General features: G+C 44.7%; 1 protein-coding gene and 1 non-coding gene across 2 annotated transcripts; both read right to left on the bottom strand.

Moving 5' to 3' along the window:
• Positions 1 to 2,507: 2,507 nt before the first annotated feature.
• On the bottom strand, positions 2,508 to 57,658 carry HMGCLL1 (3-hydroxy-3-methylglutaryl-CoA lyase like 1). Its single transcript, XM_088665768.1, has 9 exons — positions 57,395 to 57,658; positions 48,419 to 48,496; positions 47,740 to 47,847; positions 42,213 to 42,308; positions 35,689 to 35,837; positions 29,322 to 29,385; positions 25,919 to 26,107; positions 6,677 to 6,802; positions 2,508 to 4,044 (listed from the first exon to the last, which is right to left on the bottom strand). The coding sequence occupies exons 1-9, from the start codon at positions 57,509 to 57,511 to the stop codon at positions 3,943 to 3,945; spliced, it is 1,029 nt and encodes a 342-aa protein (XP_088521894.1). The 5' UTR covers positions 57,512 to 57,658; the 3' UTR covers positions 2,508 to 3,942.
• TRNAI-AAU (transfer RNA isoleucine (anticodon AAU)) lies at positions 32,466 to 32,545 on the bottom strand. The gene has a single exon. It is a non-coding gene; the product is annotated as a tRNA-Ile (tRNA).
• Positions 57,659 to 72,089: the final 14,431 nt, after the last annotated feature.

Genomic DNA, 72,089 nt, shown 5'->3' on the forward strand with positions numbered 1-72,089 from the left:
AAGAAGAAGAAGAAGAAGAAGAAGAAGAAGAAGAAGAAGAAGAATCAGCAGCAGCAGCAGCAGCAGCTTGCAGAAGAGAAGACTGAGAGATGGGTATCTTCAGATATCTGAAGGGCTGTCACAGGGAAGATGGAACAAACTTGTTTTCGCCTGCTCTGGAAGTTGGGACCTGAACCAATGGATTAACTTACAAGAAGATTCCAATTAAACATTAAGAAGAACTTTCTGATAGTAAGAGCTATTTGATAGTGGAGCAGGCTCCCTCAGAAGATGGTGAATTATTCATTCATTTATTTTATTGAATGTATAGCCTGCCCTTCCTCTCAAATGACACAGGTCAGTGGGCATAGGCCTGTAGCCTTGGAAATCCTATTTAAATAATAATGCTAGCTAGTTATTTAGCTTTGTGTGCAGTGGAGACAGAGACATGAGGTGGAAAACAGATATTAGAGCTTAAGAGACTCAAATGATAAGAGAAACAGGCCCAGCAGGACTGGGAACAGGACTGGGAGCAGGACCCAGAAACAGGACTGAGGGGGGCTCAGAATAGAGTGGATCCCCTGGTGGATCCCCTCCTGCCTTGTATTGGTTAAAGGGACCCCTGACCATTAGGTCCAGTCGTGGATGACTCTGGGGTTGCGGCGCTCATCTCACTTTACTGGCCGAGGGAGCTGGCATACAGCTTCCGGGTTATGTGGCCAGCATGATTAAGCTGCTTCTGGCGAACCAGAGCAGTGCACGGAAACACCGTTTGTAATGGTAGTAGGCAGCATTCTGAATTGGTGCTAGTGGTCATTTTAATTTCCCAAAATGGCTGCATCATGCCAGTGCCCTGCGGGAAGTTAAAATAGAGTCTTCCCCTCCTGGTACAAGGGGTCAGGGTAGGCATCACCAGCACAGAAATGGATCCTGGCCTGGCAGCTGCCTAAAGGCACCATGTGCTGAAACCAGGCCTGCCGAGAGCTTTTTCTAAAACAGGTTTGATGAACATATTTTGAATTGGCCAAAACAGTGGAGAGAAGAAATCAATCTCCCTGGTTACATAAAAGAGCTCCATCCGTTGTGAGTCATTACCCATAAAAGCTGATGGAATAACTGGAGTTTTTTTGGGGGGGGGGAGCAATCAGAGGTAAATGTACCCTCTCAGTATGGCTTATTACAGCCCAATAATGTCAACACTAAATGGAAAGACAAGCAGATATTTACTAACGCTTTTAAGTGCAGGTGGGTTACCGGCAGGTGATGATCGTACTATTTAGTAATATTATCAAGCTTTCTCCTTGTGTTCTTTTTGATTCCTAAGATAAAAGTCTATATACTGGTGCAAGGAAATAACAGATGCATTCAGTGGGATATGCTACAACCTTTCACATGACTTAGTAGTCAAAGAATGGTATTTGTAATAAATCAAAACTTTTGTTTGTACTCCTGGGGTGCATAAATGCTGAAATAACTCGAGTGATGCTCGAATGTAAATAGACTTTACAATTCCTTGTTCATTATATCTGTACAGTCTAGTTTAAATCTTTTTGAACCCCCCAAATTCAGTACTTTTTAGACAGATGCTATTATTTTTCAAGTAGCTTTCACTGATTTATATATGATTGTGCAGTTCCTTTGATTGCACTCAAATGCACTTCACTGTAATATTCATCTTACAAAAGTCCACAAAAGGGGAAGTCTTGAATGGTTAGGATAGTTAAGAGGCACTTTTTTGACCCAACAGTGGATTTATGCCAGGTAAAAATGACAGATTGGCAGCCATTGTTAGTCGCAGAGTAGACCCACTGAAATCAGTGGACTGAAGTCCATTGTGGTTTTAATGGGTCTACTCTATGAGTATGACCTACTTGGATATCACCCACAATGTGCATAAATGCAAATGGGAAAACAATTGCCCAGACTTATTCCTTTACCCCCAGCAAAAAGCACTGTGGGGACATTTCCGTTTGCTCAAGACGGGTGGCAAATAGCAGCTGATGGGGAGGGGCGCAGTGGGTGAAAAGGGTTAAAGTTACACCACATTCCCAATCCAAGTTCTGGCTGAAATAAAAATTGCACAACTGCAAACACTGTGACTAACATAACATCTAGTTTGGCCTGAATTGTGCAATGGAATGATCCAACGAATACAGCTACCGTGCAACTTCCATTCTTTCAAGAAGCTTGCATAGCAGCCATGTACTCTCTTACTGAAAAGATGGAAATTGGACAGCAAGAAAGAAAAACAGATTGCAATGAATTTAGTGTATGTAACAACTATAAGAGGGTGCCATAAATTTGCAAAACATGGCAGGCTGCCACCCCCTACAAATTCTTGGAACAAGATAAAGTCATTCATATACTTAACAGATGTCAACTATACTAAAACATTGCAAAAATGCTACTCATAGCAAATCCGGGTTTGGCTCCCTGCTCTCAGCGTAATTGACTTGGCAAATGAAAAGAGGTAATCTGGAGTAATAAAATGTACAACAGCAAGACCACACACAACGATGGACCTCATTGACGGCTGCAAATATTTATACAACACTAAAAAAAAAAATTGGCTTGATTAAGATGTAAGAATATACTTGCTATCTTTAGAACTCTGAAGTCAGTTTGTGTTTAACGTGGATTGAAATAACAGTTGAAGATAGTGCAACTTGTGACCTGCCAAGCTAAATTTCAACTCAACAAACCCCCTTGCTTTCGCCAGTCCAAGGCAGGCAAAGAGTGTCCAAATTGTTTTAAAGTACATAACTGCAGGCCAGGCAGTCAGCTTTATAAATATGTAGTGCACACACAGTTCTACTGCTGGTCATTCTGTTCCCAACAGGCTGTGCTTTCAAGTGTCGCTATCACAATACATACACACATAATCAAAATTGCCATACTGGGCAATGTGGGCATGGTCACAGCTGCTATCAAGGTTCAGCACAGCCTGGGCCCCTGCCGAACAACCATAACCCAGAAGAGGGTTCACCAAAAAGAGATGTTTCAACCTGCTCCCCCTTTTGGCCATTGGAACCTGCTAATTTACCCACCTTTTCCCTCAGCCCAGAGGGAGCAAGCAAGCAAAAACTTGCTGTGCTGATAAAGGGGAGGAGCAGCTGCCACTGCCTGCATCCTCATTGGCTCTCTGCCTGACAAGCAAGCCAATGGCACCAAGGAAGAGGACGAGGACGAGGAGGAGGGGCAGTAGCAGTTGGTGGCAATATTGGTGGAAGAGATAGGCTCACTGAGAAGTGTCCCCTCCCACCCAAGGGTCCTCCCAAACCTGGAGCTGGCACTAAAGCATGGGAGATATTCCATATGAAATATGATCCTTACATGCTCAGAGCTGTCATTTATCATGTCTTAGAAGAAGCTCATGAGACTCTCAAACACAGGCTATTTAGTCAAAGCTTTCTACCTTTCTTGGTCGGGGTGCATGTCTTAAAACAGGATGACACCAGAAACCACCCACCTACACAATTGTGGAAGCAAACCTGTGGCTTCTTAAAGATGAGCATGTCTGGCATTGGCTTATGTTCCACTCTGCAAGAAACTCACCTCAAGGTGTGCTCAGATAAATACTCAGGCAGTTGGATATTCCTCCTCACTCCTATAAGCCAACGTGTGTGTCTTTACTGACCTCTCAAACACTTTCTGGAGGTGGCCCCATAGGCAGAGTGTTAACATCACTTCAGGAGCATGATGGGGGCCAATTCACAGAGGCCTTACGCTTGTAGCCGGGAAATTTCCAGGGGCCCAGAGACAATACGGAGAGGGTTTCATCAGGTGACCAGGCCCAGGAACTTACACTGTGATCTTAAATTTTCTGCCGCCATGGACATACAATATTGACTATTCTGCACACACACCCCTGAAATGGTTTGATTTGCCGTATGCTATAGGTTTACCTTATGCAGCTATAAACAAGGTAGCACATATTGACAGACAAATAGTTAACTTTACAGCTCAGCTACTGAAAGATGCTTGTGCAACTTTAGAATTTGTTTGCTTGTTCAAGGCAGTGCAGATGAAGTGACCGGCTTCCATAACTTTGTAAAGATTCACACCCTAAAAAAAGACAGAAAAATAGACAGATATTTTATGCCTAGTAATTCATTCTAATCATTCTTGTGTGTGTGTGTGTGTGTGTGTGTGTGTGTGTGTGTGTGTGTGTGTGTACAGACACATGCATATTGGGGGGGGGGTGTAGCACACTCTACCCTAAAACTAAGATGGGTGAGCTGTTCAGAGAATCCAAAACACAACCTACTTAATTCAAATTCAAGATGGTATCCCATGCAAACTTACACTCGGAGATGAATATCACTGAAATTGATGGGCTCATTTCTAAGTAACTGTGCTTAAGTGTGCGGTAAATACTCTAAAAATCTGGGAAACTTTGAAATCATGAAGGGATTGTCTTCTCATTGTGTCACAATTTTCTGAGATATGCTGTGTAGCAACTCATGATAAAGCATCCTCCTCTCAGGGACTGGGCAGAGGAAGAATGGTGGAGACCACGTCCTTAACCTGACCCTTCCAGAGAAGAAGAAGACAGTTCAGAATTACAACAGGGTTTGAGGGAAGTCACAGATCAGAGACAGATGAGGGGGAAAGCTGGGAAATAATGGGAGAGGAGGAAGAAGCAGCACCGGGGTGTGTGTGTGTGTGCAGCTGATGGACACAGTGTCTTTAGAAAGCATTCCAAATTCCCCCTCTCCCAGAACCTGGCAGGCATTGAAAGTAGGAGAGCAGAAAGCTCAGAGGCAGAGGGCACTTTCCAGCACCTGTAGTGATGACGCATGAAGGGAGAGAGGGAGGAGGTGGAGACTCACTCATCACAATGCCGTTACTCCAAGAGGCTGCATTTTTAAGCCTCTCTCTGTGAATATTGAATAAATAGCATTGGTAAGAACTTTCATTTTCTTATCCGTTCCTGGCTACCTGCCGTGGGGGGTTGGATCCTCTGACGCCTGACACCTCCGTAGGATCACCCTGACTTTGAAATGCCCTCTCTTCTCAGGCGCAAGCAAGCATCAAAACACTGATGGGAGCTGTGATGACAGTAAAAACACAGCTGCCCTCCCAAGCATTTGACTCAAGTAGTGCCTCTTGCTTGGATGGTGTAGTTATGTTGCTAGAATACTGTCTGTTTTCTACATTAAAGCTGTGTTTAAATGAAATACTGTTTTATGGTATTTTAATGTCTCTTGCTCTGGGGTCGTGTGAACAACGAGGAGAGGTTTATAAATCATTCAAATAAATAACATGTGCTTCAATTTGAAGTGTAACAATACCAAATACTATTTCTGAACCCTGTTGATTTTGGTACACAAATTTGACAGGGTTGGGGAAGCACTTAAGCCACCTCAAATCATATTTTTGCCTCCTGACAAATCTCCCCAGATGTTATAGATCTGTGAGACCAAGCTGACCTTTGGAGCACTGCACACTCTGCCTGCAGATGTTCTCAACTTTTCAGTTTTCCTTCAGCTAACTGACACCTCGACGAATCATTTTCAATGCCATTTTAAAACAGGCATTAGCCGTCACCTCAATGAGCAGAGCCCATTGGAAAACGCTGGCAGGAATTCAAAAAGCATTTCGTTCATTGTGTCCCTCTCAAACCGACTTCAGTCAACAAAGCAAGAACAGGAACATAGTGGTGAGAGGAAGCGAGGAGATAGAACAGATCAAAGGTAAACATGAGGCAACATTCAGGATTTGTAAGTGGTGTCTGCTGTCAAGAGAGAAATGCTATGGGACACGAAAATGATAAATTCTCAGAACTCTCAGACCTAGTACTAGTAGTTGTTTGGGGAACTGGCGCTTTGGGGTTTGTTTTTGTTTTTTTGAATGGGGGTTCTTTTATTTTGAAGGGACAAGCATGGGTGTGTATCCCCATCCTGAAAATATTGGCTGATCGTGTAAAGCAAAGTCATATCTTTTTTTACATATTGTTATTTGGGAGCTTGTTGAAGACTTTCCTCTTTCAGCAAGCCTTCTAAGTGGAGATTGCTACCCCATATGGTATCTGTAGTGGAGGATTTCAAACTTATTTCATTCATTCATTCATTTTGTTGTGGTTTGTTTAATTTGTGATTGTTTTCCGCATTTGCTTTGAATTTGTTTTAATATGTGCAATTGTTTTAACTGTTTTTAGATATGCGGTGCTTTTATATACGTATTGCTAACCGCTTTGAGATGCCTTGTGGGAAGAGATTTGTTGATAATAACAATAATACACAAGGCGGGGGGAAAGATGAAATAAACCAAAGAATGAGAGCTGATTTCACAAGCCTTTTCCATGGGGCTGTCAATGTTCGGGAGGAATGAGTGGCCATGCTCACATGTCCGAATCATTTAAATGTTTTCCCATCCATTGCACGGGCAACTCATGGATAAGCAAGTTCTAATGCAGCCAGGAGGGTGCCCAAGGAGAACATTAATGAATCCACATCTTGGTCAGCTGAGAAGTTTATTTTCTCATAACAAATGTTTGCAAAGTCACCCTTTCGACAGGATCAAAAGCAAGCTAAATGGTCTAACATTTCCCCAAAATGCATCAGCATGATTCATACTGACATGACCAGTTGCTTGCGTGTGTGTATGTATTGAAATCAACATAGCTAGCAAGACTTCCAATCCATAGTCTTAAGAAATCTGCAAAAGTAGAAGAGGTACATGAAAAACAGCTTACCGTATTGATTCCTAAGCCATTCAGCATATACAGCACATCTTCTGTGGCTACATTGCCTGTGGCACCTTTCGCATAGGGGCAACCTCCTAAGCCGGCAGCAGCAGAATCCACAACATGAACTCCCATCTGGAAAGCAATCAAAAGCAATAATTCTCAATTCAATATGATCACTGGAGTGTGCTGAACCCCAAAAAACCATCCAAAGAAACAAAAAGGCCAAACACATGAAGAGAGCATTTTCCGCACTCTGTAAATGCAGGCATTTTTTTTTAATTGATTCAGATGCATTTTCTCTTCATTTTCTATTCTACATTTAAACTTGTGTTTTTATGTGGCTTATTTTAGACAATAATTTGAGTTATCTGGCAAGGTTACCACATCCCTGCTTTGTTATATTGTACAGTCGTACCTTGGATGGAATCCATTCCAGAAGTCCGTTCGACTTCCAAAACGTTCAGAAACCAAAGCACAGCTTCTGATTGGCTGCAGGAAGCTCCTGCAGCCAATCGGAAGCTGCAGAAGCCCCGTTGGACATTCCGGTTCCAAAGAATGTTTGCAAACCGGAAAACTCACTTCTGGGTTTGCGGCTTTCGGGAGCCAAAACATCCGAGTACCAAGGCATTTGGGATCCAAGGTACGACTGTATATTACTGATATTCCGTCCAAGTGTCTGACTTATAGTGGTGACCTGAGAAACCAAGTGTTATGTTGTTCCTATTTTGTAAATGAAATTTATAACTTTCTTTTATCCTATTTTATTCTGCTGTATGATGTATATTATTCTGTGTTGGTATCTAAATATGGGCCTATGGCCGTAATAAAGTATTTGATTTGATTTACGACTGTATATTTGAACCTACCATTTTTTGTTCATATATATATATTTGTTCATATATATGCTCTGAATTGCAGCTGTGGGACAGAACAGATGTTTCATGCTTTTGATCATGGATGAAAATAATTTTCCAAGTGTTTCTCAAACAGATCATCCAGTCATTTGCATCTATCTTCTCTTGCATTTGGCATGTTTCCCCCACTGCAATCAAGCAAAATGGCTTTTTTGGCACTCAGTTTTGGCTTAATCATTGTGTGGGTTCCTTCAAATATCTGCAGACAGTGTCATTTGAAGTTTCATTTGAAGCTAACAATTAAACGCACACATCCCACTAGTCTGAATAACTTGGACCCAGCAAGCCAAATGCAGCCTGGGCTGTATTGTGGCCTGCCTGGTGTTTAATTACTTCCACGTTTTGGCATGCAAAGAGACCCAAATTGAAATGCTTATGGAGTTCATATTGGACTTCCCATGTATGGGCTGTGGTTTTTGGACACGGTACTTTAAATTAAATCTAAATTATTATTCTTTATTAACTGCCCTTCACCCTAAGGTCCCAGGGCAGGTCACAACATTAAAACACAGTGTTAAAACCTGATTAAAACAACTTACAATCACAAAAATAAGGTGGATATGCATGAAGTGAATAACTTACTTTGCTATGACGTTTTGTTAAAAAAGAAAAACAAGATGAAAACTGTTCCTTCACTGACCACTTGGAGTCACTGTTGCCTCAAGATGTGCCATTTTCTGTTTGTGCTACTGGTAACTGGACAACTTTTTCTGTTTAAGCTGCTGGCTAAGTGGACAATAAGATTTCCCCTTTATTCAGCATTGGGTTTTTTGAAGATAGGATGTTTAAACTAGCAGGGGGGGGGGGGAATGTGCCACTTCTAAGGGCGTAAAAATGGCAGCTTAAAGGTATGCCCTGTCCAATAGCAGGCTTGCCATATGTCCTAAATTCCCCAGACATATATCAGGAATACTGCGGTCTGTCAAATGTCCAGGAAAACCCAGATGAATGGCAGGCCATGTCAGCAGTGCCATTGTTTGCTAATTTCCCTTAAAAACTGTTCAAAAAAATGGCATTTATTTATTTTTTGCCCCCAGATTTTCACTGTTTGAAACATGGCGATCCTATCTAAGAGCCAGTGCTTTCTACAATACAGAACGTTATGTGAGTTTCACAAGCCTCAAAATTGTGCATTTTGTTGCATCTCTCTGTGTGTTTAGATATAGGTATATAGATATAGATGTAAAATGTGTGTTCTACATTTCTCAGCTCCAGACAAGAGGGCCGGTGGCAAAATGTCACATTCAGAGATCGTCTCCTGTCAATAGTCCCCATCACTGATGCAGGCCCTGGGCCCATTTTTAATATTTAACAACACATCCTCCCTTCTCTCCAGTTGTTCCCATGTTGAATGACTTCTGGCCGCAGTCTTGAATTTTCCCACAGTGACCCAGAAGTCAAGCTCTGATACTGAGGGGCAATGGAGAGAGATGGGCATCACCCTGTTTATGTGAATAAGATGGCTGTCACACACATAAAACATGGCTGCCATGGCTTTTGTGGCATTGGCCATCTTCCTCTCCCCCCTATCTGCCTGCCCACAACAAATCATTTTGTTCTTCAAATCAACACACTGAGAAGGGTTTCACTTTGACTCAATCTTGAAACATTTGATGTAGTACTGATAGAAAATGCAATGTGTGAAGTGCTTCCAAAACCTGCTCTGCCCCACCAAAAGGAATGTGTTACCAGCCACTAAATTAAGTATTAAATGAAAAGGGTGCAACTGTTGAGATTGGGATCTAGTCTGCATACACACCAGATGTTAAAAACACATGTAAAGCACATTATTCCCCTCACCAAGGAATCCTGGGTAATTTGTTAAGGGTGCTGGGAATTGTAGGTCAGGAATCTTTGGGGGGAAATCATGTGCTTTAAATGTACGCAGCCCTGAGTAACTTGGATGGCTTAGAACTGCATCCCATTTTAAAATGGCAATAACTGGCTCCATTCATGAAGTTGTTATAAGCAAAAGTTTTTACAAATTCCTACAAAACAAAGGGTAAAACCTTTCCAAAGTTTATGCCTGCTTAGGTCCCATTCAGTTCAGACTGAGTGTTAAGCAATCCCCATTCAAACTAATAGGACAGCTTTAAAAGTCCAGACTTCTCACAGCAAAGTCCCCAAAACAGAGTAAAACCTGGCACCAGGATCTTAGCCCCACAACACTCTGTAGTTTTAGCCAACTTTTCAGCAAACTTTTTCAGCAGTCCACTGTCCCTCAGACTTGGGGGGGGGGGCGGCGGTGGACTATATTTTGGAAAGAAAAAAAATGAACAAATTCCTATGCCCCACAAATAACCCAGAGATGCATTTTAAATAAAACCACACATTCTACTCATGTAAAAACACCAGGCAGGCCCCACAAATAACCCAGAGATGCATTTTAAATAAAAGGGCACATTCTACTCATGTAAAAACACGCTGATTCCCGGCCCCACAAATAACCCAGAGATGCATTTTAAATAAAAGGGCACATTCTACTCATGTAAAAACACGCTGATTCCCGGACCGTCCACGGGCCGGATTTAGAAGGTGATTGGGCCAGATCTGGCCCCCGGGCCATAGTTTGCCTACCCATGTTTTAGCCTAAAAGCTAAAAGAAATGTTACATTTCCTCCCCCTCTCCCCATATTAATTGGCCTGCTTTTTATAGGGGCTTCTTTCCAGTGCCTCAAGGCAACAGCTGTAAAAACCCTTATTTTTTTTCCTTTTAGGAGTGTCTAGATGTGCAACCTTGTCCTGAAGATCCAGTCTTGGTTGCAGGTGTTTTGACAAGGCCACCTTCAACATTCACAATGTTATCGTACTAAAAGTCCTACTGGATTATTTATCCAGCAATGAAAAATTGCACCAAAGACTCCAATATATATTCTGGTAAACCTTCACTGTGAAACAGACAAGATGTTAAAGCAATACAACTCATGGCTTAGACCCTGTGTTTGTGCGGCCAGGCAGAGTCCCACAAGAACCCCCAGGCAGCCCCCGAGTGGAAATAATGACACAATATGTTCTATGGGATTAAAATTGGCCAAAACTTTATTAAAATTCAGATGTAGGGAGACCTTGGCTCAGGCATTGGGCGTATATCCTTCCCAGCCCCCAGCCAGGGTGGGGTGATCTTCAGGGTTATCCCGCATGTGCTGTGGGGGTTGGGCTAACTCTGGAGAACATATGTTCGAGCAGATAGCCCGCCCCCCTCGACCGCCGCCACTGGACAGCCTCTGGGCGTATGGTCAATGCCTCCCCCCAGCCCCATTTACAGGAACCCTGTTATCGCCGCCGCGATGGGGACATGGGGTCACCACTCCCATGCCCCCCATTTATGTAGATGACTAAAGGATTCCGCCCAAGGCCTGCATCCGCCTAAGTTGTGACGAATTGCTACGGGAAAGGCAAAACCTGCCAATGCAGGGAAATTCCTTTCCGGCGCTTCAACAGCAGCCTGGTTGTAGCAGCGCCTGCGTGGGTGGGTGCACGCCTGTGGAAGAAATAACCTGTAAAGCAAGCATTAATGTTTTGGGGGAGTGGAGGGTGGGAAAGCTCTGGAGCCATCGGCTGCTTCCCAAGAATGACTCTGCTTCTGCTGTGAGCACTGTAAGGTTACCTCCTCCTACCTGGTCAATCCCCCCGGCAACGCCTCCCCAAGATGGATTGGACAGGTAACTGTGTGGGCGGAGACCACCAGTATCCAGCCCGGGAAGGCAGCGCCGGCCTCCAAACTTCTAGGGCTGCTCCGGGGACCCCAGGGGGCTGCGCGCGACCGTGCAAAATGCACCTCCCCTTTTATGTGGGGACGGTCATTCCAGCTAATTCATAAATGCATCATTTCTGGTTTTCTACATTGTTTTTAGGTGGAGATTATTTGGAAGTGCATTGCAGGGGGGGGACTCACCACTCTTTCTTTATGTGATAAACAATAAAATAAAATGTTATACAAAGAATAAACACTAAGGCAGTGTGAAGAGTACATCAGCATGTCAGTGCAGATTTGATTTTTTTTTTTTAATGTCTCTCTGGTTCAGGTTTTCGGTTCATCAGAACTTACCCAAGATCAATGTCACCTGAGGCTAAAGGACCAAAATGAACCTTGTATCATATACAGTGGAACCTCTACTCACGTATGGAATCAGTTCCGGAGGTCCGTTTCTGAGTCAATCCAGGTCGCTGGTAGAAGCGCTGTTCTGCGTGTGCGCATTTGGCAGCAGCACCGTTCTGCGCATGTGCAGACAGCGGCAGCCGCTTCTGCACATGTGCAGACGGCAGAAGCCGCTTCTGCGTTGCGCAAACTGCGGCAAACCCGGTATTTACTTCTGGGTTTGCCGCGGTCGTGAGTCGAATTGTTCGTGAGTAGGGGTGGTGGTAAGTCGAGGTTCTACTGTACAAGCTATGAATATGAAACAGTGACTTCCACATCTTAACCACATTTTAGTCTTACAATCCAAAGCAGCCTTTCTTGAGCTTGGGTCCCCAGATGTTGCTGGACTACAACTCCCATCATCCCTGAACACTAGTCCTGCTAGCTAGGGAAGATGGGAGTTGTAGTTCAACCACGCCTGGAAACCCAAGGTTGGAAAAGGTTGATCTTGAGGGCCCAAAAGGGAGGGAGTCGTAGCCTCAATCCATCAAACAGTGTCAGTGCGGAAGGCCTAAAACATTGCAAACAACCTTCACTAATCTTTTCTTTCATTCTTTCTTTTTACAAGGATAAAAATAAAGTTGTCCAACTATCTGGCCAGACTAAATGCAACTCCTGGCATTTATTGCAGCTGGAGAGCTACACAGGTGCACTCTTGTTTTCAGCTCATTTGAGGAAACAGAGACAGCCGTCTCCTTTCCAGTGCCATTAACTTATTTACAGCTGGACCTGGAGACATTCTATTCATCATCACAAAGTATAAAGCCAAATGTCCATCCCTCCTCCCTCCTTATTTCTCTCCCCCCCCTTTTTTCAGGAGCACCACAGATTAACAGGTTAGAATGTTTTCCACATGTCCATTTTTACTGTCAGGAGAATATTAAAGACGTTTTCCAGCTTCCGCAGCTCAGCCAGATGTCCGCAGATCCCACGGTGAGAGCAAAATTGGCAAAGTAGCCTTCTCATGACCCCAGCATTGTTTTATCAAGGATCGGTTTTAAAGTATAAAGGGCCGTTTCTTGCTGAGATCCGTAATGTTTTGCAGCCCTTTCCCCTGCAATTACACAAAAGTGCTGACTTTGTTGAACTACTGATACGTGGTAGTATTTCTCATGACTCCTCTCACACTGTGCTGTAATTGATGTTTGCCTTGGCACCCGAAAGGTAGCAGGTCTTATTTCCACTGTACATTTCCGGACACTGGTTTCAGTAACATCAGCGTGGGATATTGTACTGGGCATATGTTTTGTTGTGCAAACATTCACTGGTGATTTACCCTGTCAATCTTCACAGACTAGCCTCTAATTACCAGGGGCCTCAGATGGACAATTCCTAACATATTTTCTATAGCTGCACCATTTGGTTTGCCCTTCACCGATGTTGTCAGGCAGCAGAGGAACCAACCCCCACGGCAGGTTGCCAGGAACGGATAAGAAAAGGAAAAGTCATTACCACCTGCTTTTTATTCAATATTTACAGAGTGAGGCTTGGGAATGCAGCCTCTCGGAATAATGGTGTTGTCCCAAGTGACCCTCCATCCCCTGTTTCTCCCATTTCCTCATGGTGGTGCTGATGGCCCTTTGCTTCTGAGCCCTTTGCTCTACTACTTTCAATGCTTGCCAGGTTCTGGGAGAGGAGGGGGTCTGGAATGCTTTCTAAAGACACTGTGTCCATCAGCTGCTGCCCTCCTGCTGCTTCCTCCTCCCCCTCCTCCTCCTCCTCCTCCTCCTCCTCCTCCTCCTCCTCCTCTCCCATTATTTCCCAGCTTTCCCCCTCATCTGCCTCTGAGCTGTGATCTCCCTCAAACCCCTGTTGTAATTCTGAACTGTCTTCTTCTCCTCTGGAAGGGTCAGGCTAGGGAGGCGGTCTCCACCATTCCTCCTCTGCCCAGTCCCTGACAGATGTACTGTGTTCAGAAAGTCGTAACACCAAAATTTATTTATAATGGAATTATTTACTTAGATTAATCTTCAGCCATGTTTTATTTTGAGAGGGTGGAACCCAACTGTTTCATAATGCGCTATGTTGCATTAAACAATTGACCCACGATAGCCAGGTGGGACTTTGTTTTCCTTCTCATTTTAACAGGGGAGGGGAGAAACTGTGGTCCTCTTGAAGTAGTTGGATTACAACTCCCACCATCTCTGAACACTGACCAGGCTGGCTGGGGCTGATGGAAGCAGTGGCAGACCTTGGGGTCTCAAAACTCAGCGATGCCAAAATTTGGGGTGCCCTCCCGCCTGTCACTTTCCAGTCTACTTCATAGTTGTGATGTCCCCGAGGCTCTGAGACCAGTGCAACCACACCAGTCACACTCCCCTAAGTCTGCTTCTGATGGAAGTTGGAGTCCAACAAGATTTGGAGGACCGTGGGTTGATCATCTGTAGTTAAAAATGAAATATCTAATTATCTTATATAAACGGAGAGAGAGAGAATCTCATTATTCCACCAGGAAACAAATCTGCAGCCAACCCACGCACAAAGCCCTCTTTTTCAAGCTATCTTATCTGCCTGCTGAGCAGCACCTAGACGTCTGGGAAAGCTTCATTGTCACTTGTACCACCTTCCATCAGTAAAGTTCACGTGAAAATGTATTTGTGTATTTATGTGGCCTGTGCAGAGCCCTGAAGTCCAGAAAGAGAGGTCTAGAGGGTCAAATTCAGTCACCATGCCTGAGGCTGCCCACCCCTGCTCTAATACTGAACAAGAAGATGCAGAGCCCAGGACACAGGTAAATGCCAGGTAAGAACAGGAAGCCAACAAGCTTTCACTCAACTATAAAAGTACTGGGGCTTCAATTCTTTGCATAGGATGAGTTTGCTGGAGCAATTTGGCAGAAGAAATGTCCCAAAATTGTTGAGCTTTTTAAAGACAAACCCGAAAGCTGTGGAGCTTCTTCTTTTTACAAAAATGCAAAAAAAAAAAAACCATTATGTTTCAATGGACTTGCCTGATTTTTGCCAGGACAAAGCACCACATTTTGGAAATTCCCTCTGGACATAATTTCTGCCTTTGAAATCTGGACATTTGGCAGCCCTAATATAATTTGTTGTACAAGCATACGAATGCCAACTGATTACTACAACTAATACAGCACTCACACTGTAAATAATTTTTTCTAAGCGCTTCCTTTTTAAAAATAAAAATAAAAAGCATTCAGTTTGATTCTATAAATCTATGAAACTGTCAGAAAAGGCCTTGTTCACAGCATTTGGAAGCAATTTTCTTCTAGTCCAGAAAACAAATGTCTGTTTCTGACCCAAAGAGGGAGAGATGGAGAGGGAGAAAGAGAAAGAGAGAGAGTCTAGATTACTGCCCTGATCCCTTCGGAAGTGGAGGATACCAGCTCTTAACATAGTAATTTAAGCAGTCAAGTTTAAAAAGGCACAGTAAGATGATAAAAGGAGATCTATAAAGAGGCTACTGCTACGATTGCGTGGGAGGGTGGCTATTAAAACAGTGTCGGGGGGGGGGGGGGTTCCACACCACAATCTGTTTTTTCCCTTTTCTTCTAGTGCTATACTTGCACTACTGTGAATCCAGCATCAGATTCCACATACCAAAGCAAAGGTACCCTAGTTATAGAATAGATAGCCCTACTGCTGCATACTTTCATCATCACCATCAAGTCTTTAAAATGAAGGGGGGGGGAGGAAACTGCCATAACATGTTGAGGAACTGCTAAGGAAAGAGGAAGCCTTGATGATGATGGCCACGTCTGTTTGTTAACTTCTTTACGCGCTACATCAACCTTCACCAACCGGGTGCCCTCCAAATATTTTAGACCACAACTCAAATCAGCCCAGGCAAGGCTGGGCCATGGGAGCATGTCTGCCTTGCAGTAAAATTGCAGGAGCGATCAGTCCCTAACAGCATGATCCTGCACCTGTCTGCTCAGAAGTCTACATGAGTTTAGTGAGTCTTACCTCTAGGTAAGATTGCAACCTAAAGCACTTATATACATTTTTAAAAACTTTATAAAGCTTATAATTTAATAATAACAAGGCTTTGGAGGATAGGACTTGACTTTTGGTCCTTTTCACTAGTAAACATCACGGGCACTATCCAATGCAGTGGTACCTCGGGTTGCAAACGCTTCAGGTTACAAACGCTTCAGGTTACAGATTCTGCTAACCCAGAAATAGTACCTCAGGTTAAGAACTTTGCCCCAGGATGAGAACAGAAATCATGCTCCGGCGGTGCGCGGCAGCAGGAGGCCACATTAGCTAAAGTGGTGCTTCAGGTTAAGAACAGTTTCAGGTTAAGAACGGACCTCCGGAACGAATTAAGTTCTTAACCAGAGGTACCATTGTAGAGGTCTACAACACTCACACAACCTTATTCCAATATAGCCAACTCTTGGATCTAAACAATGGGGTAAAGAGGTGGGGGGATCAAAATGATATTTCACCAGAAGGAATAAGGTGCGGTAAAGGTAAAGGTAAAGGACCCCTGGACTGTTAAGTCCAGTCAAAGGTGACTATGGGGTTGCAGCGCTCATCTCGCTTTTAGGCCGAGGGAGCCAGCATTTGTCCACAGACAGCTTTCCGGGTCATGTGGTCAGCATGACTAAACCGCTTCTGGCACAACGGAACACCGTGACAGAAACCAGAGCACACTGAAACACCGTTTACCTTCCCGTGGCAGCAGTACCTATTTATCTACTTGCACTGGTGTGCTATTGAACTGCTAGGTTGGCAGGAGCTGGGACAGAGCAATGGGAGCTCACTCCGTTGTGGGGATTTGAACCACCGACCTTCTGATCGGCAAGCCCAAGAGGCTCAGTGGTTTAAACCCACGTCCCCAGAAGGAATATTGTGGTAGGGGCACTCTAAGTGCCATGTTTCCTTCAACCAGAGCTAGGGATGGCGAAGAAATCTGGTTCGCATTTTAATAGAAACTCCCTGGTTCACAGTTCCTGAAACAATACGTGAACTGAAGTGATTATGTTTCTCAATTGCACTTCTGAAAATGTGCACATTAGGGGAAGTGACATATAAAAATGTATACATTGGGAGATAGTCACACTAAAATGCTGGCAAGTTTTCATAAGGACTTTTTAAAAATGCACACTGATGTGGAAACATGAAGAACTGAATTTAAGACTAGGGAAATGGGAAATTGGAGAAAACAAAACTGAGAGATTCATCATCTCAAACTGGAGTTCTGCCTTGAGAAAAGGTACCTAGAGTCTGTTTAGTGCATGGATAACAACTGTACACTTAGTGGACACACACACACAGTGGTACCTCGGGTTAAGAACTTAATTCGTTCTGGAGGTCCGTTCTTAACCTGAAACTGTTCTTAACCTGAGGTACCACTTTAGCTAATGGGGCCTCCCACTGCCGCCGGTGCACGATTTCTGTTCTCATCCTAAAGCAAAGTTCTTAACCCGAAGTATTATTTCTGGGTTAGCGGATTGTGTAACATGAAGTGTCTGTAACTCGAGGTACTACTGTATTAAGAAAGGCACCAGAAAAACAACAGTGAATTATAGAATTATTTTTTGGGGGGGGGGTAGAGAACCATGGAGGAAATGAGGCATCTGTTTGTTATATTTTCCACTTTCCTGTGCAGCTACCAGCCTAATCCCCACTTCACTTATGCATTAAAGTGGTCAATGTTAAGGGAAAAGGGTGATTTGAAGAAGCCATCAGAGCCAAAGTGCAAGCAGAAAACATGATAATGCACACATAAAATTAAGGCTTAACAACTCATCTTGTATGACATGGATCCTACTAAAGGTTTTTATACAGCTGAGCTGCAGTTTAACTTGAACCTGAATGGGCCTCAGATGGGATATTGTATGCAGTTTTGGTCACCACTTTGGCATATTGAGGAGAATCTAAGAGGCAAAGAGCCCAGAAGTGTTTCCCCCCCCTCCATTTCTGTGTTTAAAGCATGGTGGCAGGGGGAGTTTAGAATGCCAGATGTATGACAAATAAGGCTTTAAAAGGAGGGTTTGTTTTTTTCCCTAGAGTGGGGTGCTCAGAGTATGGCATAAACAAAAACAATAAAGTGTATTCAAAGTGTTTCCAAATTTCATGAAGAAAGCAGAAATGGCATGGTGATGGTCCTGAGATAGGACAAATGATAGATGCTTCTTTTTCGAATCTGATCTGAGCAACCAACAAGGTACAAGACCAACCTGAGTGACCTGTGCTGAGAACTACAAATGATTTCCAAATATATAAGCCCTCCTCTGACTACTTATGAGGTGTGAAATGCTTTTCAAAAATAACACAAGACTCCTGAGAAGGCAAAAGCGATTCCTCCTGCTAACAGAAAGGCAGTGATATATGTGACAGAAGATGCTGACTGGCTACGAAGAGCTGGAAAATTCACAGTGGAGGAGTTACATATGTAATTAGAAAGCCTGAAATACAAATTACCTCCAGGAGAAATGGCTTCCCCCAAAGAATTCTGGGAGCTGTAGTTTCTTAAGGGGGTTGCAAAATGTTAGGAGACTCTTTCCTGAAACCCTGGAGAACTACTGCCAGTCAGTGTAGACCAAGGTTTCCCAAACTTGGGTCTCTGGTGGTATTTGGATTACAATTCCCATCACCTCTGACCTCTGGTTCTGCTAGTTTAGGATGATTGGAGTTGTAGTCCAAAAACAGCTGGAAAACCAAGTTTGGGAAACCTTGTACTGAGCTAGATAGACCAGCTGCGTGACCCAATATAAGACAGCTTCCTATGTGTCTCAGTTCATCTCCTTTTCTTGGAAGAGTTCAAAAATGAGTTGTATGGTTGGCATGGGAACCAACCTAGTAGGCCCAAATGTTATGGACTACTGGATTTCAAGACAAGGGCCTGGATCCAGCTGGGTGCATGTGCAGGAACTGGGCAACATATGAAGAGCTTTCTTTGAAAACAACTGTTCTGGCTGATCAGCTGCTTGAAGGGGAACTTCATTTACTTGGCCCGCCTCACCTTCCCTTGTCTTAATCCAGTTTCCTGTGCCTATTACCGGTAGCATGATTCTTGCTTCCAAGAGGGCCTCTGACATGGCCATTGTAGAGTGCAGGGTGAAGCTAGAAGCCCCCTTTCCAGGCCCTGACACTTCAGAACAGCACAAAAGCCTCATATATTCAAATATTACTGAATAGTGGTAACGCTAGTAAGAGCAACAGTGAGTAAACACATCATTTCAAAAAGTCTTTGGAGAACTTGTTAAAGACTATCTGAAGGAAGCACCATATCGTTTGATAGCAGTCCGGGTTATATAATTCTAGGATAGTTTCTTTGTGTTTTGCATTGCAAGGCCAAACTGCACATTGCACAAGGAGATCCAAGATTCCAAATCCTGATATTTTGAGTTCAACTTTAAAAGCTGCCAGGGACAGGGGGCTTCCAAATTATCCTGTGCCATTCTCTTAATCTAACACCCACACACCCTCCAAAGTTGCTGTTAGCTGCCGTGGAGAGGACACATACAGGCTCCTAGACATACCCGACAACCATAAAAGGCAAGAATGCCATGATTCAATTCTACTGTATATGTAGCATCAGACTAAGCACCATGTGCTATTGATATGGTTTTCCAGAAGATGCAGGTTTGGGGAATTGCTGGAGTGAAAAAAAACCTATGTCTATTTATAAAAGAAGTCCTGTTACACTTACTGTTTTCCTCCAAAATCCACTCTGCTTCCTGAAGGATATATTGGCCATATAAATAATGGGGATCCAAAAATATCTGGACTCCATTGTTTCTCACGCTATTCTACTTCCCCACCCCCTGTTAAATACATGGAAATTTGGAGATCTTATCTTCATTTTCCATGGTTCTGTAAGACATATGTTAAAGAAATAGAATCTGGGAACTGGAGACTGAATCTTCCACCACCTCAATGGTATGATCACAGCAGGAAACCTTTTTTATATCTATTTACAATTTTTATTTATTTCAGCCACTTATCAAAATTTGTTTATTACTCTTCTCTAATCCTTAAGATTAAGATTTCTAGTACAACACTCTGAAAAATCAAAGCACAGAATGCTCACTACATATTTGGCAATTTTCCATGTGGAATTCAGAAGACCAAGCCGTGTGTGTGTGTGTGTGTGTGTGTGTGTGTGTGTATCTTAACAAGTATTTTCAATTGTTTCTCCTAACTTGGTTTGTGAATGCAGAAGATGCTATCAAATCCCAATAAATGATGTTTTCACTTTTTCATCAAATAACCCACTTTTATTTTATGAAGTCAACACAACTTATATCAAATGACACCTATGAATGAGACAGATAATATAAAAAGGTGCCAGTGATACAGACCACTCTATATGTTGCTACAGCTGAATACTACTACTACTTTATCATCCTTCTCCCAAAATCCTCACCTGTTGCCCCCATCCACATTAGCTCCAAGGTCCTAATGCAGGTCTTTCGAATGATGTCCTGGTACAGTTTGTATGGATTCTACCTTAGAGCACTCCTTGATGTTGCTCTCAGCTGCAACTGTTAAGCACTGAACTAGGAGCTGCAACTTGAAGAATGTCAAAGAAAAAAATACCTCCTCTCATAAGTCTTTTGACCTACCACTGGTGCAGTGGATCATCTCTGCCGGTTCTACTAATACTAGATGTGCTGAGTGTGGACGATCATCAGCACTTTGGCTGAGAAAACCAGCCAATCAAGTGTGAACACTACATCTGGGCTGAAAGAAATATTCCTAAATTGGCCTACATGGTGACAGTCATAATATATACTCGATGTTGTCAAATCCCCCTGCAAGCAGATCAGGATTAATGGCCAATAAACAGGTAGCCTGGAAGTGCCCTGAGTATCTGAGCAGAAACTATGCCGTTTTTGTACTCTGTACAGCCTCTAGCAAGTTGTTAAATCCAAGCGTAATGTTGAGTTGTTATGGTAGAAGCAGTAATACTGGTCATAGCAGGAGCAACTAGTATCAGTAATACATCTTGTTGGTCCAGATTGTTTCCTTCTCCCTTGGAGGGAGGTCGCACAGTTTCCTATAAATAATACTTTGCCATTTCACATTGCCTTTGTCATGTTATCCAGTCTCCACATGCAGTTTTACTCAAAGCACTATTTTTACCCAAACAGCCAGCCACGCCTCCTCCTTCTTGCTGACTTTGTCACTTCTATAAATTCTAGAGTCTGATATTTTAATATCTCGGTTTCTGGGTTCAGCCAAGTTTCAGCCACCAAGCAAAGACTTAGCCATACTTCTGTTTAAAATCTTATTGTTTTGAAACATTCCTTCATATGCTTTTTACATTTGCACCAAAAACACACTATTTAGAAAGACATCATATCCCAACTTAATGCCTGGCATTTATTCCTTTCAGTGGCATCAACAATTAGATCAGGCGTCAAACCACTTACTCTGGAGAAATCCTTTTTTTATTTTAGTAATGCCTCCTCAGGGTAAATGACTTGAGCACTGTAATCTTAACCTTTGAATGTTTTGGCTAAGCAGTCAGCCATCTTTCACTACTTACTCTTTTGTTAGAACAACACTTATAAAACCTCTTAGGTAATTTCTTATGCAAATTCAGTGACTTCGTCCAATATCATTTGGAGTAGGGCACAACTGAATGATGGAAAGTTTTCCTCACCAAATACCATCAAAGTATTGTTATTTGTGTGGGTGGGGGTGGGGAGGCTGAGTACTATCTCTGCCAGAACAGAAACATGCTGAGCAGAAGACGACATCAACAATCTAGAGAACTGGTGCAAAAATATTACAGCCTACAGTTCACTAAATAATAGGAGACAGAATGTTGCTCTGCTTTCATTCATTCAGGAATTGTCTTTACAGGAATTGTCTTTATACTTCTCATTGTCATGCTAGTTTATTTCTCCTGCTAAATAAAGATGTTAAATTTAGTCAGGCGGGGGTCAACAATTTTTACAGATATGTAAAGCCCGACTGTATAGATACCCTACCCAAAGCTTAGAGCTTAAGCAGATACATTGCAGGCAAACACATACAACTAAGGGAGCCCCTTTTAAAGGGTTGGGTAACAAATAGACTTTTCAGAGAAGTCACAACCCTTTCTTATCTACCATTTCACCTCTCGAAAGAAAGAAAGAAAGAAAGAAAGGTGAAAGCTGTTTACTCTAGCTTTTCAGAAGTGTGCATTGTTTAACTCCAGAGAAAGTATAATTTTGTCAGGCCAAGTGCAAAGTTGTAATGCGCCCCAACTCCTACAATCCTGTTTTGAAAAAGTGGAGGACTGACTTTTGCCCTTCCACTTTTTGCCATTTTCTTTAGGCTCCCTGCATTTCTAGGTACCCACCTGGTATTCCTAGTCCCAGCAATATGGTATGTATGCATGTATGTATAGACTTATGCATATTATCACATGACAAATGGCCTTTCAGTGATGCTCCCTGTCCCTGGGAATCTGCTGTCAGTTCCCATATCTATGCGCTCCAGGGACGAAAGGGCTCATTCATTTACTGACATGTGTTCAGGGGCCTGTAAATTCGATCAGCAGCACTGGCTCCCACTGTCCTTGGGATTTCAAGGTTCCCTGATTTATTGTGGTGCTCATCCTTTCCTCCTACTGCCATTCCCTGTTGGCCCTGCATGCCTAGAGGCAATGCCAACAGGGATCAAGAAACCTGGAACTTCTAGTTCATAAATATCCTCTGGCACCACCTACAATTTAGCCTCATCTCCCCCACCCCACCCACTGCTAGTACAAATGAACTCTCTCTGTGTGCTAATTGATAAGTGTGTTTTATTCCCAGCAGTAGCTGGAAGTAAGCGGTGTAGTGGTTAAGAGCAGTAGACTTGTGATCTGGTGAACCGGGTTCACGTCTCCACTCCTCCACATGCAGCTGCTGGGTGACCTTGGGCTAGTCACACTTCTCTGAAGTCTCTCGGCCCCACTCACCTCACAGAGTGTTTGTTGTGGGGGAGGAAGGCAAAGGAGAATGTTAGCCGCTTTGAGACTCCTTCAGGTAGTGATAAAGCGGGATATCAAATCCAAACTTTTCTTCTTCTTCTTCTTCTATCTTACAATGAAGCAACATTTCAATATAGAAGTTCAAAGGCAATATCCAGGCAGCATAATCTATTGATCCAGTTCAAGGGTTGCAGGAAAGTGTAAATAATACTTAGGTTGGGGCCAGCTCATTCTTCTCTTCCTTTCTCCCAGTCTTTTCTGGTCTCTCCCAATACCGCTTATCCTCTTTCACATTTCATTTCTTATATCACTGCATTCTCATTCTTCTACTTATAGCTATCTTGCCTCTGAGGACTTTCCTGCTTGACTCTTATTTTGTAGGTGCGTCATCCACTCAGTTTTTTACTGGTCCCCAGCTTCCCTTACTATGCCCAACTCTTTTTTTCAAGGCCAGTTTTTGGATTGCCTCACAGTTAATCTCATCTGTCTGTCTATCTATCTATCTATCTATCTATCTATCTATCTATCTATCTATCTATCTACCTCTCCACCCGCCCACCTCAATCTCCAAAGCTAGGCTGTTTAGGACAGGTATTCTGGAAGGTTCCATCCCCTCACAATTTAGACATTGCAGCTGAACTAATGGCCAGCTAGGATTCCCCACTGCCACATTTTGGCTCGGCCATAGAGAGCATGATGCACATTGCCTTTCATAGTTGTTCATCAACAGAACTACAATCGCACTGCCAGAAAACAACGCATTCAGCCTGTACATGTGAGGGGGGGAGTATGTGCTAGCCCTTGACCCTATGCTTCTGGGTGTGTTGGGTGAATCCACTCCACCTCGATCTTCCCACATTGAGCTGAAATGTCTTCTAAGCACTTTGGGGGAAGGGCTGCAGCACAGTGGTAGAGCATGTCCTTGGGATGCAAAAGGTCTCAGGTTCAATGTTTTTTAAACATGTTGCTATGAAAAATTATAGAACAGAGCTAAGATCTACAGAAAGAAAAGTGGTTCTGTTAGGGGAAATGCTTGGAGTATCCCAGTTAATGAATTCTACAGGCTTTGGGGTTTTTGTTTTTAAGTCTCCTTTATCCACATGCAGATTAATTCCTGTCTTTCTAAGTTAAGAAGGCACCGCAAATGTGCACTTTGAAACTAGTTAGCATCGAACTCTGACTGTTGCAGTCAGTAACAAATGTCGGAAGAAAACCCATGTCTCCATCGCTTCATTTGGAATTATAATTTAACAGCACTCTGCCTAAAAGGAAGCATGTCTAATATATTAGTGAGTTTTCATATAGTAAAACTTGGGCAATTCATCATGCAGCAGGTTTTCAATACAACAATTCAGTAGTCACCAGCTGGGACCAGAAAAAAACTATTTTCCTGAGGACATTTCCAATTTCCACTTTTCCTAAAGCCTTGGAAATAGCACTTAAAGTAGCAATATATTATGATATGATGCAAAGTGGTACTGAAGAAACTTCTATATTTGTTGCTAGATGGCTGGGTTACCCTTGAACTGTTAAGAGTCTAACAGTACAGTCAATCCCATCCATAGCACCCAAGCCATCAGACTGCAGCCAACTCTGCTCCAGATTCATTTGCAATGTTTGGGTGCAAGATGCTTGGTACGGTATAAAGTGAAGAAACACACAGAAAGGCATAAACAAATCAAATAGTCCATATTGTATGCATAATAATTCACAGGTTGCTATATTTTGATTTTGTACCAGCCCGTAGTGTTCTATCCATTTCTGTCCATGTTTGTGATCTTTTCCCATTATATATTTTTGTACATGTGCAACTTAACTTCTTTTTTTCGAATAAGATTGCGGACAAATATGTAAAGTGTGCCCATCAATGACAGCCACCCGCAGATTGATGCAGTGCAGAAATGTGCGACTCGCATTAAGCTATAGCATGTGATCCTCAGCTCATTACTTGCATCTGGCCTGGACCCAACCCAGATCATACATTGACATCAGCAGTGAGAGAGTCACTGCAGTACAGCTGCACCCCTGCCTATCTAGGTAACCTTGGAAGGAAACTGATCACATGGGTAGGACAGCAGTATGGTGGCTTATGAACATTTAAAATAGCCTTACAGTGAGTCAGAACACTGGGGCACCCAGTCTAGAACAGTGGCAGAGCATCTGCGATGCATGCAGAAGATCCAGATTCAGCACTCTGCATCTCCAGGTAGGGCAAGGAGACAAGTTTGTCTGAAATCCTGAAAAGTCGTTAGCAGTCCGTGGAGATAACACCAAGCTAGATGGACCAATGGTCTGATTCTAACACCAACTGGCAGCAGCCATTATCCAGGATCCAAGGCAGAGCTCTTTTCCATCAACTGCTACCTGATCCTATTTTGTTGTTGTTGTTTAGTCGTGTCCGACTCTTCGTGTCCCCATGGACCAGAGCACGCCAGGCCCTCCTGTCTTTCACTGCCTCCCGCAGTTTGGTCAGACTCATGTTGGTAGCTTCGAGAACACTGTCCAACCATCTCGTCCTCTGTTGTCCCCTTCTCCTAGTGCCCTCCATCTTTCCCAACATCAGGGTCATTTCCAGGGAGTCTCCTCTTCTCATGAAGTGGCCAAAGTATTGGAGCCTCAGCTTCAGGATCTGTCCTTCCAGTGAGCACTCAGGGCTGATTTCCTTCAGGATGGATAGGTTTGATCTTCTTGCAGTCCATGGGACTCTCAAGAGTCTCCTCCAACACCATAATTCAAAAGCATCAATTCTTCGGTGATCAGCCTTCTTTATGGTCCAGCTCTCACTTCCATACATCACTACTGGGAAAACCATAGCTTTAACTATACGGACCTTTGTCGGCAAGGTGGTGTCTCTGCTTTTTAAGATGATGTCTAGGTTTGTCATCGCTTTTCTCCCAAGAAGCAGGCGTCTTTTAATTTCGTGACTGCTGTCACCATCTGCAGTGATCATGGAACCCAAGAAAGTAAAATCTCTCACTGCCTCCATTTCTTCCCCATTTATTTGCCAGGAGGTGATGGACCTGATCCTTTACCTGGGATTGAATCTGGGCGCAGTCAAAGCACACGGTCTACCAATGAGCATCTCCTGAGCAAGGGAGCAGCCATGCCCAAGAGGCTCCCGTTCTGCTCTGGAGCTTGTGCAAACCAATCCTTAGTCCCAGGGAAGCTGCTCACTCCTGCTAAAATGGAGTGAGGAACTTTGCATATGCCCGTGCTTGCTCTTCCCCTCCTTTCTGGAGCCTACATAGATGCAAGGATGAATGAGGCTAGCGCTGAGAAAACTTTATTTGGATAAGACCAGAGACTGGATCTTACCTGCATCGCTGTGAGAATATTGGCTAAAGCCTGGCCGTACGTGTCATGGCAATGCACTGCAATTGACGCCACGGGGAGCTCCATCATAACAGATTCCAGCATGCGCTTCATGCTGCCAGGAGTCCCCACACCTATGGTGTCTCCCAGGGATATCTCATAGCAACCCATGCTGTATAGCCGTTTGGAGACCTGGGGAGGGAATGGTAGGAGAACCAAACATAAGCAAAAGAAGAACAGGGAAAAGAGAAAGCAGTTTTAAGAGACTTTTACCGATGAATAATTTCTAAGGAACGGAAAAGACCAACACTAGGATCCTAGTCATCTCCTTTTTGTTTCCCCGCATTAATCCTGAGGGGGCCTGTTTTCAACAGGTGGTCCTTTCCTATCCTTTCTAGAACAGCCTTCCCCAGCCTGGTGACCTCTGGATGTTATTGGACTACAGTTCCCTTCATCCCTGACCATCACTCATTCTGGCTAGGGCTGATGGGAGTTGTAGTTCAGCAACATTTGGAGGGCAGCAGGTTAGGGAAGGCTGTTCTAGAACATCTTTCAGGTTATGCCTCTCTGCACAGGGCTGTGTTCTTTTTCTGATTTTTCAAGCTTTTCAGAATTAAGTTCTTTTGTTGAACAGTAACTTAAGAGTGCCAGGTGTTTTCAATGGATTAAATAGTGAAACGAACGTCTGGCATTTATTTGCCTGCTCAATACTTCCATGGAAGTCAAAGAGAATTTCTGTTGCAGATGGATTAACATGCACTATCTCCCCCCCCCTTTTTTTTTTGCCTATGTGTGTTTGGGAATCTGAAAAGTAATGTGTATTTACAGAAAAAACTCAGGGAGGCAAATTGGATGCACCTGAGAGGTATTTCTCTGTGCTGGCATCCTGGGCCCAGGTGGCATGAGCATCGTCTAGCGCTTGAAAGCAAGAGCGCTGTCACATATCAGGAGCTTTTAACCAGTGGTGTTCCTGGAAGTGATCCAATTTTCACTCCTGCTGTTCAGGAGGGTTTTCTCTCTGCATTTACTGCATTCAGGCTTGCATCCTAATCCCACCTGGGTCCAGCATACAAGCACAGGAGAAAAGCCCACTGAAAATATACAGTGTCCTCCAGGACGTAATATAGTACCATTCAGCTTTTAGAAATTTTACAATGCGGAGCCAGCTATTAACTATGGAGAGCAGGTGTAGACCCCACAATTCAGGAGCAGGCTGTGGAATCATGTTCCCTGAACCTACCCCTTTCTTCCTGGACACTGAAAAAACCTAGCGGTATATATTTCTTAACAGGCCATATAATGTCGCTTGGAATTTGCAATGTATAATGCTTATGCCACATACTTTTGATTCAATGGATGTCGTACCGTTTTTCCTATTGCACTTTATTGCCTACTGTATCATGGTCCCCAAGTGCAGAGGAGATACAAGAAACAGCTACAGATGGGTGACAAGTGCTAAATTGGTAAAATACCAATGATGATAATGGGTTTTGCTGGTGGGACGAGTATGATAAAATGACAGGGTGCAAAGCTGCTAGTCCCTGGTGTCCCACATGATTATATGCTTAATCTAAAGGCCAGAAGATAAATGACACAAGCAAGATTTAAAAGTCTGCAAGGAGGATGAGAATCCCATGGCTATTTCTTTTAGTTTGGCACAACAGTTCCATGATTTACCCAGAAAAATTCAGGCATACTGTATACAATTTCTGGTAAATCTCGGGAAGGGGGAGATTGTTCATGACTTTCCAGGGCCTACTACTAGTATTATTTGTCATTATACTATTTATTATTGTTAGGCGACTTGTATGCCACTTTTCAAAAGTAAGGTGCTCCTGAAAGCAACTCATAATGACGATAATGAGGACAAAATCTGACAAATCTTCTGTAGAAGAAGGCATTAGATAGAAAAAAAACACAGGATATTTGTGGAATCAAAATGAAGAGTTGCATTCCTGCTGAAATGCTGAAAGGGGGCTTTATTGACAAGGGGGTGGGGGTTGTGGGAACTTGGCCTGAGCATCATATCAAGGTCTTTTGGAGGACAGACTCCAATATGGTTTTGCAATAGGAAATATGGGAACAGCACAGCTAAACCTGTCACCATCAATATATCTAAACATATGTCACACGCAGCTTGACGGGAAAACCAACTGAATCAGAAAATTGCTATTCTTAATAAATGAAAGTTGTATCTGCTCTGGGAGAAGTACCGTGATAAACTCCATGTAAACAGATACTCAGGGCTAAGAGGCAGGATAAAATGAAAGAGTTTAGAGGGGGGAAACTACCGTAAGTGGAAACAAACTCTAGCACTGTAATGGCAAAAACAGAGAAAAAGAAAACACCGTTCCTGGATTTTTGCAACGTGGCTAGGAGATTATTATTATTATTATTATTATTATTATTATTATTATTATTTCCTGGTTACCCACATTTGTCCTATCTTGCCTCTACTATTAAAGGACTGATTTAAATATTGAGGTACATCATTTGACAGCGCTGTGAGAAGTACTGAGAAGTATTGCATTACGGTGGATGCCAGGCGAGATGAAAACTCTGTCATGAGGTAACTCCAAGTTCCAATGGTGTTTTTACACATGTAAGCCATCACTTGATGCTACAGTTATCAAGTGATGAGCTAACACTCCCTGAATAGGCCAACAGTTTCTTAGAAATTTTCAACTTTGATCTGAAGTCTTGGGTTGTGTAGAAGTGTTTCTTGGCACATGCTGCAGGTATGAGTAATGCTATCAAGTGCCGTCAAGTGAAGAATCTAAAATCTATTGTGTAACCTGACTGCTTCCTCAATCAGTTGGTTAGCCAAAGGTGGTGGTTATTCTATAGTTCTAATGACCACAAAATGCTGGTGGCTACTAGCTATGACACACTCTGCATGCATGGGCAGGAGCAGGAGCATAGCTGCCAAGTTTTCGCTTTTCTCGCGAGGAAGCCTATTCAGCATAAGGGAAAATCCCTGTAAAAAAGGGATAACTTGGCAGCTATGAGCAGGAGAGAGAGAATTAAGAACTGCAATGCAAGAGGAGATGCAGATAACTGAATGTGCGGCTGGGGTGTAAAGGTGGTGAGGGATCTGCTTTTGACTGTGATGTGAGAAACCGATGCTATTTTACAGATTAGAACTGTGGAGATTCCTGTTCTATGCTCAATGGGCATTATTTCTGCTAATGCTCAGAGTTCTCCTGTTTTGAAACGGGGATATTTTATGTCGAATTTTTATTTTGTCTGTTCTCTATATAATCCAATAAAATCATATAAAAATGAGAAGAAAAAACCCTGTGCAAATAAAAAGCATGCCCTCAAGTCAGCAGTCCTTTCCCTTCACAAGAAAATAGATCCCCGGGGAAGTATAGATTCCTGGGCTGTGTGTTTTTAAGTGACTTACTTCTGCAACTTTCGCTGGCTCAATATTTCCTTCATAAGGGCATCCCAATGCACAAGACACATACCTAAATGGAAAAAAAGAATACAGATGCATTGGCAATATGCACACATCGGTGCCCCATCAGAAACATTCTTCAAATACTAGGATGAACAATTAAGCCAGGAAGAATAGGGTAATCCTTTTTTTAAAAAGTTTTAACTGAGCATTCTAGCACAAGAATACTAGCCACAATCAAGGACATGCTAATTTTGACCAAGTTACAAGCAGTAAATTTTAGACATTAAAACGTTTTTTCATGCCAAGGGCCACATTGTCCTAGTGAGAAGCTGCTGGGGGCCACACTCCAGCAGTGGGCATTGGAAAGACTCTCACACATGGGCATTCCCAGCTATCTCCCATGGAAACAGAGGCACATGTTAATTCTTAGTAACTCCACCCCAAGTTTCACTTTCCATTTTCTCCATAGACTTCTCCATTCCAGGGTTCAAAATCACACTGAGGGTCTCCATGACTTGAGGAGATTCCCTGCTTCAGACCGTCACCTGCAAATTTACAGAAGGCTGTAAACTGGCCAAAAGGGGTGTGTCAGCAAGAGTAGGTTTCACTGCATGCAAGTAAATTAATCGCCCACAATGGGCTAAGAAGTGTCTCTTCACAACTGCGCCTCTTACTGCAATTGTGAGCCTCTTAAACATATGTCCCTCCTGTATTTGCTGCTGACTTTTCCTCACTTAAATTAGCTGGGTACTGATTAGCTCTGTAACTATTAACGCTGTTGGGGGCTTTGTGTTCGCAGACGCCAAAAGCAATACTCTGAAGGAACTATAGTCCTCATATGAATGATTACGAAGGAATTTGTAAGCATGGTGTCATCGTGATGTAGGACTGTTAAGGCGTATAAGTTATTCCCCTCCCCACTTCCCCCATTCCCTCTTAGCCATAAAACAGTTGTATCTTGAGTCTGCAAGGCCAAGCCAGAATATTTTGTCACTTTAGAATCATAGAACTGTAGAGTTGGAAAGGATCCCAAGAGTCATTTAGTCCAACATCATGAAGTGCAGGAAGGATTTTAAAAAGCCTTACTTCACAGAAGTTTACAAGAGTGGAAGGCAACAATCAGAACAGACTTCCCCAACATGGAAAATCACCCCCACATTGAAAACGTGTTTTTTGATCTTACAGAAAGCCCTGTCATGTGTTATAATGCACCAACAGTATTCTTTTCTCAACTACAGTAGAAATGAAGGGCGTAATGAAGAGCTAACTTACAAACGATCTTGGACAACATCTTGCTAGCATCTGTATTAACTGTGTCCATTTTGCCTTCCGTAAAAAGGATGAGATGAAACTAGATAAAACTCCCTTTGATAATACAAGCAAGCCCTTTCCTCCTTCCTCATCAAAGTGTGCGTCGGCTAAATTTGTCCATTAATTGGCAAACGAAAAGGTATTCGGCATTGTAAAGGTTGGTCCCTACTGTAAATAAATGAAGTAAAATCATTGGTGTGAACTGCAAGTGGATCACTTCTTGGTAACATCCACACCATCCATTTAAAGGGCATTTAAAAGTCACCGCTCACCCCCGAAAAGAATCCTGGGAACTGTAGTGTACCCCTGTCAGAGCTACAATTCCTAGTACCCTAAGACAGCTTCATTCTCCATTATTCTTTAGGGGAAGCCATGCACCTTAAATGTATTTTGAATGTCAAATGTATGGTGGAGAAGACAAAAGAAAATGAAGAATGGCAGAGATAGAAGAAAGTATCATAGAAATTTAAACTAGATCCCAAGTTACAAGCAAGTTGCTAGCTATGGGCCTACATTTTGAAGACTTGGCCCTGGGTCACATGGTCAAGTTAAAGAGCGTTTGGAATAGGTATGTATCTCTTCTTGCCCTGTCCATGCCACATCCCTTTCGAGGACTTATGCTGCTGGAATAGGTTTCACTGTCTTACGTTTTATTGGCAGAGCTATCTCCAGCTATGCTGGGATTAAGGGGCTTCCCCCAGCTGAGCTGGGAAGCCTCAAGATCTTCCAAACACAAATCCTAGAGGATTGCACTCTTAATAACTCTACAAGAAAATCTCATGTTCCAGTGAGCACAGGGGCTTCCTTGTTCATCCCAAGATAGATAAATAGCAATTAAAAATATCAAGCAGATTTCTTAAATCTTCAGCTTGAGTTACGTATCTGCTTTTAACAACAAGAACCAGCTGGTTTTAAAAGACGTCAGAACTTTCATTGCAAAGTATCTGAAGAAGTGTGCATGCACATGAAAGCTCATACCAATAACAAACTTAGTTGGTCTCTAAGGTGCTACTGGAAGGAATTTTTCTATTTTGTTTCGACTATGGCAGACCAACACCTACCTGTATCTAAACAGACAAGAAGTGAATCTCATGAACCCGAAGAAGGGGGGTGGGAACCATCAAGGAGCAAGGGAAAGCATCCTGGCAATCAGTAAACCTATTTACAAAGACCAGAATTTGTGCTTTACAATTCTTAAGCCATTTCCCCCACATCATGTTGCGAGTGAAACAGATTAGACAGAGAGATGCAGTGTCTTGCCAAGACCACCCAGGGAGTTTCCTGGCTAAGCAGGCAACTGAACTTACCAAACTATAACATTTTATCCACCTGCACCGTACTGGCCCCTGCCTAACTGCAATATATTTACTTAACCTTTTCTCTATTTATTACATTCACATTTCCTAATAATAATAATACTCATAAGCGACTGACTCCAATAACATGCAATCTTCTACGGGGAATGACCCTTGATGGTATTTAATGAATTCAAAAGTATACTTGGGTTTTTGTGCACGTTCTGAATTACACCTCTGAACAGCAATATCTCAAATTGAGAGACTTCAATGCAATTTAATGTGTAAAACAGGAGCAGCTACACTCATCAGATTCTTCTAATAGCATCTATTGTCATCTAAGAGTTGCTATTAGAAGAATATGATGGAATGTTCCCCAAATGTTAAGAACATTAGGAAAAGCCCCTCTGAATCACAGTTCACAATAGCCAATTAGTGTCTTTTTAGGAAGTTCATTCATAGAACATTCATATAATTGTCGAGTTGGAAGGGTTCCTGTGGGTCATCTAGCCCAACCCTCTGCAATGCAGGAATATGAAGTTGTCCCATGCAGGGATCGAACCTGCAACCTTGGTGTTATTAGCACCACACTCTAACCAACTGAGCTATCAGAAACAGGGCATGAAGGCAACAGCCATCTCCTCCTGCTGCTGCTCCTGGGCAATGGGTATAGTGCATAATGCCTTAGAATGTAGAGGCTCCATAGAACAATGGCGAACAATAGCCATTGATAGATCTATTTTCTATGATTTTGCTAACACACATTTTAAGGGAAGAAACCAGATGCTGTTCCTCCAGATGTTTCCAATTGCCATCAGCCGCAGCCAGCAGAATCAATGGTCAAGGATAATGGCAGTTGTAGGCCACATCTACACCAGAAATTTATAGCACTAACATGCTACTTTAACAGTCATGGCATCCCCCAAAGAATCCTGGGAACTGTAGTTTGTTAAGGTTGCTGAGAGTTGTTTGGAATCCCCTCACTCAGCTACAATTCCCCAAGATTTTTGGGGAAAGCCATGACTGTTAAAGTGATGTAAAGGTAAAGGGACCCCTGACCATTAGGTCCAGTCGCGGATGACTCTGGGGTTGCAGCGCTCATCTCGCTTTACTGGCATAGGGAGCCGACATCCAGCTTCCAGGCCATGTGGCCAGCATGACAAAGCCGCTTCTGGCGAACCAGAGCAATGCACGGAAATGCCATTTACCTTACCTATTTATCTACTTGCACTTTGACGTGCTTTTGAACTGCTAGGTGGGCAGGAGCAGGGACCGAACAATAGGAGCTCACCCCGTCGCGGGGATTCGAACCGCCGACCTTCTGATCGGCAAGCCCTAGGCTCAGTGGTTTAACCCACAGCGCCACACGCGTCCTTTTAAAGTGATATAAGAGTGCTTTTACTGGATGTGACTGTAGTCTCAACAACATCTTGAGGACCACAGTTTCCTCGTTCCTGTTTCTAAGCTATCTAAGCTATTGGTCACCACCATTTCTTGCTGCAGTGAATAGTGTCCATTAAATATGCATTGCAGGTCCAGGGTTGTGCTCCCCAGTCACCACCCCCACCCCAGAGAATTAAAATACAACGGAGACTGATTTGGATCAAAACAGGCTACAACTTTCTTGGATACAGATGAAAGAGGTTTGGCTCGGGCATGGGGCAATCAAAACACTACCGGCCCACCTGCCAGAAGTGACACATAGGTCAATCTGGGCAGGAGGTTCCTAAGACATATCAAATAGGATGACCCCTACAGGAATCACCATCTGGGGGAGTGTCATTGGCCCTGGTCCCCAGCTGGGCATGAGGACATGGTAACTCCCCGCCGCCGCACCCATTTAACGGGATACCCCAGCACTTGGAGGGGCAGGCAGAGACTACAACCTCCCCTCCATCCAAGACAAGGATTACCACAATGCCCAACCAGTTGTGGCGACTGCTATGAGGTAGGCAAAACCACCAGGACAGACAGCCAATGCCGCAATTCCCTCACCGGGGTCTTGGGGGAGTGTCTGCCACCCAAAAGGGGTAAGTGGACTTACAGGAAGAAGCCTTTCTCTTGTCTTTCTTGAATCTACTGCTAATCAACTTCATTGGACATGTCCCTGTAAAATCTGTGGAGTCTGTATACATAAAAATTTATTCATGGAATTAATAGAATTAAGGTATTAGTAAAGGTATTTGATAATTACTTAATTAGAAAATTAATCAGTAAAAGTACTAAGGGAACATACCAGCTTCCTTCCTTTCTTTTTAAAATGAGCCCTTGAATTCTTCCAGTAAATACTTAAATATTTTAGTGCGACAGCGGGCAAACATAGAGCGCTTTCTGCGGTGATTTAGTAAATGCTGCTGCAGCTGTAGCAACACAACAACAGAGTAAAGCTTAAGTTCTCAGTGAAGTTTTCAACTACATTTTCCATTAATTTCACCCACTGCCGTTGATTTACGCTTACTACATACACATCAGGTTGCCAGTGAAAACAGAAAACCAAAACTGAAACCTTTAAAATTATTTCTGAAAGTAGTGCTTTTTTGCTTTTTTTTTTTTTTGCATTGCTCCCAATGGGCCGTTACGTTGCAAATGGGAATGCCACCGGTCATTTCTTATGAAAGCAGCAGCAAAGCTTTTTCCTTTTTATGTTGCTGCGGGACACAAATTAAAAGGACGAAAGCCTCTGCCCTCATTCCTTTCCCCTTCACTTATTCCACCTATTGGCAACAGCTTACAAACACAATAAAGAGGGGGTGCCAATAGCCCCCACCCCCTTCCTCTTCCAGGCCTGAAACAATTTCCCCAAAAATACTGTTGGGGCAACACAAGGCAACACAGCTTGTGCATTTCATAGAACCATAGAATTGTAGAGTTGGAGGTGACCCTGAGGGTCATCTAGTCCAACCTCCCTGCAATGCAGGAATATCAGCTAAAGCATCCAAGGTCCATGACCTTCTGTCGGACAGCTCTTACTGCCAGAAAGCTCTTCCTGCTATTTAGTCAGAATCTCCTTTCTTGTAACTTGAATTTGTTGCATAGAGAGGTTGGGTGGCAAAGTGAATTTATTGTTTATACCCCGCCCATCTGGCTAGGAGCTACAATCCTAAACACACAGTTTTAGAGGCTATGGAAGTAAACCCTGGAACGGCAGTGTGGTGGGGCTGGGCCACTGAAAAACACACACTCCACAGCAGCTCCACTACAGGAGCTTATCTGGATGGGCCCCGACCTTGGTTATAAGATTCCAAGGCCAAAACATCACACACACACGCATACACACACGGGGGGGGGGAGCCCTCCCGCCTCTTTTCCAAAGCTGGGCAAGTGCCAACTAGGCTTTGGGAAGGAGGAGGGAGGACTCTAGGACCCAGTCAGACCCCTCAAGGCTCCTTCTCCAAGCCCAGCACTTACTAGGCTTACTTGGGAAGGAGGCCGGCTCAAGTGAACCAGACCTAAATCTGCCTCTGATCTGGATGGTGTGATTACAGGTGGCGAGATCAGGGCTGTGCAGGCATACCAGCAGAGCCCATCTCGCTCTACCAGCTATGTGCCCGTCCAGCTCTGGCCTAGCCACCCCCACCCCCACCCTGCTGGCCACTCCTGAACTGAACACAGCAGGCGAGTCCTTCCTCTGCCCCCCCCCCATCATACGTGCCACAGGCCATTTCTGCTTCTAAAAAATTTTTTTTCAACATCATGAACTTACAGGCAGCTTTCACAAATTTGCTAGCTTGGTTAAACGTGCCCTTTTTATTTTTTTATTTTACCCTCGCACTGGAATGTCCATCTTCCTTGCAGACTTCACGACATCTTCAAATCTTTCCATGCTTTCATTAATGCTGCAGTTAATATTCATTTTGCTGAAAGACTCAGAAGCTGCACCAAAGACGGACACTTCTGTTGCGCCAGCAGCAATCTAAAATAATCAAACAGGACCAACAAAAAACAAAAAACACACAGAACAAATGTGGTTGGGTTTTGTTTATTCCCCCTTCTCCAGTAAATAACTTTATATCTTTCTTTGTGCATGCTATGTTTAGCAGTAAGCCTACCATATGAATAATAATAATAATAATAATAATAATAATAATAATAATTTATTTATACCCCGCCCATCTGGCTAGGTTTCCCCAGCCACTCTGGGCAGCTTCCAACAGAATATTAAAATACAATAATCTATTAAACATTAAAAGCTTCCCTAAACAAGGCTGCCTTCAGATGTCTTCTAAAAGTCTGGTAGTTGATTTTCTCTTTGACATCTGGTGGGAGGGCGTTCCACAGGGCGGGTGCCACTACCGAGAAGGCCCTCTGCCTGGTTCCCTGTAACTTGGCTTCTCACAGCGAGGGAACCGCCAGAAGGCACTAGACCTCAGTGTCCAGGCAGAACAATGGGGGTGGAGATGCTCCTTCAGGTATACTGGACAGAGGCTGTTTAGGGCTTTAAAGGTCGGCACCAACACTTTGAATTGTGCTGTGAAGCATTAGTTAACAAAGTTTAGTCCAGGGGAAGTCATTCCCATTTATTTAAATGGGAAATGACTTCAACTGGTGTCATGCCATGCTTGTTTATTTACTGTACTTGGAAGCATGGGATTTACTCTCCTGGAAACGTGCATTTTCACTGCAGCTGTAATAAACTAAACTCATTGCCTCTGCTGCTATTATTCTAATGATCACTCCAGGAAGCAACACTGATTTTGTTTTACAGAAAGCCTCTTTCTCCACAAATTCAAAATGAGTTATGAAAGCACAAGTGAGGCACCGGCCCTAAAATTATCTAAATGTCCTTTCGAGCAAACCTGTGTCATTGAAATAAATGGGAGTCCTCTAGATGATGAGTTTCCCACATGGAAACAAGTGAAGGTTTTGAGGCAGAAGGCCATGCACTTTGCACAGTCGCTACGGGGCTCACAGAAAAGCCTTAACTGTTTGTGTGAATTAAATCTCTCTTCTCCTCTAAAGCTAGGGTTGCCGTATTTCAAAAAGTGAAAATCTGGACATGAAAGTTGTTGAGCTTTTGTAGTTTTGCTAATGAAAATTGCCAAAATTTACACTACCGGCAGGGGCTGCCATATATCCAGAATACCAGCTATGTCTGGAAAATTCTGGATGCATGACAACCCTATTAAAGCAGACTTCTAGAAATAAGATGGTCCTGTTTTCTGTAAACACTCCTTCCTACCTGTGCCTAGATCCCAGAATGCTGTCAAAGCAAACAGGTGGAAAGCAAAGATGAGGTGTAACAGATTGCTTTTTGGCATTTCATTTTTAAGTAGACAACAGAAACCATAATGTCAACTTAGAAAATGTGTAGTTGACCTCATTCCCAAGCCAGGGGTGGGCGAGTCTGTCAATTTCAATTTCTCTCAGTTTCTCATTTGTCCAGTCTCCAAATAAGTTCCACATTTCCACATCAGTTTCCATGTTGTCCTCATTAGAATTTGTCAGCATTTTGGGCTTCCGGTTGACCACGCCATCTTGCTCAGACGGGGGTCCGCTCAGCGGAGCGGACCTCGGCGCTTCAGAGGTGGAGGGAATCGTTCCAGCGAAGCGAAACCTCCTTAAAAGCCCCAAATCGAGCTTTTTGGGGACGGATTTTGCCTGGCGGCGCCAAAAGCGGGCTCTCTCCTCCCCGGATCGGCTTTGTTTAAGCCCCCGAGAGCGAGGAGGTGAACCGCGGCGGACAGGCTGACACTGCTGCTCTGAGAGCGCGAAGCTGCGAGTCTGGGAAGTGGAGGTGGCCAATTCTTCCAAGAATATTCAGCAAATGAATAGACTGTGAGTAATTTGGATTCTTTGGAATGTAAATTAAGGCAACAATTGGGACCTGGGAGAGAGGGGAAAAGAGGAAGCCACCCCCCCCCCACGGTAACATAAGAGACAGTAAACAGAAACCCGAAGCCGTAAACAGAAGATTCTAACTTAAAAGGATCCCTCAAAGGCATCAAAGAGAATCTCCCCTAAATGCAGGGTAAAAGGGGAGAGAGACTGTGGTTGTGAATGCCCTGCAGAAAGAGGTTAAGACTAAGAAAGACCTTTCTTTTCCTCGGGAGCCGGCAGCCCAGACAACCCAGTGAGCTGATCAGGATTTATAGTTAAATTTTATTTCTATCTTTATTTCTGGACTTTTTGGAAATTCTTTTTTGGACTATATGCTTTTGAAATGTGAGTTCGAACTTTATTTTTAAGAATGCAGCCAGCTTGTTAAAATGGAGTCGAGAAAATAGACTGCATCATATTCCACCCCATGTGACAAGTTTTGACCTTGACAGGATTGAACTATGTCAACAAAAAGGTACCCGCCTGAGTTTCAGCGGACTGTTTTGACCTTAATGTGGGAAGCAAGAATAGAACTATGTCAAGAGGAGACACAACGGCAAGAGTTACAGCAACAATTCCAGATGGTGATGGCAGAATATGATTTTTTAGAAGATGAAGCTTTTGAAACTGAAGAAGATGAATGTGAGAATGACAATGATGGTGACTGTGATTTGGAAGGAAAAGATGAAGATGAGGACTGTGATGATTTAAAATAAAATGAAGCCACGAAAAAAATGATGATTTTACTCTACAAAAAGTTGGATGGAGTGCCTCCCCTTCGAGGGGGGCACGACTGGATTTACTGGAACTCCAGAATGACCACAGGGAAGAAGGAAAAATTAAGCAGAGAAGAGAAGAAGCTCAGGGGTCTGATAGGGAGGCCTGGATGGCAAAAGACTGTAAACAGGGGGTGGGGTGAAGGGAAAGTGAAGTTGTGATTGTAAGGATGGATTAATAGGATTATAACTGGACTGCTGACTATGGAACTTGCTGGATTGGTGGGGTGGAGCCGGTACTCGGGGGGTGTAAGGTTAGTTTGGGAATAGTTATAGGTTTAAAGAGTGAATTGATTCTGGAAAAAGGTGAAAATATGGAGGCCTATAGAGGGGGTAAAAATTAGGCACGGGAAGAAAAAATGGGAGTTTGATTTTTCAGTGATTGGACATTAGGCGAAAATGATAATAGTTAGTTTAAAAGTGGTATAAGATATAAAGGTGTATGTTATAAAATATGAAATATGAAACTGTTGAAGATGATAAATAAGGGAGGAAAACCGGGGAAGGGGGGAGGGTGGGGAAGCCCACAAAAGATGGTTTAATAATTATGAATTTAACAATTATGATGATTTTTTTTTCTGTTTTTCTCTTTTTTCCTTTTTGTCTTTTTTTTTCTTCCCTTTTTTCTCTTTTTCTCTTTTTGTATCTTCTTTTTTTTTTTTGGTATGACAATAGATGGTTGGAAGGATGAACTCCTGCGTACTGCCCTGGTTCACTGGAGCTCCCTGGTGGCAGGGGGGGGGCTTCGGGGGCAGGGGAGGGGCAGGAGGACAGAAATCCAATCATAAAATGGACCACTTCCGACTGTTCACCTGCGTGGGATACTTCTGTGGCAGGGGAGGACCCATGGAGGGGGATGGGAAGAAGGTGGAAAAGGTGTTCATGTATGTACCATTCTTTGTAATTTGTAAAATCAATAAAAATTATGTTTTAAAAAAAAAGAATTTGTCAGCATTTTATTGTGCATTTCTCCTGATTTACACATTTTTGTATGCAATTTTTCCCAATATATGTAATTTCATAAGCCATTCCCTCTAATACAATGCATTTATGCATGAGGTTTTTTAAAAAAACTAATATATGCACACACTCCCCCCCCCTATTTCATGCATTCTTAAACAATTCTTCAGTTGCAGAACTGCACCTCAAAATTCAGGGAAGTGCAAACTTTGACAAGCAGCTGTGTTTCAGTTCACATGTTGTTGTAAGAAGAGTGAATTAGAAAGATTAGCATGTGAATGCAAACTGATACGAATTTCTTCCTCACCTTTTGTTTCAGGATCACACAGATATAGCCAAAGGCACAACATCCACAAATAAAATTGAAGAAACCCTGAGGTTTGCAGAGCTACAAATCTATTTTTAGGAAAGGGACTCCAAAAACAGCTCAGTGAGGACTGAATATGTTCAGAGACCATGCACTGCTGGTGGCAAAGAAATGGAAAGGGATGTGTGCAATGGAGTTGCTGGAATCCTGAACAGCAGCACTCAACACAGCCACATTTTGTTGCAGACCCCGCTTGTTATCCAGCAAAGCTTGTTCATGTGAAATTTAACATAGATTTCTGATTGTGCTTATTTATTTCTCTTTGTTTGTTTGTTCAGTTTGTATACTGCCCTTCACAGGGGCGTACCCAGGATCAAAACTAGGGGGGGGGCAAGCCATGGTCGTTCAGGGGCAGGGCCAAGGCACGGGAGGGGAGGGGCCACAAAGTGGGAATGTGGGCGCGGCTACAGGGCCAGCGGACCCGACGACTCTGCGGCGGCTGCAGCCTCTAAATGAACCCCCTAAACTCTCTCACACAAAATTCCCCTGCTCTGAAGCAGGGCCGTCTCCGGTGGCCCAGGTCCGGTGGCGCGGAGCCCCAGGCGCACCTCTCAGCTGTTCAGCGGCTTCAGGCTGCTTTCCGGAGGTGTGCGGGCCTGGGGCCGCCTCCGCCGTGCACAGGGGCGTCACAACAGGGGGCGGGCAGCACCCCCTGGCCCAGGGCCGGCCCTACGCCCAGACTGGGTTGCGCAGGGCTCCGGCCCTCCAGGCGGCAGCCGTGCAGTGAGCTGCGCCTGCCGCGCCGGGAAACGGGGCGGGTGGGAGCACCAGAGGGATCCGTCACACCACGGCGCCAGGTATGCTTAAGACGGCCCTGCTCTGAAAACACCGCTCCCATCCATTTACGGCTAGCCACCCCCCTGAAAAAACCCTTTGGGCCCCGCTTTCCCTCCTCCAGGTCCCCCCGAAGCCTTGCCAGTTCCCACCCTATATATCTGGGATGGGGAAGGAGCTCAGAGGTCTGCTAGTCCTGGGGGGCCACCCCCCGTGGTCCGGGAGGATACTGGGGACCCCCCCCCCACCAAGCTGAGACCCTCAAAGAAGAAGAAGAAGCTGCCACCGCCGCCTCCCCATCGCAAGGGAGCAAAAGATGGGAAAGGTGGGGTGGCGCAGCGCAGGCGAGCCCCCCCCAGCTGCGACCCTACGGCGGCAGCTCCCCCGCCCTCAACGTCCCTCTCTTGGCAGGGGCAGCAAGGGAGAGCGGCTGGGGGGGCGCATTGCAAAGAAGGAAACAGCAGCCAATGCCTGGAGAGGGCAATGCATGCAGGGGGAGCGGAGAGCTGTGCCGCCCCCCAAGGCAGCTCCTTTCCTATTGCCGGGGGTGGAGGGCGGCGAGGAAGGGTCATTGCCACTGGGCTACTCCTGCCGCCAGCAATCCGGTGCAAACGCCCCCACGCAGCTTCCTTGCAGCAGCCACGACCACCGCCTTCGGGCGCCGCCCCCCACTCCTCCTTTGCGGGCTTCTGCCCACCGAGGCTGAACTGGCTCCTGTCGGTGCACTTCCTCTCCCGGCCCAGGAGGAGTCTCAGTAGCAACTCCTAACTCAGGGGGGGTAGGGGGTGCGGAGGGGGGAAGGGGGCGATTCCCAGCCCGTGGCACCGACGATCGCAGTGCAGCCTACCGGGAGGTAGAGCGCGGCAGCAGCTGCAACCAATGCAGGGAGCCGCGTCTCCTTCGCTTGCCAGCCCAGCAGAACTCTTAGGCAGGAGAGGTTGCTGCCCGGCAGGACTTTCCATTGGGAGGCGCAAAGGCTTTAGTGGGCGGGAATTGGTGCAAATGTAGGCAAGGTGGGCTGAGAGGAGGAGCCTCCGCCGAGGAGCCGCGGCACCAGCAGCGTTTCCTCCCCCCCTCCCATGTCAACAAGCGGGGCGCCTGCGCAGGGTATTTGCTTCCCTAGTCGGGCCCGCGGTTTGGCCTTCTAGGGGAGGCAGTTGCACCCCCCTGCCCCATGCTGGGTACACCCATGGCCCTTCATTTGATGATCACAGGGCAGTCTACAACATAAAAATGCAAAATGAGAACACATAAATACATAATAAACCAAGAAGAAAAGCAAACCAGTAACCCCCTCTCCCACAAACACATTTTAAAGGGCACAGAATCTTCTATCAGGTTGAAGGCCTGTTACAGAGAAAAGTTTTTGCCTGGCCCCTAAATGAAGGCACCAGGCGAGCCTCCCTGGGGAGAGCATTCCACAAGCGGGGAGCCACCACAGAAAAGGCCTGCTCTTATGCTGGCACCCTCCAGACCTCTTGTAGCCTAATTTATACCATGGATAGGGTTAGATCATGCAATCTTGACTTCTGATGCTAAATATGTTTAAGAGCCTGGAGCTTAACTGAAAGATAAAGCCATGCAGTATACGTACAGCAGAATGGAAGCCTTGAAGATTAGGAGTAAGGACTGGATAACAGACTCCAGGATAGCATTCTATTCCTCTCATGACTTCTGTGTGATCAGCCATCTTAAAAGACAAAATGTAGCTTTAGTTTCTTAAATTTATATGACAGTATCAGATACTTATTCATTGGTTACTGACAAGGTAACTGAACCGTTTTTTTTTTTAAAAAAAAAATGACACAGAAATACAGGACTGAACACAAATATCAATGAAATAAAACTTTGTTCATTTCACAAACGTCACATAGAAGTGATCTTTACACCCAAATGGACTGGACTTCTGTGTCCAATTTTGCCCCTTCCCTTTATGCAAAGGATTGGATTGATTGGATCTCTGGGTATCTATGTTTAGTGCGAAAACAACAGCATTTCTTAATTTTTTTAAAAAAAGTTTTTTTAAAGGAATGAAATAGCTTATTTGATGGCATCATCGAGTTGTTGGGTTTTTTTGCATTTCAAAGCCATGGGTGAGGAAAGATTATGCATGCTATTTTTATGTTCCTATTTGGCCATTTAACTTATGTTAGCAATCGCGGAGAGATGCAACAATGCAAAGAGCTGCAACATCATCCACCTGAATTCCTTCCACCCTGTGGAACGCCCTCCCATCAGATGTCAAGGAAATAAACAACTACTGTATCTGACTTTTAGAAGACATCTGAAGGCAGCCCTGTTTAGGGAAGTTTTTAATGTCTGATGTTTTATCACTTTATTATTATTACTAAATAATAATAATAATAATAATAATAATAATAATAATAATAATAATACATGTTGAGGTACCACTGTAATAATAATTAATTCTGTTGGGAGCTGCCCAGAGTGACTGGGGAAACCCAGCCAGATGGGTGGGGTATAAATAATAAATTATTGTTGTTGTCAAGAGACTTTGGGCACTTCTACATAGCAGCATATTGTGTGCTCAGAGAAGCTGATCCCTTTGCAGTTTCGTCATTGTAGGGAGGTGAATAGACACGGCATTTTAAAAGGCTCATGACATCATCCTCATCAAAATGCCACCCCATATTATGTCCTATTTAATCTGGATTTACCATTTCTGTAGAAAATCCCAATTTTTAAACACACACACACCTCCTTCAGTGGAGCATCCCATGGGCAGATTTCCAATCATGGAGGGGTGTGTGTGTGTGGATTCAACTCAATAACAGCTTTTACATTGCATTAAAACCTTTACATTTTATCCCCGAGGCACTAGGTGATTTCTCATTCCTATTTTTTCCAGCCTATATAACCCTTGCAACCTAATATTTCCAGGCTACAATCCTACATGTACTTATTTAAAAGCAGGGCTGAAAACACACTACAGTGGTATCTCGACTTCCGAATGCCTCAACTTCTGAAGGACTTCCGAAGTCTGCTAACCCGGAAGTATTTTCGTGGTGCGCGCGGTCTGCGCATGCACAAAGCGCAAAATCGCACTTTGCGCATGCGCAAAATGGAGGTTTCGACTTCCGAAGAGCGCCACAGAATTCTGGGCACTGTAGTTCATCCCTCACAGAGTTACAAGTCTCAGCAACCCTTAACAAACCACAATGCCCATAATTATTCGAGGGGAATGGAGGGGAATGTGCTTAAAGTGTGTTTTGAAGGCATAGTATATATACACAGCCTTAGTTGTACCGGATTCAACGGAGCTTACTTCTGAGTAGCCGTGTATAGGATTGCACTGTTCCTGTTGTTTTAAATATTTCTAATGCTTTATAGAATTGGTATTATATTATTGCTACCTGGCAGAGTATCTACTTGCATTCTAAGAAAGCAGGGCCGAAGTAGGGTAAGTAAACCATCACAGAAATGAACCCTGGCTTCTTCTTCCCAAACCTTTAATCCCTTAATTAAACAAAGAATGTTACCCACACTTCCTAGGCTAAGGGAAACCTTTGAAACCAAATAGTTAACGTAATGGTACACCAATGTGACAAAATCCTGCACTTTTTACAGCATAACTGAAAATACAATTAACAGGCTAAAGTGAAAGTGCAATTCAAGCTCCATGAAACTTAATCATTGCAAATAAGGTTTATATAATGTATTTGTCCCCTCAATATTTTCCTTGTAAGCAGAGTCTTACTTTAACATGTACTTTTAACATTTAGGCAATTAACTTTCAAAGTGCAACAGGATACTTAAGCAATAAGCCTTTCAATGGCAGCCCTTTATCATTCTTGGCCATTTCGATTATAGGTGTGGGATCCTGTTTTAGATGGCACCTTTGCTACTGCAGAACTTTTTTTTTCTACTTCTTCTGGCTCTTTCCAGAAGGTCTCTGCCAAACAAAACATTAGCAGGGAAATGGTAAAAGGGCTTTAAAATGCAAGGCAGACAGACAAAAAGGAGACGGAAACATAACTAGTCAATCTATTCTCAGGACCAGGGAAAATAAAGTGCGCTAAGAATTTTGCACTCCATCTCCAAGTTATCATGGCCATGGCATATAAACAGAACTTAATCTAAATATCAACTAAGCCATTCAAACAAAACACTCAGGCTTTAAATGGGAATAAAATCCCCTCTCCCAACATCCAAAAAAGCCTAGGCCAAATTTGCTACCCAAAAGGGCTCACAGGAAAAGGAAGAAATGAAAAACACATTTCCAAAAAAAAAAGATCAGGGGAGGAATGAAAAGGGAGGTATATGGTTGCTTTAGATTGTAGATATTCCTTGAAGGAACAACTTTGTCCTCTGTTCTGATTCAGCTTTTCCTGACCTGGTGCCCTCCAGATGTTTGTGGACTCCAACACCCATCAGCCCCTGCCAGTGTGGCCAATGTTCTGGAAAAGTGGGAGCTGTAGTCAAAAACAGCTAGAGGACAACAGGAGCTGGAGTAATTTATTCTAGCGTAGTGAGCTAGACAGAGTTTTTAGTGTGAGCTTTTAGGAAAAAATGGGGAACATGATAGCAAGACAGTTTACCAGGTTTGGCAGATTTCCTTCCTTTGTGTGGGCCAAACTGTACATTATGACAGAGATACATGAATACAATTCCATACCCCTCAACTGTCCCGAGAAAACTGTGACACCCCGTTTTGTCACGTAAGAGTATGGTGGTCATTTTGGGCATGACGATCTTGCCCCAAAAAAGTGCTTTGGCTGTGGTCTTGCATGGGTCACTCACCCAGGAGCATGGCCTGGAAGACGTGCATCCCGGTTTTTGACCTGGACATGTTGGAGGGTATGCAATTCCGTGCCCCCTTTCAAATAGTGAAGGGGTGGCGATGCTGATTGGGACCACTGCATGTGTGCTGTAGGGATTGATTAACTCTTCCTGAAAACCAGGCATAGGCAAACTTGGCCCTCCAGATGTTTTGGGACTACAACTCCCATGATCCCTACCAGTGGCCAGGGATGATGGGAATTGTAGTCCCAAAACATCTGGAGGGCCAAGTTTGCCTATGCCTGCTGAAAACTGTTTCAAGCACTGTATACAACCAGGTCTTTCTCCTGAACCAGATTTTTTCCTGAACTGTTCTGAGTCATCATGCTTTATAGCTGGGGAGGGTCAAGGGGCTTGCCAGCCCCATGATCCCTCATTGCAAACGTCTGACAATGCTGCATACCCCCCCCCTGCGCTGCCCAGAGCTGCTTGATCTGCTCTTCACCAGCTGTTCCTCCCGTTAGGCTTCCCAGTGATTGGTTTCATCCATTGTTTGCAGTTCAGGGTATTAGGCAATAAATCTTGAAATACTTGGATGGGAACCTCATGAAAGGAAACGAGTCACTGAGAATGTTCTCCTTTGTGCAAGCATCTTATAATTTCACAACAGAGCCCTGTAGACACGGGTTTGGCTTAACGGGGTGGGGCTTTTTCTACATGCAACACTCTATCCATCTTCTGGCGACAGAGGTTTAAATAACCAGGTGAACAAGAATGATTCCAGATCCTGTTCTCCCTCCCTCAACCCCCTAAAACGCAAAAACATTTTGGATCAACTCAAACTCTCCACGTCCTCCAACTTTCACCTGTTATTTGCCGTTCTTGGCCTCCATTCTGAAAAGTGAGATTGAGCTCTAGAGCGCAGTCTGCAGCAGCAGCTGTCTCTTTTAAGGTGGTTTTCAACTCAGGCAGGAGGGCACTCGGTGGTTCAATGAGTTCTTTTGATTTAAAATAGATTACCATGGCATCTGTTGGCATGCTCTGGTCCATGGAGTCACGAAGAGTCGGACACGACTAAACAACTAAACAGCAACAACCATGGCATCAGCTAAAATCACTAATATGCTTTCGGAGGTCTGCTTAGTTGCTGCAAAGTCTGGGGCTGGAGAAGAGCTCAAGGGGCAAGATCTGTCATATTCTCTGCTTTCAGCAGGACTTCCTTGGCCTTGTTGGCAGTAGCTTCCTGCATCTGAGGTCAGGAAGAAGTATCTTAGGTTTTTAGCTGGGACAAAGTAACCACTTGCTTTACTGCCATCCTCACCTGCTTTTTCATCAAATTTGGCACAGTGAGGAAAGAGTTGGGGTGCAGGTGCAGCTTGCATTTTAGCTCTGCATTGAATGACGCAGCTGTCAAACTGCGCCAATTAAGTAACTAAGGCGCCAAATTCAGGCCACAATCTTCACCACCAAACCACCTAAATTCAAACCCATTCTGGGATCCTAATATAGTTAACAGACACAGACCTACCTATTTCAAAAGCCATTCATTCCTTGGCAACTTTATGATAAAAAAAATCAACATTTACTCTATAGATTAATCTCATGAGGGGTGAGGACAGGAAACTAACACAGAATCTCTCTGTGGCATGACGCACACTACTAATACTATGCTCTTCCCAGCACAGTGCAACACCAGGAATATTTCTGTTTCACCCAATTAACATTATTGATACGGAAAGGGCTGCCAAGTCCCATTCAGTCCAGGAAATTGTCCGAAATAAATGAAGGCTTTTGGTATATTGAGGATCACTTTGGTCAATTACTTGCTATTATAAGCTTACTGAAGACAGATGGATTTGATATCTACAGCGGCTGATTGCTTTTGCACCTCCACTGGATGAACATTTAATTCTTATTCCAACTCATTGGGCCAGCTGATTTAAACCAGGCTCTGCTCCCTTGTTGCTACAATAGTAAAATGTGAGATTTGCTATCAACTGAGCACTAGAGGCTCTACGTAGAAATATGGGATGACAACAGTGGTGCCTTGCCAGCAGAAGACTCCAAGTTCAATGCCCACCATCTGCAGGTAGAGCTGGGAGACACTCCCATGTGGAACGCTAAAGGACCACTGCTGGTCAGCGTAAACAAGACTGAGCTTGATGGCCCAATTGTCTGATTTGCCATAAAGCAGCTGATATGTTCCTCTGTCCTGAGTGCCAAGTGTGGACAAGGCAGGGCAAAGTCAGGTGGGAGGTGACTAGCAGGTATAAGGCATAAGTAGGGGGATGGTGGTTTAGAAAGACATTCCCGCTATGGGAAACCTACATAGCATGAGAATGCTGGATCCTTCTGTACGATGCGCTTTTCATTTTACCTACCTGAGGTACCCATTTCGAAGAAACAAAGCTCGTCACTTCTATGACAGGCAAGCCTGTTTTGGAAAGTCGGTTGATGAATTCAATTTTGACATCTGTAGGGACAATAGCCTGTGGGAAAGTGGGGGAGGGGGAGAGAGACCCATATTGGTACAAAATGTAGCATGTGGCAAAAGCGTTTTGAACAACAATGACAGGTATTTCAAATGCTATAAAATAAAAAAATGGCAGATATTGCAGATGGATGCTATTTGTTTCCAGGCAAAAGCAAATTGTCACACCTACAGGGATATGAGTATGACAGGGAGGTGGGGAATTCAGGGCAATGTGAGCACACCAGCAGTGCCCCCGCTCCCAACATTGTTCCCACGCTGCCCTCGCAACATCCAGGTACATGGTAGCTATGAATGTGCTGACAAGCCAGATCCGTGGTGGCCCCTGCTGCCTGCCAATTGCTCCTGGCTACAGCTTCCCCCTGCCTGCTGTAGAAATGTCATCTAAAAGATATTAGAATCCCCCCCATAATCAATTAAATATGTGTGTGTTTGTGTGCGTTTGAAACCAAAGTTCATGCACACACTGAAGCACTTCAGTCATACATATTTCAGAAGATCCGTTTCATGCTTTAAACTTCCTGGGTTTCGTGCGTAACTCAGCACTTCAACTCACATTGTCCACTTACCTTTTCATTCTGCAATCCATCTCTTGGCCCGACTTCTACTATTTTAACAAATTCGGGAAATCCACTTGTGAGCAGTTCCTGAAACAGAAAAGTTTGTACATCAATAAAAGATTATTTGTGCTAGGGGTCCCTCTCTGGGGCCAAAGAGTTTTGTTTCCAGTTATAGGGACTAGTCCGGGAGTGTGCAAGTTAACAAAGAAAAAGTTCTCAGAATATGTGCAGAGTGCTATTCAAACCACAAATAATAACCACGAGGTGTCCCCACAGTGTTAGGATTAAAAAGTAGAGATTTGTCAGGAAACATGTGGGCCCAGTATAATTTCCCCACCACCACTATCACTTTGGGAAATTAAGAATAATAATTCTGCGATCACTCAGATAGATCATACCTCCTCCAAAAATAAAGTTTACACAGCCAAAACATACATTTGTGAACTTCTTCTTCCTATTATTATTACTACTACTACTACTATTTTAAACTATCTAAAACCAACTGCTCTGCTTTGCATGCAGAATGCCCCAGGTTCAATCCCTGGTATCTTCTGTTAGAGACCCCTATCTGAAACTTTTGAAAGATGCTGCCAGTCAATGTAGAGAGCAGTGAGCTAGATGGACCAATGGTCTATCTCTGCAAGGCAGCTTTTGTGTACCTAAGGCTTGGTGACTAGCAGCACCTGCGGCAAATCTGCTCCAGACTTACCAATCCAGAGGTGAAAAAGGGATGCTTGGCTATGACCATTTGTCTTGTGGGCTACTTTGAGAAGTGGGGTTTGGCTTTTGTCAGAGGCATCTGCGGCTACTCCACCCCGTCTTGTCTTTCAGAGTTTTATTGTGCATATTATTTACAGTGCAAAGATCTCAGCAAACATGACTGCCTAGTCCAAGTCAGAACCCCGCAATGGCTTCTTCCAGCATAAAAGCCTGGGCACCCCAAAGCGCCGCCCCCTGGCCCTACGGGTGGGAGCGCGCCTCAATTCGCGCATCGGAGGGAACGGTCTCCTTTCTGGCAGCCCAGTGTCCGACATCTCTCCAGACTCCTCCTCCCCTGACCCTCTTCCATAGCAGGGCTGGGGCTCCGACGCCTGACAGAGCCCTCTTTCCACCCCGCTCGCTTCCTCATTCCTTTCTCCTGACTCGCTGCTCGTGCTGAGGCTGGGTGAGGAGCTAATCAGGAGACAGGAGGCGGCTCTCTGTATGGCGTCCCCCTGACAGCCATTAACACCCCACTATCATTCCTTTCTTCAAATATCCCTTCAGGAAAAACCCATTTTCAACCATGGTCTTAGACCAGAGGTTCAGAACTTGAAGTCCTCCAGATTATGTCCCTCAGGCCCCAGCCAGCATTGTCAATGAAGGAAGTTGTAGTCCAGGGACATCTGGAGGGTCACAGCTTCCCTACACTTGCCTTAGACCAGAGTTTCCCAAACTTTGGTCTCCAGCTGGTTTTGGACTACAATTCCCATCATCCCTGACCACTGGTCCTGCTACCTAGGGCTGATGGGAGTTGTAGTCCAAAAACAGCTGGAGAGCGAAGTTTGGGTAACCCTGCCTTAGACAGAAGCCAATTGGGCAGGGGTAGGGGAGAGAGAAACTAAAACTTGGGAAATGAGCCTCACAATGAGTACATCTCTTGTATCCACCATCGTGGGTGTCACCTCCTTTGCCACAAACTGCTTTGCAAGTTAAATTAAATCCCATGTAGTAACATCCTTCAATGACTGCTAAAGTACAGTTGGGGGAAAAATCCGATACAGTTACTATGCATTTATGTGAGTGGTGTAAAAAGAAATGGGAAACAGCTGCACAACATCTCTGATCACATACGGCATCTGGCAGGCTAAACCTTCCTTGGACCAAGCTGGGCCCACACTTGCGGAGAACATAAACCTATTTTATTTAAATATAAAGGCAAAACTTTCACATCTGCTAAATAACACCCCCACACACACACCCCTTTCGGAAAGTGCTTTTTCTTATAAGTGGAAGCCCTCCTGACAAAAGGGCATTGCATTTTGAGGTTTTCCATGATTATCAGATAATTGCGCTTACAAGGCAAATGCCACATTCGTGATATAAACACATCTGTGAAAGAAGCAAGAGGATCTGAAGTGTGCTAAACATATCATACCTTAAACAGGATGCGTTCGAAACGTGCATAAAGCCTTTATTGTCATAATAATTTTCAACCGTTATGAGCCAAATCTTGTCACATTGACTGGCACAGGCACACACCCGTAAACCTGAGTGTACAAGTGGAGTCAAAGGTCAGGAACATGTTATTGCATATTGTAGGGGATCACCAATGTGATGCATTCCAGATGTTGCTAGACTACAACCTATAAATAAATAAAAATATCCAATATTCTCTCCTCCAATGGTTGTATCCAATGTAGTCCTCCTACCCAGAGTAGACCCACTGAGAAACAACCCATGCCGTACTGTAAATCTAATGGACATTTAAAGCACATGACTTTTCTCAAAGAATCCTGGGAACTGTAGTTTAATGGTGCTGAGAACTGCAGCCCTCTGAGAGGCAAATACAGTTCCCAGAATTCATTAGAGTAACCCATGTGCTTTTAATGTGTGTTGGATATTCTTAAATGGAGTGGATCCGCAGTGGGATCAAAATGGTGGACATAATGAACCTAGTTCTGTTAATTTAATGGGTCTACTCAAGTTCTAGATTGGAGACAACCTCAAATCTTGCTATGCTGCCCCTGAACTTCTCTGCTCAGGAAACCGGGGTGTAACATACTAGAACCTGTAGGTTCAGAATAGCAGGAATTTCTTACACAATATTAAATAACCTCTGTTCCTTGAAAAGCTCAGAGTGCACTCAAAATATAAATATATAAACATCAAAATGTGCAACTAGCAAAAGTAGTGAACAAACCTGAGGAAAAATCACTCCTGTCAACCAGAACTTAAATTGTAAAAATCGCATTTAAACTTAGGCTAAGCCAGAATTTAAATATAAAAATTAAAAGCTAGAGGCAATTTCTTTTAAGAACAAGTCTTAATTTGGCAGTTAATGCTGTACAAAACTGTTGTCTGATGGGCTGTCAATGTAACATTTCTTCCTAAATTTGATCCAGTAAAAAATGCATGTCTGATGATTAAAGATAATGACTGGTTATTGAATTAGGTATTAGCTCTGTGAAGTGGTGAGCACTATGGCTAAATTATGTTGAATAGCAACAAGGAAACAGTATACATGAAAGCCTAAGAGCCTCGAGCATTTTCCATTTATCAGGTGTTGCCAAAGAAGAACAAACAGCTTGTAAAACCAGCCATTCCCACCCCCCCAATAAATAAATAAAAAGTACTGCCATGTAAATCGGAAAGTAAATTTCAGTTCCCCACCCCTCTTCTGCTACCTCATTTGAGCAAGAGAGAAAAGCACTACCAGGGCCTGAGAGCATGTTGTTTGCCAAATACTTCCATGAAAACATTCCCCTCCACACACACGCATGCTGGTTATAAATTGATGAAAATAGAGGTTTATAACAGAAAAATGCCAGTGACCTTTAATCATGGAATTACAGCCTTCTTTAAACTTATCCCGACTGTAAGCGAATAAAGCAAACAGACTTGAGACACCCACATGCAGATACAAACAAGCACATGCAGCTGCCTGCTAATTCCTTCCTGGAATGTGAGACCTGGCATTCAAGGAAATCAACAGAAGATCCACCACATGGTGAAGGACCATCGCTCAAGGTACAGCATCTGCTTTGCATGCAGAAGGTCGCAGGTCCAATCCCTGGCATCTACAGGCATGATTGCCAGAAACCCTGGAGAACCATTGCCAATCCAAGTAGACAATACTGAACTAGATGGTCCAAATGTCTGACTTGGTCCTATCATCCTTGCCCATCATGGCTTGTAAGGTCAAGGGGGTGGGTCAAGGAAGCGATTAATGCCTCATTGCAGGAGGGGTAGTGCTGCCCCTTCCTTGGCCTCTGGAGTAAATGGACAACTACTACCCTACCATGTCCCTTTCCTTGGCAGAATGATTGAGAGAGTGGTGGTCAGCCAGCAGTAGATGGTCCTGGATGAAGCTAGTTATGTAGAACCATTTCAATCTGGTTTCAGCACTGACACACCACTTGGTCACCCTGATCACCATTATCGGGAAATAAATGGGCGGAGTGTCACCCTGTTGATTCTCCTAGATCTCCCCACAACTTTCAGTAGCATTGACTATGGGGTCCATACAGAGCAGCACTGTGAGTTTCCAGTCAGGAACATTGGGTTACAGTGGCTCTGCTCCTTCCTACAGGACCACTCCCAGAAAGTAGTGTTAAGGGACTTCTGCTCAGCCCCATGGCACTTTTCCAGTGGGATCCTGCAGGGTTCCATCTTGCCCCCCTTGCTATTCAACATCTATTTTTTTTATTAAAAAAAAATCACTGAGATGAGTCATTTGTTGATTCGGATGGTGGTGTCACTAGCATGACTCCTGGCTCAGGAGAGGCTGAACATGGGATGGACCAATAATCTGAACTCCAGCAACTTGGATCCCAGAATTAGGGATATGGCCTGTTCTGGAAAGGATGATACTACTCCCAAAGGAACAGGTGGGTATTTTGAGGATAATTCAGTGCCCAAGCTCATTCACCATCTAAATGGACTAAGAGCTTGTCCACACTTCTGATTGTCCCACTGTGTTGCCCCAGGAAAACCCATCAATTGGGTTTTCAGTGGATTAACATTTGCCCCTGAGGAAAGCAGTGGGGCACCTCTCAGTCCCATGCTTTCTAGGCACAGAATAAGCAGAAGTGTGGACCCCTAAAATGGCCTTATTCTAGTAACCTCATGATTGGATTATTGCAAGGTGATACAAAATGGAATCATGTATCAGCAGTCTCCAAAGCACTGCACTGATTGCTTATGAGCTACTGGGCCCAATTCAAGGTCCTGGTAAAGGTGTACAGCTTAGGGCTCCAGTACTTAAAGGAACACGTCTTCTAATAGTTTCCAACCAGCACATTGATCATGGTACCAGGGATGAATATGGTCTACTGTGCAATTTCATGACACGGGGCCTTCTCTGTGGTGGTGCCTTGACTCTCAAATTCTCTCCCTGTGGATGTACATTCCACTCCTGCCCCACTTGTCAATTTAATAATCATTTCAATTATATTTTTGATCTGTTGTTTTAGGATATTTGTTTTGAGGAATGAAATTTTAAATATTTCAATTATTTTGTGATTGGTTATATTTTATTGTCCTTTAAACCTGCCCAAGATGGGGGTGGGATATCAAAATAGTAATAACAGAACAAACAACTGTAACACTGATGGACGTACTACAAGAGTATACAGTACACAAGAAGAGAAAGAGAAAAATAAATCTGTGTGAACATAAACAGATAGCAAGTAGCCAGCCCGAGAATGAAAACATGATGGAAAATACACAGCAATAAAATGGTTCCAAAGATCTAAGACTTTTAGCAACCTTAAAATTAAAACCAGACTTTTTAAGGACATCTAATGGTAATAAACTGATTACCAGAAGTAATAATGGCTTCTAAAATCCATTAGATCAAAACACTTCTGAAATAATAGAACGCTCCAAGGGATATTTACCCATTTGACAACTACTTAATTTGGAAAATTAAAGTCCTCCAAGGACTGAAACTCATCAGGAATGTGTACATAAGAGGAAGCAGATTTTCCTCTGATGTTTAGAGCTTGGCTTATCTCTGTTTTACTTCCTTGTGCACCAAAGAAAACCTTCTGCAGATCTTCTAAGGGCAAGTTCACATACACACAATCTATATATCTATATATGGTGTGCCTCTAAAGTGCTTTAAAGGTACCCTAAAAATGTAAAGACTCAATGTGTGTCAAAACAGTCCATTACAGAGCCGAGCCAAAATGTCTTTTTTCCCTGAGAATATTTCTAGAATATTCTTTCCCTCACTTTCTGCCCCTCCGCAAAAGTTACTTTGCATAATGTTCTCTAAATTCTCTTTTTTTGTGGAATCCACACCACTGAGGCCACCTGAACCTCAATCAACAGCAAAGAATCCACAAGTACCCCCAAGCTACGTGCCCACTCCTTCAGAGAGAGTGTAACTCCATCAAGAGCAGGCAATCTCCCATCCATCCAGTCTAGGGAACCACCCACTAACAGTGCCTCAGTCTTATCTGGATTGAGCTTCAGATTGTCGGCTCTCAACCTTAAAAACATCCTCTCTATACCAAGCCAGTGCAGACCTGCTGCCTTACATCTGGTTGTGAAAAGGAAGAGGGCTTTGGGTTTTTGTTTTGTTTGTTTGTTTGCAACTTTATGTCAGCCGATATACCCCTTTCTACACAACTCAAATATTTCCAATCCCAAAAGCTATGCACTTCTGCCCACCCAAGGGTTAGACCTTTGTAAGCGGAGGCTTGGATTTTTCAACAGATGTTTCCTATATCAAAAAGTTCATATTGGAGAATATTCAATAAGGCAGAAATAATGATGCACACCATATGGCAATCCTGTCCCATTAGCTAATTTTGGGGGGAACTGTCAAAGTGGCTTTACTGACATTGTAAGAGGTGACACCACACTGGGGGCAGGGTGGATAATGCCTACCCTGGGCTTTAGCTACCAGAACAGTGCAAGAGAAAAAAAAGGAAATTATAATTGTCTCTCAGAGATGAGTCAGGAAGTGTGGCTTCCTGACTGCTTTGGGATAGTTGGAGCCTACATGGTCTTGCTCAACTCAAGAGTGCTAGTTATCAAACAAGAGTACAGACTTCTGGTCCATAGGCCAAATCTGGCCTGGCACAAGCCCCAATTTGGCCCGTGAGCCCATTTTCCCCAGACTATGCCCATTTACCCCCAAATGCCTCACATCCAGCTTGCACTTGGGAAACTGCACTAGAGATTTTGACAGGTGCATGTGGCAACCTGATGCCCTCCAGATCTTGCAGGCTATATCTCACATCATTCCTGGCATATGGTCATATTGGCTGTGGCTGATGGAAGCTGGAGACCCACAGCATCTGGAGAGCCACAAGTTCCCCACCCCTGACCCAGAGGGCAAGGGGATGCAGTGGTTCTGACTGCTGCCTCTGCTTGCTTGCTCATCTCCATCTTTCTGTCTGGGTGGCACACCAGTGAAGACTGGACCTGCTGGTCCCCAATTCAAGCTGCTGCTGCCCAGAGAGACTGGCAAGTGATCAGATGAGCAGCAAGTGGCCACTTCCAACTCTGCTTCCTCTCCCTTACTGGGTGGCAAAGCAAGAAGCTACCACGCCATCCAAGGGAGAGCAGTTTCAACCACTGCACTGCCCAGAAGGAAAGCACAGGTGAGTGAATGGAGTTGGTGGTCCTCTCACTTCAGAACATGAGAACTTGAGCCAGGCCACTGGTCCATCCAGCTTAGTACTGCCCGTATTTATTGGCACTGACTCTCTGATACTGGACATTGAACCTGGCATCTTTTATAATATGCAAACTATGTGCTGTGTCACTGAACTATAACCCTGATTGCCTACAAACACAGGCTCTGGACAGTGATGGCTATTGGAAGAGGACAAGTGACTGAGGGGAAGCAGAGACAGCTGCCTACTATTTCTGGGCAGCACAGACATTGGGATTGGACTCAGCAGGGGGATAACTGGGGTTACATCGCAGAGTTCAGGTGAGTGACTTTGGGAGGCGGTGGCGGCTGCTCCTTAAAACTGTCACTCACCCATCCGAGCAGTGATGACAGCAAGGAGCAGGTACGTCTGCTCATCTGTCCACTCCCTCTGTGCAGCAATGTGGGATCAAGGAAGCCCACAAGGAAAGGAGAGGAGAACAATCAAGGACTGGTGTTAACAGCAGCACACAGCAGACAATTCCATTCCACCCCACCAACCAGAGGGAGAAGGAGACAGTATTGAGGAGTGAGCAGATGTGGCTGTTCTTCCTGGCAGCCCCTGCCGCCTTCGCTCTCTGTCTGGATGATGTGGTGCAACTGAAAGGAGCAGGTGCTGCTGCTTGCTGGACTCCTTCTGCTAGCTGTTATTTCCTAGCTTTGAGCGGGGAAAGTAAGCATTGGCTTCTGAGGAAGTAGTACCTGTGCTGACAGGGGAGGGCTGGACATTGAAGAGAGGTAAAAAAAGAGCCAATGTGGTGTTAGCAGCTGGTGTCAGATTAGAACCTGGGAGACAAGGATTCAAATCCCCACCTAGCCAGGAAACTCACTGGATGACCTTGGGCCAGCCACTCACTCTCAGCCTAACATACTTCACAGGGTTGTTGTGAGGACAAAATGGAGGAGAGGAGGAGAACTAGGTATGCCAGCTTGAGCTCCTTGGAGGAAAAGTGGGATAGAAATGCAGTAAACATAGTAATATAGAGGGGCTATGTTGAATCAGCAAAACTAACAGCTAAAACAAGAGAACTTAATGATGACTGTTTTATGGAAGAATGGAAGCCTTTTCAGACTATTTTTTGTTGTTGTTGTTTAGTCGTTTAGTCGTGTCCGACTCTTCGTGACCCCATGGACCATAGCACGCCAGGCTTCAGACTATTTAAACACATATTATAGTATGATGAATTCACAAGCAGGAATTGAACCATGAGCAACAGAAAGAATGAGAGATTATTGTATAATGGTTATGATATTAAAGCATGAAGACAGGGTGAATTAAAAAAACTACCATGGAAAATGGGATGGGAAGTCAATAAAACAAAAGAAAACGGTATTATGTAATTTTATGTGACATTTGTGGAAATTTTAGTGTGTGAGCGTGAGTGTGTGTGTGTGCTCGCCCGCACAATATAGAGGAGCCACCTCCAAGTCCAAAGTAAGTAGGGGCCCCACCCACTTGACGGGGCCTAAACCATCCAAGGGGGCTTTCCCATTAACCCTATGCTGGTCAGGGTCAGGGATCGGGTGGGTCCCCCTAAGCGGCAGGGGTGGAGGGGGTGAGGGCACCTGCTGCCCTACATCACCGCCGACCCCGTCCCTACGTAGCGCTCAGGTACCTGCCCGGGATGCTGCAGCGCCGTAGGCTGCGTCGCCGCTTCTCCGATCCACAGCTGCTCCTTGAGGAGATGCTGGTAGCTGAGGCAGTGCTTCAGCGCCGACGGCATGTTGCCCATGGCCGCTGCTTCCTCAAGGTCGCCCGCAGCGCCGTCTCGTCCCCCCGCGGCCGCGGCCAGCCATCGCCGCTGCCGTCGCTGCGCAGGAACCCGCGCCGGAACCGAGGCCCGGAGAGCGCGGAGGCAGCGCGCCCGCCTCAGCCAATCCGAGGAGTCGCCGTCGCCAGCGGCGCCGCTCATTGGCCGAGAGGGGCTGCCAGGAGTTCGCCGGGTCGGCGTCGTGATGCTGATGCTGCGGATGCTCGGGCAGCCTCAGCATCCTTCGTCAGGTAACGCAGCTGCGGGATAAGCGCATCCCAGCAAAGGCAAGGGAGAGGGCCAGGCTGCGCTCTCCACCACAGAAGCCGCGAGGGGTTGACGAATAGCTGGATCATGCCATGCAGAATTAGGTGGGACTGCTTCCTTAGACTGCCGTCTAGTAAGGAAGGTTGTAACCGTTCTGAAGTTTAAACTGGGGCAGGCAGAGGGTGCGCGCAGTATGTGTGGTGGTGGGGAGTCTGTTTAAGCAATATTTAGTTCCTGTTCCAGTAGGTGGCGGTCACAGAGCCTCTTTAAGCGCTGCTCACGCCATTAAGAACTACGAGAAGAGAGAACAGCAATAAGGACCAAAAAGACATGACTTAAGAGTATTAAATTTTCAGCAGGGCTCACTAAGACTTGACTTTGGGCCATTTTCATAGTGAGAGAGCTGCGGTCTGAGAGGAGGTGATGTCAAAAAAGCAGAATTTTTTTTTAGCACTCTAAGAGTGCCTATGCATCACCACTGATATTGCAGAATTCTGCCCATTGGCCCATCTGCTTCAGAGTTGGATGGCAGCAGTTCTTTGGTGTTTCAAATACTGGCCTTGAGTTCAATACCTTGGACTAGGTAAAGAGCAGGAGGATGTGATTTCTAGGGAAAGTTAATGTCAGTGGTGAACCTTGAGCTCTCAGATTTCAGCGGCACACTCTGCAACACCAAAATTCCGCGCATGCACACACCTCTCTCATTCCATTCTAAAGAATAGTTGCAGCGTCCCCTGCAGTGCCCCCAAGATTGTGGGGGTTGGGACATCTATTTCTTGGCAAGACCACACGAGCTTCATATTAACTCGCTGTTTACTAGTGTAAACTCGTTCCTTCCTTTGATTCTATAAAATCTACAGGATGACAATTTCATTTTGAAACAAAATTAAATGTACCAAAACCCCTGAGAGGACTTGGATGTTTCAAATGATACCAGGACTATGAAAGTGTTTTGGATGGTATTATATCTCTGGAATACATCATAGTATTTGGAACACTTTCTTGTCAATGGTTTTAAGATTTTTTTTTGTGTGTGTATGTGTAAACACAAGCATAGATATAAATGCTTAAGTTAGTCACAAGTCTTGACTAACCTATGCCCCACTTGCTGTCAAAAGGTTTGCTCTAAATACAGCTATGCCTGGATTCAACTCATTAAAATGTGATTAATTATATTAAATAAGAACAGCATGCATGTGTGTTATACAATGTAGTGTACGATTTCCTGAATTATTCTAGACAGCATGATTTTTATTTATTTTTACCAGAAATATTACTTAAGCTGGATGTAGAAGTTTTGTCATGCAGGATGATCAAAACAGTGGGATTTTTACTCTCTCTGTTGCTAGCTTCTAGCCAAGAACAGCAGGGTAAAAATAGATTTATTGTTTGCAAGCACTGTTGTATAAAAAAACAAAGCAAAACCCTGGGGTGTGTGAAGGGGCAGGGTGGCCGATGACAGTGGGAGAATAATCAAATAAGGGAGTTAGATGCCAACATTGGCAAGTGGCCAAGGTACCTACTAAGCAGGGATCAAAGCTACATATGGTCAGTCTCAAGCAACAAAAATAAGCCATAGGATTTTGGCAAGCATTCCGAGGGTAACGAAGTCCAGCCTTGTAGGAAAAAGAGAAAACAATGGAGCTCACCAATGCTGTATGGGACCTCTAGGGAGAGCACAGCTATCATCATCATCATCTCTGTTTTATTGGAGCAAAAAAATGTAAATAATTTCTCACATATGTTATGTCTGGCTGATCTGAATTGATGGGAACGAGAAGACAGCACTTGAACACATCTTGCAAGTCATGACAGTAAATCGGTGGTTCTCCTGTTAGCTACAGTGCAGTTCAGAGACAGGATTCTTTTAAGGGTGACTAACAGCTGCTGCCAAACTCAGGCTCCAACTTGTGCCTGATGGACACCTGGCGTTCACATCAGACCTTCTCCAACGAGACCCCATCCAGGTGTTGATATGTAGGCTTCCACTCATTTTTGTCTTTCTACCAGCACCTGAGAGCCCACAGTTATAGAAAAGTGGCTTTCCACAATTTGAGACACTCCCCCACTTGTGTCTGCAACTAGTCAAAGAAAGAAAGCCTGTCAGGGAGGGAAAAAATGCTTTGTCCCTTACATCTAGTTTTCTTTATGTAGGGAGTTTTTGTTAGTTTCCCCTATCTCCACACCACATGATATCCACGTAAGGAAACTTTGTATGTTGTGAGGACATTGCACCATCACATCCTGCTGGTTCCTACACATCAGTTAGGCTCCTACGGTCAGTTAGATTAAGGAAGCTTGTGGAAGGAAAGTTTCCTATCCACGACTCCCCAAAATGCCAGCCCACTGCTGGAACCGTGTGGAATGGAGTGTGGACCATGGGGAACTGCTGGGGGAAGGAATGGGGAACTTGCATTCCAAGGATTTCCTTATCTTTCCTTATAATCCAAGTCTGAATCCGGTAATTTTCCCTCACCCAGCAGCCCCCTGTGTCCCATCTGTCATTTGTGAGGATACCTTGACCCACCAGAGAAGCCTTTCCACAGGTGGCTGCAGGGAGGAAACAAACTTATATTATTGGGGATAGAAGCAGCTGGAAAGAGGATGGGCCAAATTCATGGAATATAGACTATCAGTTGTTATTAGCCTCCACTCTCAGAAGAAGTATGCTTCTAAATGCTGGGAGTCACAGGTGCAGAGAGCTCTGCTGCTCTCGGTTTCTGCTTGTGGGCTTCCTGTGGTCATCTGGTTAGCTGCTGTGAGAGCACACTATTGGACCAGATGGGCCTTTGGCCTGATCCAGCAGGGCTCGTTTTCTTAACCTTGGAGTGGGCAATTCAGCACAGTTGCTTGGGGGCCAGTTCATTCATGCCCTTTGCAAGGGGAGGCAACAGTAGCCTAGTAGGTGAAGGGTTAATGTCTCTACACAGGGCTGGGAAAGCCTCCTCAATCAGTTTTGACAATACTGGGCTAAACATTGGCTTGGTATCCTTCCTATCTTTCACAGGGCTGGTGGAAGCTTGTTTTTTTCATGTATGAATCACTTCCCATGAGGTATCCCAAAGTGATTCATAATACACTCAAAGCTTATATAGCGTTGTTGTACATACAAAAACAGTTAACGTATTTGCATGTATAAAAACAATTTAAAAACAATTTCACACACACACACAATTTAAAACAACGTAAAATCTATTCAAATTCAGTATAGATACCAAGTGAGTTTTGGTTTGGTTTTTTAACGCTTAGAAGGCTTGCTGAAAGAGAACATCTTTGTCAGCCACTGAAAAGACAATAGAGGAGAGGTGGTTGCTGCAGGATAAGGGATTAACTTCACCAGGGTATTCTTGCCGAGAATAATGAAGCTCTCGGTCAGACATGGTCGATCCATTGCTAAAGAATATTGTATGTGAAATAAAGTATATTTACAGAATGGTCGTGTTTATGGAATCTTTAGAATCTTTTAAATATTTTTGTGGAACACCAGTGATCTGTACTTTTCATGACTCAAAAAATGGAGCATTTTAATACTTTTTTTAAAAAAAAAATACTTGCTTTTGAAATAAATGGTACATTGTATCTCAAACCAGCCACTTTACTGGGAATGGAGAATAGAGTTCTTTTAAGAAAGCATCTTCCTGAGAAAATTAGTATGACTTGTTAAAATAAGTTGTGTGGTTAGTCTGAGAGGAAAGGGGTGGGAGATAATTGAAAACACATTGCCTGAGGAATGATATCTGAAAACAGTGATTCAGCTTTTGAAAACAAACTGCAAATTATATTCCCATACAGTTAACAAAGCAAGTAATTCCTTTGATTCCTAACACATGGAATCATGACAAATAAGTAAAATATGAGTGTGCATGTTGTTGTTTTTAAAAAATCAATGTTCAGATTAAATATATCACTTCTTCATACACTGTACTTAATTTAATTTGTGCAAAATGTGCAATTCACCTGAAGAGGGTTTCAGGAGACAAAGGTTTACAAGGCAGAGCAGCATCGTATGCAGAGTAAAGCTGCCCATAATATAAATAATAAAACTATCTAGGGGTATATTATAGAGGATTTAAAATATATACAAGGGATATGAACTTCCATGCTTCAGGAAATAAACCAATCACAAGCTGACAAGGGTTAAAGGGACTCACGCTATGGACGATTAATTTGATTTTTTTTTCCTACAGGCAGGGTTTGGGTTTTGTTTTTGTTTTGTTTTTTGCATGAAACATCTGGTTATTGAACACTGTCATAAAAAAGAATGTAAGATAACAGGGCCAAGATTTTATTCAATTCGCCATTCATGCTTTGCATTCCTGTTCTCAGAGTCAATACATCTTTTATGTGCTCCACAAGACATAATGGAGTAGGTACTTCAATGTGCTGGCTTGGAACTTACAGAGCAACTCAAAACCCCTTACACCAAATTAGGGTGGGTTGGGGGTTGGACTGGACAGAGCTATGGTTGGCTAAGCTGGCCTCCTGCTGGCCACTGCTGTCAGTGCAGCACTCCTCATTCCACCCGCTGAATGGGTTGGCAAAAGTGCTGGTGAAGAAGAAGAGTTTGGATTTGATATCCCGCTTTATCACTACCCTAAGGAGTCTCAAAGCGGCTAACAATCTCCTTTCCCTTCCTCCCCCACAACAAACACTCTGTGAGGTGAGTGGGGCTGAGAGACTTCAGAGAAGTGTGACTAGCCCAAGGTCACCCAGCAGCTGCATGTGGAGGAGCGGAGACGCGAACCCGGTTCCCCAGATTATGAGTCTACCGCTCTTAACCACTACACTACACCATTGGTGGTGGGATCCTCAGCAGTGGTAGCCATGGAAGGTCCAGAAACGGGGCATTCCAGAGGTTGGAGGCAGGGTCTGAGCAGGTCCAAGGTCTGTTGGGTCCCAAACCAGTCTCAGTGCTGTTGCAGAATGGCATTGTGACTAATTTGGACATGATGGTTGGCACAGCAATCTTACACTCCCACCAATGTGAGTGGCAGGCCTCTGAATCCACAACAGCCCTGCCAATCCATAAAGTCCCAACAGCAGAGGGCGAGGGGAAGGACTGAATCACATCCCAAGCCCCATTGAGCTTAGTGGGGCTTCTGAGTAGATGTGCTTAGGACTGTGCTGTAAGTTTGCAGGCAAAATAGTGACTATGTTGTTGTGCTGGCGTGCCTACTTTCTCTGAGTTTTCTTTTTTGTTGGCAAGCCTTTTTTTCTCCTTTGCTTTGCTCCTTTCCTACTTAGAAAGCTACTGTTGCATGTTACTCTTAATATTTTACTTGCATGCAGTTGCTGTGTCCAGTAACTGAGGACACACATCATCCCACCAATTATCGTGTTATGCTTCATTATCTCTCACTTTTGCTAACAGCAACAGGGACATCCGCCCACATCTCCTGCAGTTTGCACAGAGAGAGAGAGTGTGTGTGTGTGTCCGGCTTCCTAAGTCTCAACTTCCAAGCTCCCACAACTTATTCCCATGGTTGAAATCATAATGTGAGAAGGATTTATACCCATCTAATGAATATTCCGAAGCATTCCCAGATTCTTGGCATAGCTGTGTCTGATTCATAGTTAGGCATGCAGATCAACGCTTCCCACATTTTGAGTTCAGTCATGGGAATGAATTGTTATTGCTGTAGAGCCTTATGGCCACAATGTTCAACACATTTCTTTTAAACTGACAGCTTACCCACAAAAGTCCAAAATCAGCCCTGAGCACATGGCAAATCCAAGGTGTGCGCTACATAGTTGTGTGGAAAAAGCTGCTGTCTGATTGTCCATCTTGAGGGAAAAAGCAGTTCTCAACATATTGTCATCTCTCCTCATCTTACCCTGAAAATTGGTGTGGTGGCCCTGAGATGGAGCCATGAGCTCTGCAGCCAGCTGCAACATCCTTGGGGTTTTGTTTACCACAGATTCCAAGACAGTTTGGATCTTGCGACTGCTGTTGATATTAATCCCACTGCAATCAACAGAACCAATTTCTGCATTCATGCGTCAAGGCTTGAGGTTCCAGTCTCAGATGGGAAAGTTCTCCATTCCCCTTGCTGGACCGTCTGTTTTTAAGGTATCGAGCCCAACCAATGCATTGCAAAATATTGTCAACACCACAAGGAATGGTAGCCTGAAAACACTCTGCAGCAAGAAGAAAGGCAAGTAAGGGAGAGCCATGGCTGAGTCATGGTAACAACAGGATTTAATCAATTTGAAAGATTTGTGCCCATGGTAAAACAAATAACTCTTCCAAATATCTGCCAAAGAGGGCTAAAGCTGGAGAAATACTCCAAAGAACAGCAAACAAAGACTTGAGGATTCTGACTCTCTTCTTTGTGATATTCCATCATAAGTTGCTTCCAGGCAGTCATTATTTTCAGGTGGGATTCAATCATATACAAGCAATTTCAAGTCAAGACATTCAAGTGGATTTGGCACACTTGTGCAACACACATACTTACACACAAAAATACTCCCCCCCCAATGACTTTTTGCAACAAGGAAAGTGATGGGGAAGCACACTGGGAAGTGTGGGGTGACAACTGCTTGCAACCATTCTGCAAACAAAACTGGGATGAATGCTCAATAAATAGCTGACAATCAGGATGAGGGCTCAATAAGCCAGTTGTGTGACAATGGGCTAAAATCCATGCAAAAGCTTTGCTGAATCAGATCAAAGGCCTCTATAGGCTGCATATACACCATACATTTGAAGCACATGACTCCCCCCCCCCCCAAAAAAAAAGAATCCTGGTAAGTGTAGTTTGTTAAGGGTGATGGGAATTGTAGCTCTGTGCAGGGCAAACTACCGTTCTCCTGCTATTGCTCCCTACATTGGTATTCAGAGCCGTGCTGTTTTTGATCCTGGCTTGGTTGTGGTTGTATTCACCATGCATAAGGCAGCTTCACACCACTTGGGCAGCAGACTGAGATGTAGGCTGACTCCAAGGCCCATGCAGCCCCACAGGAGCTGGGACTTCCTGCTCCTCTCTAAGCATCCCACTTATATCAGAGCCCTTCTTAGGTTGCCATTAATACCACACAAAAGTCTGGGGTAAGGCAGAATGATTAGAATAACTGCAGAAAGAAAGTGTTCAGCCTCTCTCTGATGACCAGCATCGCCTGTTTCTCTTTTCAACAATATAACTGTAGCTTGCCTAGGTTGTGTATCTAGTTCAGTATTAAGGTACGTACAATTGCTTTCTGGCTTTCCACAGCTGGTCTCATAAGCTGAAGCTGTTACACTCAACTGGAAGCTAAATACTTGATGATCTAGATTCCAAGTGTACGGATTCATATTTCCAGCCCTGAAGCAAAAAGATGTTGCCTTTGGGGATGGTTTTTAAAACAACACATGCCTAATCCATCTGCTGAGAATGTGAGTGAAAGAGGGGCCACAGATCCACATTAGGTCCCCAAAGCCTTTTTCTCATTACTCTTGCAGACAACACCGAATCATATTTTTAAAATTCAGTCCAATAACAGAGAAGGAGGCTTGGGAAGCAACTTGATGAACTGCTTAACAAATTTAATAAAAAGAAACAAGGCTTCAAGACAAAGAAATTTGACAGGATTTGTCCTGGCGACATTATTTATGTTTGACAGACCCACCTGCAGTGAAAGGAGATACAAGGAACTTTCCTGCAGAGATATAAACTTTGAGACCCCTGATCAGGAGGGCTGCACCATGTTGAAATAATGCTGGCAACAGGACTGAAGACTTGCTGCTACACTGCTAAAATACCAACTATGGCGCAGATGGTGTCATATTAATGTTTATATTTATTAAGTGGGAGAATTATATTTATTTCAAGGGGTGGGGAACCTACGGCCTTCACGTCATTCCTGATGTGAAGTTCCCATCATTCCTGACCATTGGCCATGTTGGCAGAGGTCAACAGGACCTGGAGTCTTAACAACACCTAGAGGACCACACATTCCCCCATCAACAAGATAGTCGGCATGCTTGTTAAACCAGAATACAGAGCAACAATGGTTTGGATGGAGCTGAATGTTCAGAATGGGAGGGTGGGTATTCCCACCTGGCATCCAACAAAATGTGGGAATGTTTACGGGAAAGTGTTCAGTGTAGTAGAGGTTGAGCCAGTCCAAGCAGGAGCAGAGTAGGAAGAGCAAATCTCTCCTCTACGGTGGATTTTTGAGGGGATACTTACTGAGACCTTTTGTGGATGATGTTGGAGGCACATTGGCGACTCCTGTTGTAGATTAACCAGGAAGGTACATACTACACTTTCTTTTTTTAAAAAAAGAAAAAAGCCATTGGGTAGATGTGTCAGGGGATTAAACAAAAAGTTTAATCTCAGTTAGCTGTATCAAACAAACTAAACCTCGGTTTCCAGATAAGACCCCCCCCCTCTCCTCTCTGTACAGTCGCCACGGCCTGTTGTGCTAATTCGAGTAAACATATACCCACAAACACTCAGCCACATAAATCACAATTTGTCAATATGCATATATCAGAGGGGGGAAATTAGAAAGGCAAACCGTAGCCCTGAGGGCACTCTACCATTTCTTGTAGCCACTCAGCATAAGAGTGCAAAATTATGAAAGAGTGCTCCTTCTCAAGCCTTTCCTAATTTCTTGACTGTGTAATGGGATACCTTTGAAATTGTTGAAAAAGTGCAGGAGACTTAAAGGCGGAAAATAACTCTCATGTTGGCACAAAGTGGGAGTCTGTGCCACAACCTGAAAGGCCCGCTGGTTTCATAGGACTTTTATTGGTAGGAAAAGTAACAGAATTTCCCAGTTCCCCCACACCTCAATTTCCTTCCTCCATACCATTCCAACTCTTTTTCAAGTCTCCCACATGAACAGCATGGCATATGAACATTCCTTCTGTCCCGGGCCCCCCAACTCAAAACCAGTATTTCTTACTGACGGTTATGATCTCATCTGGAAGTGTTTTAGCAGTATATCATAGTGTCTCCTTTTATTAGTCACTTTTCGCGGCTTACTCAAAATAGTAGTCAAAAATCAAATCGAAGCTTTCCCTCAACCAACACCCCCCTCCCCTCTCATTTCACAGTGCATATTATGGATATAGGCCTAAAGATTTTTTTAAAAAAATAAAATACCTGAGTTCAGAATTCCACCCTATTTAACAACACACTTCACTCTGTTCATGGTTACTACTGCAAATGAGGCAGGGTAGAGCAAAGGAACTGGAAAATTTACACCTATATACTTGCTTAAAAAAATAATATATCAACATTGATCTTTAATGAGAACAGACTGCCTCACTATGTTGGGAAATTACCCTTGTGGCTGCAGAATTTTGATGAGTTGTCAGACCTTGTGCCTTTGAAGATTGCAAAATCTTTTCCTTTCTCTGGAAATTTTGCGTACACACGTGCTAAATCCTGTCTGTGGTGCCTACCCTCATCCCCAGTAAAGAGGCAGGAGTCAGGAATATGGATTAAAATTGGCCACAACTTTATTGAATTGAAAAAGTGGGAAACTTGGCTCAGGCCTTGGCAGGTAACCCTCTCAGCCCCTGTGGCTGAGGATATGCAGGTTGATGGGGCCCGAGAGAGGGGACTGTAAAGCGCAAACTTACACAGCATGCCCTCCTCTGACCCCATCCGGGAGTTTGACCTACAAGCCGCTGCTCCAGGGCCAGGGACTCCCGATTTTTGCCCTTTTTGTTGGGCCCCTGCAACGCCGCCGCATGAAGATAGACAAAGGAAACCTTGCCAAGGCCTAAAAACCGCCAAAGTTGTGACGAATTGCTGCGGGGAAGGCGAAACCTGCCAATGCAGGGAAATTCCTTCCCGGTCCTGAATACAGCAACCAACTATGCCGCAGCAGCGCCCGCTCGCCTGTAAAACAAACGTTATGCTGTAAGAAAACACTGTTAGCCTGATGATCGCTGCCTTAGGAAGGAATTTTTAATTATTATTGTTATTATTATTTGGAGAGAAGAAAGTTAACGGAAACACTGTTAACCCGGTGATCGCTGACCTAGGAAGGAAATTACAAAAAAAAAAGGCAATTAAAATGAGGGAGGGAGGGTGGTTGACTGGAGCAGGAAGAAGGACAAAGAGGCTTCGCCACGGTGCTCCAGTCCCTTTTCTTTGGCCTTACTCCCGCCCCCACCGGCCAGGTGCCCTTTGTCTTCGCTGGCCGGGTGGCAGGTCATAGGCCCAACGCAGCCAGGTAGGCGTCACCAGCCAGGTAAGCCCCGCACGGTGTCGCAAACCTCGCCCACCTGAGGGGAGGGGTGAGGGCGGATATTGCGTACACACGTGCTAAATCCTGTCTGTGGTGCCTACCCTCATCCCCAGTAAAGAGGCAGGAGTCAGGAATATGGATTAAAATTGGCCACAACTTTATTGAATTGAAAAAGTGGGAAACTTGGCTCAGGCCTTGGCAGGTAACCCTCTCAGCCCCTGTGGCTGAGGATATGCAGGTTGATGGGGCCCGAGAGAGGGGACTGTAAAGCGCAAACTTACACAGCATGCCCTCCTCTGACCCCATCCAGGAGTTTGACCTACAAGCCGCTGCTCCAGGGCCAGGGACTCCCGATTTTTGCCCTTTTTGTTGGGCCCCTGCAACGCCGCCGCATGAAGATAGACAAAGGAAACCTTGCCAAGGCCTAAAAACCGCCACCCGAGGCCCTTAAGGGGCCTCGCCGCCAAGTCCCACGACCGAGTGACCATAACCCGTACTCTGACATCCGAGCCTAACGCCCACCCAGTCCAAGAGGGCCTGCCGCAAGTCATCTAGCCAGAGGTCATTCCCACGCGGGGTCAGATGCACCCCATCGGCCCTGAAAATGTCCATCGCGTCCACCCTAATGGCGGGGTGTGGGATAGAGAACCCCCCAATTTTTTGCATGGTGTTGCGCATTGCTCTGTTAATTTTCTGGACCGCATAATTAATGCGAGAAGGATTGGAAACCCCACTCCAAGACAGGCGGGGGATTAGATAGGACCAGCCTATTGCCATTGATGGGTACAAGGTGCGGAGCCTCTCCATATCGGCCCTTGCCGCAAGGGTAAGGGCAATGCCTTTTTGCTCGACCAAATCGTTTTCTCCCAGGTGTACCACCAGAACTCCCGGGGGGCCATACATCGCTGCAGCCTTACTAAGCGTGGGCATCATGGCGGACCACCGCATGCCCCGGTGGCCCATCCAATAAACACGTACCTTGGGGTGAATGTTGAGGTGATGACCCCCTGTTTTTTGCCGAGCATGCTCTGCTGCCCAATGTACAAAGCTGTGCCCTACCACCCAGATCTTCGTGACGGGCAAACCTGCAAGAAAATTAAATTGCAAGCGTTAAGGAAGAGGAGCCGGGGCGAATGTAGCTTTTGTATGCCGCTGAGCGCCAACGCCCTAATGTCTTGATGCGCGCTGGGTCCCAACCCTGGATTGCTGCTGAGGTGGCGGCCCCGATTCGGAAGGAATGCCCTGAGTATCCTTGGGGATCCGCTCCACAAGCTGCTAAGACTTTTCGCAAGACTGCTGTAAACTGAAACCGCGATAGAGGCCGCATGTTAGCATGAATAAGAAAAGGCCCCCTGCATTTTGGCCGGACCCTGAAAAAACTGCGTGAGTCCCTATAGGGGCAGGCGCCCTCTCGCCCTGTTGGGGCAAGCGTCAATGTGACGCCCCTCTGCAGCTGATCTGTTTTGGATGACCGAATTTTGACGTTGACGGCGTCCCCGGAGAACTTGACATCTGAATCACTCAAGCCTGCTTGAGATGCCCCAGCTGCCAGACACTCTCCGATACGCAGAGCCCCAAAGAAGGCCAGAGAGAATGCTGCTCGGAAGAGACGTGTCTCAAAATTAGACCAGCAAATTTCTGGCAACTTTTTCCAAATTAGATTTAAGATGTCAACGGTAATGGGCTTTCTGCCATCCTGACGCGGAGGGATAATGCGACGCCAGCCCGCCAACAACTTTTTGACGTGAAATGTGTCACATGGATCCGGCCAACGAAAGAATTTGCAAAAGAAGGATATAGCTGCCCTGTAAAGCAACAGAGTTTTTATGGCCAGGCCCCTGTGCTTCAGAAGAACGAGGAATTGAAGAACTTCCCCTTCGGTTGCGCGCCGTGTTGTGGAGCCACGAAAACGCCCAAAGGCGTCCCAGGCCCTGGAATAGGAACGCCTGGTGGAGGGGGCTAAGGCTGACAATACTCCCTGATTCACTTCTCGCTTCCAATCTCCCACAGTTCGTCTGGAAAAACGTCCGGGGTCTGGGCTGCATCCGGTGCTAGCTGGCGGAAACGCTCCATCTGGAAACGAGATAATGCGTCAGCAATATTGTTATTGAGACCAGGTATGAAACGGGCTGTGAAGGAAATATTGTACTTCAGGCACTCCAGTACAAACAGGCGCATCACCCTGATAACCCGGGCGGACTTAGGGGACAATCTGGAAATGATTCTTACCACTGCTTGATTGTCAGACCAGAAACATACCCTGGAATTTGCGAAACAGGTTCCCCAGAGGCGTATGGCAACTAGAATAGGGAAGAACTCAAGAAAGGTTAGATCGCGAGTGATGCCCGCTGTATGCCAGGCGGGCGGCCACGGGTGTGCGCACCAGCGGCCCCTGAAGAATACGCCAAACCCATGGCGGCCAGAGGCATCCGAATGGACCTGGAGTTCAATGCCTGGGTCGACGACCTCTTGCCAGAATGAGACCCCATTATAGTCCCGCAGAAATGCGAGCCAAATCTTTACATCTTCCTTTACCTGCCTTGTCACCCTTATGTGATGGTGAGGGGCAACCCCCCCGGCTGTTAGACGTGCCAGACGAGCACAGAATGCTCGGCCCGGTGCGACCACCCTACAAGCGAAATTGAGATGGCCCATTAGCGATTGGACCTGGCGAAGGGTGGTCTTTCTGGCCTGTAACATTGATTCCAATAGCACTCTCAAGGAATCAAGTTTTGCCTGGGGGAGACGTGATGACTGCTGCTGAGTGTCGAGTTCAATACCCAAGTAGGTGAGAACCGTAGAAGGGCCTTCCGTCTTATCGGCGGCCAACGGTATGCCAAAGTCCGCCGCCAGGCGCATGAAACCATCTAAAACCCGGGTGCAGGTGGGGGTATTAGGGGCCCCCATTATCAGAAAGTCATCTAAGTAATGTGACACATAAGGGGAGCCAGAGCTTGTTTTGATGGCCCACTCAATGAATGTGCTAAAGGCCTCGAAGGCCGCACAGGCCACAGAACATCCCATAGGCATGGCCTTATCAAAGAACCAGCTGTCATTGAATTTAAAACCCAAGAGCCAAAAATCCTCCGGGTGAACTGGTAGCAGCCGGAAGGCTGACTCAATATCACATTTTGCTAATAAAGCCCCTGGGCCCAGTTCTCTAATCATTTTAATAGCCACATCCAAAGACGCATATTTTACCGAGCAATATTCCCGTGGTATGGCAGCATTTACAGACCCACCCCTAGGATAAGACAAATTGTGAATCATGCGGAACTCACCCGGGGTTTTCTTGGGCACTATGCCCAGCGGGGAAACTATAAATTTTTTAAACGGGGGGGCAGGAAAAGGACCCGCTATCCTGCCGAGACGCAGCTCCTTCTCGATTTTGTTGGCCGCAACCAAGGGCATTTCCCTTACTGCCTTCTGATTGGGAGGGGTTCTGGATACCGGTGGACTGGAAACTGGTATGCGGAAACCGTGGCGAAAACCGGCCTCCAGGTAGGTGGCCGCCGTCCTGTTGGGATAAGCTTGCAGGAAAGGTAACATTGCTGCCAAGGAAACCGGGGTCGGGGCCAGGGTGGAGAAAACCTCACTTCTTAGAGCTGGCCTTAGCCTGTTGGGTTCCTGAGGTGGAGGCTCCTGAATCTCTTTTAGCGTCACTGAACGTGCTCCCTGAACCCGTCTTCCGATAGCCACGAAAAGGCAGCCTGGCACGAAAACACTTAGCACGTGGGTGTGAACCGCCACAACGCTCGCACGCATGGTCAAAGCGGCAACTATCCCTGCTACACTGCCCATTGTTGTACTCCCAGCACGCAGATGTAACCACCCTCCGCATTTTCGAGGGGGGTTTTCCCGATTTGTCCCCATGCGGCTGTTTACGGAAATGGGGAGCCACTACTTCCGACCAAATGTCGTTGTCCTTTATGTCCCAGCGTGCCTTGGGATCCGCGGCCGCCCGTCCCCGAAATTCCTCATCATACTCCAAGGCAGCACTGTCCCCCGCCATCTTCCTGGCCTTCAGGATGATCCCTAAGTAATTAGCCAGATGCCAAGCCCGGTCGGGGTAAGCGGCAGCCACTAACCCCATATAAGAAGCATA

Source organism: Zootoca vivipara, chromosome 3, assembly GCF_965207765.1.
Source record: "Zootoca vivipara chromosome 3, rZooViv2.hap1.1, whole genome shotgun sequence".
Classification (NCBI taxonomy): domain Eukaryota; kingdom Metazoa; phylum Chordata; class Lepidosauria; order Squamata; family Lacertidae; genus Zootoca; species Zootoca vivipara.

Coding starts and splice junctions, on each gene's coding strand:
- HMGCLL1 (XM_088665768.1), bottom strand. CDS start 57,511: ATGGGCAACATGCCGTCGGCGCTGAAGCACTGCCTCAGCTACCAGCAT. Junction 42,309..47,739: donor CTTCGAAATGGGTACCTCAG/GTAGGTAAAATG, acceptor TTGTCTTTTAAG/ATGGCTGATCACACAGAAGT. Junction 6,803..25,918: donor ATATTCTCACAGCGATGCAG/GTAAGATCCAGT, acceptor ATTGCTTTCCAG/ATGGGAGTTCATGTTGTGGA.